At 36.8% G+C, this 66,109-nt stretch overlaps 1 protein-coding gene across 1 annotated transcript; it reads left to right on the top strand.

Moving 5' to 3' along the window:
- The first annotated feature begins 14,014 nt into the window (after positions 1-14,014).
- LOC121737768 (homeobox protein slou) lies at positions 14,015-44,350 on the top strand. Its single transcript, XM_042129463.1, has 4 exons — positions 14,015-14,546; positions 42,149-42,270; positions 43,607-43,774; positions 44,074-44,350. The coding sequence occupies exons 1-4, from the start codon at positions 14,324-14,326 to the stop codon at positions 44,287-44,289; spliced, it is 729 nt and encodes a 242-aa protein (XP_041985397.1). The 5' UTR covers positions 14,015-14,323; the 3' UTR covers positions 44,290-44,350.
- The last annotated feature ends 21,759 nt before the right edge of the window (positions 44,351-66,109 follow it).

The raw sequence follows: 66,109 nt of genomic DNA, 5'->3' as shown, positions 1-66,109 counted from the left end.
AGGTTTTCCCTTCGCACTTGATTACCTTGAAAAAGGGATAAGTATTATTTTTTTTATTTTTTTTATTTTACCATTTATTTCAGGCATCTAGGCCCATAACCATAATACAATTTATACTTTACAGACTAGCATACATATTCATATTAAGTATAACAAATACTTACCTTAAGGACTTACATTAATAGGTCCTTAATCCTCATATTATTATCAGAAATGTGAAATAGTGTGTCGTCTGTAATAATGTCTATTGTGTTTTCGAAGCTAAGCCAATTTTGATGAAATTGTGGAGGACTTGGCAGGACTCAAATAATAAACACTGTTTGGTCGTCCCACAAAATTTCGTCCCAATAGGATTATAGGACGAGTTTTTGTTTTTAATTCTTTAGGAAACTTTATTGCGCAAAAATGTACGGTTCCTGTACGACTTCTGCCGAAATAAAGTACCTACCTAGGTACTTAATTACATACGAGAAACGTCTTGTAGAGTGTAGACCAAATAAGACTTAAGATCTAAGAATTTCATTACAATTTCATTACAATTTTTTACACAATTTCTAAAAACAAAAACATTCGATTAATTGGTTTTTTGTTTGAATTTAGAACAGTGACAATATTAATTTACCCTTGATCTTGAAAACGTCATTGGCTTACCTTCACATTTTACAGCTGTCACGCTGAAATGTATCTTATTTTGTGCCCGAAAGGTTTGAAATTATATTGCCTTGGGAAAATTACAACAATATTTTTTCTCTTGTTTTAAAATTATACGGTATTTGTGATAAAAAACTGTGAATGTATTGTTTTACCTGATTTAAAGTAAAGTGTCTTTATTTCAATATTATTGTATTATTTCTGTTTTTAACAATACGAAATATTAGTTCAAGTATTTGAAAGCAGATGGCGTTACAATAAACAAACGAAGATGATGATGAACGAAGATGTGACTTAGTATTTCGGATTTCCCAAGAACAAGACTTAATAATTAGATCCTTTTTCCTCTAACCAAAACTTTATTCACATTAAATTTAATGGAAATACTTGCAGTCGTTTTGTAAAAATTAAAAACACTAAACAATTAACACCCCTACGACTCAGCTCTAGAGAGTAAAAATAACTGAGAATTATAAGAGCAATAACTCGTTTCTATATTGCTAATTTCAATTTATAGGAAATTAAAGAAGATAACTTTTTAGGGAGATCGCAGACGGCACACTTTTTTTGTGATCGAGTCTGAGGCCGCATATACAATTTGTATGACCGCGCCATACCGACTGTATGTGCGCCGCACTCGATCACACAAAAAGTGTGCCGTTTGCGATCTCTTTTAGGGTTCCGTACCCAAAGGGTAAAAACGGTTAAACGGGACCCTAGAAAGACTTCGATGTCTGTCTGTTCGTCTGTCTAGCCGTCTGTCTGTCCGTCCGTCTGTCTCCAGGCTGTATCTCAAGAACCCCTATTATAGGTAGACTTCTAAAATTTTCTCTGTTGCCGCTATAACAACAAATAGGTACTAAAAACAAAACAAATTAAATATTTCAAGGTGGTAGGTACTTGAAATGTTCACAAAATATACTCAGTTGTAGGTACTTTAATAATTAAAAATAAAAACTTACAAATAATTAAGGGGGCAAAAATTGTGTTTTTCGTATGGCAGCCCCATACAAAAAACACAATTTTTTGGCTATTTTTACTCTATAATGATACGGAACCCTTCGTGCGCGAGTCCAACTCGCACTTAGTCGATTATTTTATTGTAAAGTAGAAGCCAAGATTGAAAATAATAAGTTATGTGATACGTTCATAATATTATAAATGCAAAAAAATATCCACAGCCGAACATATAACCTCCTCCTTTTTGGAAGTCGGTTAAAAAGCGTGTCCATCTGCTAACTCTTCTTGCATAATATAATAATTATACAGTTCGACAAGGCTTTATTTGAGCGTGGCGAGAAAAGGAACTAAACGCTTCTATCATAGAAAAACGTCATTTTTGACATGTGTTTGACAGTTCTCCTACCAGCAGCGCTCCCGTCAATGTCACCCACGTTCAAATAAAGCCTTGTCGAACTGTACCACTGAACCCGCGATTTGACATGGAAACACTTTAAGCTTTGAGAAACGTAGGTACGGAGATTTTGAGAAATGGGCTGTGTTCACTGAAGAAAGTTGAAAAGTTGTGGGCAACATCGCGAAATCATTTCATTATTAAAAGTAAAGTAAGTAAGTACGTAAAAAAGTAATTCATACAAACTTCGTATATTTTTAACTTTTTTACAAACTTTATGAAACGGTGTACGGAGAACCGCACTTTGACGTTGTATATGAAAATTGTCTGGCATTTTTTGTGGAGGGAGAGCGGGGTCGTTTGTTGTAACAGGATTCCAATTAGTCGCCGCGATCAAAATATTATGGCGGGCTTTTCCGCGAGCGGTCGCCATGTTTTTTTATTTTTTTCACGCTTTAGATTTTCGGTGGCAAAGCTTTGTTCGCTACGAGGTTTTTCTTTATATTAATTGCTGGTTGCAGCGATTTATTTTGCTTGTTCGTGTTTATTTTTCTATTGCTTTAACGTTTTTAATATGAAGCAGATTAACTATTCGATTTATTAACAATTAGATAAGTACACGTTTAGGTACTACCTCACTTACCTGAGAGCTCTACTCGTAAAAAGTAATAATTATAAGGTCGGGTTGAACTTTGCACGGAACCCAAAAAAGGAAAAACAACTAAAATCGAATTTTCCTTGTTTTAGGATTTCGTAATTCATTTACTTAAGCGTAATCCTAAAAAATTTAGTCAAGTGGAATAACATTTAGAAAGCTAGGATCCTAGCTAGGATCCTAAATCGGAAAAAATGTGGCTTCTAACTGACTAAATCAGTGTTGTCAGATGGTTTCAACCTTTTATCTGTAGTGGGAACTGCTAAATCTGTATTAAAGTCAATTTATATTATGTTATAAGATCTGGAATCCATTCGTAGGTAATTTTTTAAGTCTGCTGGTTGCAAGTAGTTCAGAAAGTTCATAATTCATAATTTTACGTGGAACAAAAATTCTTTCAACCATCTTTTTCGCCTTTTATTTATTTTTATTTTCATTGAGCCAACAGCTAAGCCTATGAGAAGACCAATTTTTTGTTGCTTTGATAGAACTGGAGTCATTAAGAAGACGTCTGACCAAAATGACAACTGATTTAGTCACTAAATTAGGACAAGTGGAATAAGAAGCTTCTAATTAGTCTCCTAATGTAGGATCCTAGCTAGGACTTCCTAAATAGGACAAGTGGAATAAGCTCGATCACCTATTAGGTTAAGAGGATACACCAGGGGCTAGAGAAATGAATAAAAAGTACGTGTAATATCTATAGCTGTCTCCCTTACCTATAGCCTATACCGCAGAACGCGATAGAGACAACTGCAGAAAATCTAGAAAATCAACGATTCGTTGTCCCCTGATACCTTCTCCAAAACTTAACCGATTTAAGTACTTTTTTCATTAAAGGCTTGAGCTGTGATCCTATGTTTTATTTATTTTTTTGTATAATCTAGCCAAATCTGTTTTCTGGATGTTTAAACACAGCAGAAAATCTGGCCATTTTTTGGGTTTTTGGACGTTCTTAACCTTTTTAATAATAAAATTATGAAAAAAAAAAAGAAAACATAGGGACATTGTATTAGTGGCCGTAGATGTTCAGGAAAAAAATTATAACTCTACTAACATTATCCAGGGAGGAAACAGGCGACAACGTTTGTATGGAAAAAAGGGCGGTGTGGACTCCTCTTAATAGAACACTGAACACCTAACATACGATGATGCCTGTTGGCTATTGTCAAAAGCCGATTCTAATGTATAAATTACAAGATTGTCACATTAAAATTGAGTAGGTAGGTATAGAAATTAACTAGATACCGTACTATTTATTACACAACACTTCCCCGCAGTCACGTAGAATTATTAATTTACAAAAATAAATTACCAGAAGAAAATATAAATCCTGGCCATCAATTATTTAAAAATGTTAATTAAGAAAAAAAAGTGGAGAGGTTCGTTCAAAAACTGAAGGCGTCGGGAGATTAATTAAAAAGTTTGTGAACAACATGGCCGCTCACACCAATTAAAACATCCACGATCAACTGCTGTAATATTTTATTAATTCATTAGGGGTCCGTGAGATTATTTTTACATATAAAATTATACACTTATAGTTTATAGCCCATGGTCTAGTAATTTCGAATTTGTGTCTTAACTTGAAGGTTGTGACTTGTAGCTTTTGCGTACTAGGTAGCCGGTAGAATTATAATCTTACAAGTTACAACTGACAAATTCTATTTAATACCTACCTGATAACTGTGTAACAAGAAAAATTATCCATCTCTTTTCTGTCGTGTAGTTTTATCTAGCCCATTGTGCTAAGACAGTAAAGTAACAGAATACCTGTGTATTGAGCACACACTTGGGCACTACAACTCCTGTTTACAGTAAAATCATCATTGGCTCAATGGATATTTTAAATGTAGTGATTTAATCCACGCAGCAGTTTGTCAACGAGTCAACCAGATCACTCGGTAGTTAAACAGCAATAGGTAGGGCTGCTACACGAGATAAAATTACACCGATTACGTTTTTCAAATTTCCAAAGGGTAAAAGAGGGACCTCATTACTAAAACTTGGTTCTCCGTCCGTCTGTTTTCAGGCTCTCATCAGACAGGTATTTCATTTTGACAAATTAAAAACAACATTTAAAAACTAATGTTTACGGGGACTAAACAAAAAAAAATATCTCAAACAACAAACGCATTTTTTGCCCTTTGCTCATGACATTAGGCTTGTATTAACTACATAAGAAATAATATCATTAAGTATAGGTCTACCAGAATCTGATGGCAAATTTTGACAGCAGATTTAAATAAAATATCCTTGATCATTGGATAAACTTATATAGGTATTTGCATGTTTCACACACATAATCAGCAGATTTAAGGAAAAAAAAAAGTATCAAAATTCCAATTACCCCGGTATTGCTAGAGTAAATTTACTTTCTCACTTTTTGCCATCAAATTCTGGTAGACCTATAGTATATTAATAATTAGGTACTGTAACGACCTACATCTGATGATGATTTGTTTTAAAACCGGTCATATATTTTGTTAAAATTGATAATAATTACTAAATATTATAGTAAAAATGTAAAGAAATATTATTTATTACTTTTATTATTATTATATATTATTATATATTTTTTATATTATATTATATTATTATTATATTATAGTGTATAACTATGAATAAAATTGTCTTTTATTAGTGTTTTCATATCATTAGCCTCAACGACGTTCGCCGGTTCAGCTTGTAAATTAAAAAAAGCTTTTTTAAACCCATCATTTGACAGCCCTAACCGCGCCAACTAATTGGATATTAACATTCCCGGCGGGTGATGTAAATCATTGTGGAAGTATTTCAGTCATTTCAATTGGTTCATCAGTCGCGGGGTCGACTTAGCTTTATTATTTACAGAGATTATTATAACGCCTTGTTACTTTATCGGGTAAAAATATACATTACCACAAGATTACCACAAGTTAATTACTTTATTAATACATGTTTCCTTTGGCTATATAAATAAAAACGAATTTCCAATTTTGTTAGTCTCGCTAAAAGTCTAGAATTTTGGCGAGATTAACATTTGGCCGATTTGGCTAGTTTTAGTAAATTTTTCATAGTATGGAAAACAAGTAATAATTATTAGTAAACGCTTGATATCGTCTGATTGCTTATTTAGAGACAAAATCTGTCAGGCACAGAATAATAAATATACCGTTTTTGCTTTTCTTTTATCCTTTATTCAAATTATGAATTATTTATACAAAACATATTTTGTACCATCATAATGTAGTTATAAAATATATAATTTAACTAAATTGTTAAATTATATCCATCCAACATACAACATAGTTATAGGTATCGTAACAAAAACAAATTAAATGGGCTATAATGCTTCCCATCTTTCTACTTAGCGAACCATCATGATGCGCCGGGCGAACAGCCAAGACTAACGACTATAAGATATCGCGCGAAGGTAATTTGTCACAACGACAGCTCCACATGATTTATTCCACGACAAACACTCTCCAAATAGACCCCGCCGATACCCAATTATGGCGCGAAAACGACCTCTGCGCGCTCCGCCAAAAGTCGCTTTTGACGTTGACAGCTGTCACTGCTGACAGTTCCGTTGCGTTCGGAAATTCCTGCGCTAATTGTATCGTACATCGCATTTGTCAATTGTCGGCCGTAATTAGTTGGAACTATTCCTGGTTTTGACGGCTTATTAAGATTTCAAATGGCACACAAATTGGGTGTCACGGTGAGGAAGTTTAAGACGTGAGGACAGATTCGTTTTATGCTTATCAAAAACCAATTATTGGTTTGGATTCGTAGCTTTAGATTTGTCGACAGAAGCGATTTACCTGCTGTCACGGGTGGCGGGAACTGCTCGATATAAATGGCTCTTATTAGTTCTTGTCTTGGCGTGACCAAAACTTACCTAATTATTTTGGCAGTCTGTCAACTCTGCAACTCTACATCACAACATAATACTTATAATGCAACATCGTGGCTAACGTAGAGCGTTAGCCACGATGGCATAATATTCGTATAAGATTGCCCATAATCAACTTCGATTGTGTATAATGCTATAGACATCATCGCAATGGTCGTGAATCATGCCTATGGTTATATTATAGTATGGCTGAACCAGGCTGAACTTGGAGAGAAGCCTTTTCCGACTATGGCGAAGTCAAGATGAATACTAAACAGTGTTTTTACGTATTAATCGATTGAAAAGCTGACTCTACGCAACTCCACATCATCTACATTATAATCTAGGAGCAAAACAAAAAAGACCTCTAACACACACGTACAGTACAGTAATATAGTTACTGTACACAATACACATAGGTACCGATTGCAACATAAGTTACACAACCAATAAAAAAGTCAATTAAAAATTAAAGAACAGAAAAATTCCATTCGAAATTCAAATTAATTAGATTTGTGTCGAACATGGCGGCAATTAGAGTGACACATGTTTACACACAGGGCCATCTGTCCGCGGTATCGATTCGATACGTTTTTTCTACGAAACCGACGCTCGATAGGAACGCACCGCAGCAAATTCCTTTATCGGTACATCGATGTGGAATGTACGAGATGTATCTTCATTCTTCGATAACTAAAATCGTAGCAAGCGCTATCATCGTTGTAGAAGCCTGAGAAGTCATTAAAGGCATAGAAAATCCAAAACACGATGTGTCGATACTTGTCCTAAGCCTCTGAGAATTTTCTTTTTCGTTAGATAAATGCTTAAAATGCTCGAGCGTTTGCCCGTCTGCATAATTAATGATTTTGGGGGAAAGTAATAGTTATTAATTACGGTTAATATTTTCTAAGTACATAATTGGAAGTAAATATGACTTGTTAAACTTATTTTAAGTTTTCTATAATACATAAGAGAGTAGGACCTGCGCCGATAACTCTACACCCGTCACCCAATAGAATATATTGGGCAGAGTCTACGCTAAAACATCAATACGATCTGTCAATAAGTGATAGCTCTCACATCGTGTTCCGATTTCAAAAACAAATTCGAAAAAAGAACGAGACCGTTCCCGCCGAGAGGTGGCGAAAAAAAAACAAAACGGATATCATTACTACTGGAAATTTGTCCATTCACGAATGAATCGTTGCTTTTGAAGATGTTTTTAACTTGATTAATAGATGAGATTAAAGGAAATGAGAACTTGTGATGTTAACAGCGCTTGCGTGAGAGATGGGTCGTGAAAAAGTTAATATGTCACTATACCTCGCTTAAATTAGAAAATTAACGTTTCATCCTGACGGTTTTTGGAAGAATGTGAAAGAGTGATGTTGTGTTTTTATATTATTTTCCTAAAATTGTGTTATCTGGGTTTTTAATGTGTAATATTGGTAGGATATTAACCATTAAATATTCGTTATCGTGCACAAGTGTAGGAAAGTGATGTAATAACCAGAAACGTGCTCTTTTGTGTTCCCTCCAAAACTCCATCAAAAGTTTCAGTAAAGCGTCCTACCACTTTACTGAAACGACCGACTTGACTTCTTGACTGTATTGACTTTATACTTAGACTTTGACTAGACTTTGGACCTGACTGACCTGACGATGATATAGAAAAAATTGTATAAAGAATATTGTTTTCCCGCCATAATATTATACTCGACACTGGCCATGGTTATAGCCGAAGTGCCATTATATTTATGAAAAAAAAAAACGTTTGATCCTGTAAGCAATCACTTGCTATCGATGGATTTAAGGTGTTGCTAACCCTAATTATAATAATGTGAGATTAAAATATTAAGTAAAGCGTGAAGAGGTTACAGTCAACAGACATACAGACAGACATACACACTTTCACATTTCTAATATTAGTATGACATATAAATGATTTGCTGCTATAACCTTGAGTCCCAGGAAGGACAGGGGATAGCGTTTTCGAAATAATATATTATTATACTAACCTAAAAGTTTAAGTTCCATGTACAATACAAAGTTTCATACCTTTATAATCGACTTCATCTTTAAAGTTTAAACCAGCTACCGACATCTTTTAAATATCTATGGACGCTTCACAAATCACACCACGTCAGTCTGACCCCGTGCTAAGTACCTGAAGGACTTGTGTTACGGGTACCAGCCAACGGAAATATAATATTTAATACTTTTATACTATAAGTACATATGTTTAAGATTTTTATTACTTATATCTTTTGAAAAACTTTTTGTTCCGTCGACGGGACCCGCGACCCCCGGCTTGAGCTACCAACAGCCCACCAACTGAGCCGCAGAGGTCGTCAAATCAAACAAAATAAGATTTAGATTTTAAACTAATTTAACTTATATCGTGGCAAAAAAAAACCCAAAATGATATTTAAATGACAAAGCACAGCGTGATGTTGATCGTTTTGTGTCATTAATGGTGGTGTCAATGATGATGATGATGATTGTGACACAAAGATGGCCAGCTGCGAGCAAATCATCGCGGTACGAGGAGGCATTTCCACTTAAACGATGGATATAGGGTGATCGAGGAATGGACGACAACAATTATTTGAACTCCTGTCCTGGGCAAACGAGCAAGCGGGTCACCTGATGGAAAGCAACTTCCGTCGCCCATGGACACTCGCAGCATCAGAAGAGCTGCAGGTGCGTTGCCGGCCTAAATCATATGCTGTAAAGGGCCATATAGATGTACATTAAAATTTAAATCAACAATGTATTAATGTTATTTAATTGGATAAGGATTTATCCTGTATTTATTAAAATTACTTCGAAAATTTGTCATTATTTGTCGTAAGAAGAAAATGGCAAAAAAATGTTATTGTGGGATATCCATATGAGATAGACATAATATACCATCGCGGAGTTTTCTATAGACGTTTTCAATGTGTACAATACTTGGTACATTATTTTGATAAATCTCGTAGGGTTTCAGCTTGCGTTTGCAATGTACCTAAGCGGAAAAAATGTAATTATTTACGACATCACATTAGAAACCCCAACAATAACAGTATTTCTCCACTATTTAATGAATGTTATTATACCTATAACCTTCCTCTTCAATCACTCTATCTATTAAAGAGAACCGCATCAAAATCCGTTGCGTAGTTTTAAAGATTAAAGGGAACAAAGGGACATGAGGGAAAAAAAGCGACTTTGTTTTATAATATGTATAGATTATGAATTACTAGATGCTTCTTTGCACCAAATTTTTTTCAGTAATAATCATTAATTCATTAGTAGTAACTTTGCTGTTACTTGTATAAGTAGGTATTATGCCTGAAATCGCTGCTTTATGCTGTCTGGTATCTATATAGGCAGACCATTCTTGTTTTATTAGCCTTTAAAATAATTAAATATCAGTAGTTTTAATAATTCAGGGAAAAAAACCATTTTTAGCATTCCGATTCGAAACACGCTGTACAAATCGATTTTTAAAGAAACACAAACAAAAAACCACATCGTGCCGTTGTCATTTAATCGAAGATCTTTACGCGATTGGATCCGCTGAAAAAGTAAAGTGACAGGCGTCCGTCACGCTGACAGCTGCCATTGTGACAGTGACAGCTCAGCCGCGGGTGATCGCTTTTTTGCCGCCATTACATGCCAACGCATTAGCTGGGAAGCGTTTCAGAGCGAAAAGGTTAAAATTCGATTTCACCATGGCCTTCTAGATGGTAAAGTTAATGGTTGATTAAAACACGTTGTCTCCCTCATCTTCGTAATAGCGAAAGAAGGCATGAGATTTTGAGAAACGATTAACTCTAACAAGCGTTGGTGAAATTGGGCCCACGTTTAATCGATGTTTACACAATTTGAGGCTGTTAAATTGTGGTTTGTATGGGCCACGGTAAAATTTAATGGGACAATGCATGAAGGAATCGTCTACCTTCTGTACATAACATTATTTTAAAATGTGCTAGGAAAAGTATAATTATTAACTCTATATAAAGGACACACACACACCTTTATAACTCATTATAATTATACAGGGTGTAACAAAAATAAGTTATAATACTTTAGGGTGTGTACGTGTTTCTTGTAGAGAGTTCACTGTGAAAGTAGCAGCGCTGAAGGACCAAAATTTTTTTCACTTTTGTATGGGGAAACTAGTGACGCTTGGGCCCTTAACCATACAAAAGTGAAATTTTTTTTTCGTTTTTTAGAGCTGCTACTTTCACAGTGAACTAGACAAGGGATACGTACACACCCTAAAGTATTATCACTTATTTTTGTTACACACTGTATAAGTAATATAAAATATTTTGTATAATTATGATACATACATATAAAATGTGTCAAAACTAGGCCTTTACATCCGTTGTGGATGATTTATTATAATAGTATAGAGTTCACGATCAAAGTAGCAACGCTCAAAAACTACTATACATAATAATCTAAATAATCTATATCTATACTTATAAAATTACATGTCCTGACTGACTGATTCATCATCGCTGAGCAAAAACTGTAAAAGTTACAGCCACGAAATTTGGTGAGTAGGGTTGTTTTATTAAGTAGACACCCCTAAGGAAGGAATTTTGAAAATTTTACCCTGAAAAGGGGGGGAAAAAAGGGTTGAAAGTTTTAATGAAAGTCCGTCATTTCTTGAGTTAGAAACATGAAACTTTATTTTTGGGTTACTCATTAAAAATGAATGGATACGTATTTAAGCGTTTTTGGAAATTCTACCCCCAAGGGGGTGAAATTAGGGTTGAAAGTTTGAATGAAACTCCGTTATTTCTTGAGTTAAAAACATGAAATTTTATGTTTGGGTTACTGATTAAAAATGATTGGATACGTATTTAAGCGTTTCTGAAAATTCTACCCCCAAGGGGGTGAAATAGGGGTTGAAAGTTTAAATGAAAGTCCGTCATTTCTTAAGTTAGAAACATGAAAGTTTATTTTTGGACTGCTGATTAAAAATGAATGGATAGGTATTTAAGCGTTTTTAGAAATTCTACCCCCAAGGGGGTGAAATTGGAGTTGAAAGTTTGAATGAAAGTCCGTCATTTCTTGAGTTAGAAACATGAAACTTTATTTTTGTGCTACTTATTAAAAATGAATGGATACGTATTTAAGTGTTTCTGGTAATTCTACCCCCAAGGGGGTGAAATTGGGGTAGAAAGTTTCAATGAAAGTCCGTCATTTCTTGAGTTAGAAACATGAAAGTTTATTGACGTTTGCGTTTGACGTTTGTTTAAATAGGGTCCGTTTTTACCCTTTGTATAAGGAACCACAAAAACAAAAAGGAGAAAACTATCCATCTTTGTTATTAAACTATGTTAACGCGGATGAAGTCGCGGGCAACAGCTAGTATATATATAAAACTCAAAGGTGACTGACTGACATGGTGATCTATCAACGCACAGCCCAAACCACTGGACAGATCGGGCTGAAATTTTGCATGTAGGTACATGTTATGACGAAGGCATTCGCTAAGAAAGGATTTTGATAAATACCAACCCCAAGGGTTTAAAATAGGGGATGAAAGTTTGTATGAAACTTTGTCAATTTTAAACCGATCAGGCAGTGACTTTGAAATCTAATTATTAATTAACAATAATACTTCTTAACGCTTCTAACTTAGGAAGGAACAACAACATCCGCCTAGTATGGGTCCCGGGCCACAGCAACGTCCCCGGCAATGAAACCGCTGACGAGCTGGCTAGGCTTGGGGCCGAGAGTCTCATATATGGTCCAGAACCAGTCTGTGGTATAACTCCCAGTACCACAAAGCAAGTGCTCAAGGAATGGGGTCACAGACTATGCAGGAAGCAATGGGTTGAGACCCCTGGCCTTGAACACTCCAAGGCACTAATTCCTGACTTCAACAAGAAACAATCAGAATTAGTGCTCACCTTGGGTAGGAACCAATTAAAAATCCTTACCAGAAGCCTAACTGGGCACTGCAAGCTCAACAAACACCTAAACAGAATGGGTATTTGTAGCATAATGACTTGCAGATTCTGTGAGGAGGAGGATGAAACACTTATTCACCTTCTCCTCGACTGCCCTGCTCTACTACAGAGCAGGAACAGGCAGCTTGGTCGCCACGAATACTCGTCCACAGAGGAAATTCGTGGCACCAACCCCAACCATATCGTTCAATTTATGAGCAGTATTGGGTTGGAGACGGTACTCTAGTGCGAAGGAGTCACAATAGATCCTCATGGGTCGCAGTGACGTCAGCGCTACAGTGACCTGCCTTCTTTAAAAAAAAAGAAAAAAAAACTTCTTAACGCGAGTGAAGCGCGGGCAAAAGCTAGTAATATAAACTTTTAGTTTTTATATTTTATTTTGATTTTGATATTCAACATTACTAGTAGATTTTATTGTGGAGTGATAGACCATATTTTAATGATAGTTTTGTATAATATCATATTAACATTTAGTATATTATATTAATATGTAATAATAATATTATATTAATATGTATAATATTATATTAACACTTACATTTAGAATTTAGATGAATATACGTGGGAGAGCCATACTTCGGCACGAATGGGCCGGCTCGGCCGGAGAAATACCACGTTCTCACAGAAAACCGGCGTGAAACAGCGCTTGCGCTGTGTTTCGCCGAGTGAGTGAGTTTACCGGAGGCCCAATCCCCTACCCTATTCCCTTCCCTACCCTCCCCGATTCCCTTCCCTTCCCTTCCCATCCCTACCCTCCCCTATTCCCTCTTAAAAGGCCGGCAACGCACCTGCAGTTCTTCTGATGCTGCGAGTGTCCATGGGCGACGGAAGTTGCTTTCCATCAGGTGACCCGCTTGCTCGTTTGCCCCCTTATTTCATAAAAAAAATTAGAGTTGCTAACAGACAAGATACTGCCATCGAACCAACGACTGATTCAACAGTCAAAGACATTAACTACATAGAGATAAAGTTAAAGATTAAGAATCGTGACGAAGTTGGTATACAATAATTTATATATTTGAATTTTGAAGCAACCGGAGAATTACATAAGCGAGACATTCCGACGAAAAACAGAACTAGGCGTAACAACGTTAACCCGTCGCTGCGACGGTCGCGCTAAGCACCGCGGAGGTCGCGCGCGGCCTCACGGACCCATTAGCCGCGATACATTGTCCCCCCCCTCCCCCCTCTCGCCGCTTTGCCCTCTTACCTCTAATATTCATAAGTCAATTTCCTGCCCCATTAATACGTAACGAAGTAGCGCAAATGGCCTTATCGCCTGCGCGATTACTCGCTCGCCACTCTCCTACATAATTCAACGTATTAAACGAAATTGTTTAAACCTTATTGCTCGATTACGTTCGTGCGGCGCGCGCCACGCCCCGCCGCGGGTGGCCAATCAGGTGGATCCTCGCCCCGCCTCTCCCCGCCCTGGCCGCCCGCCCCCCGCCGCGGCCCGTCGTGGGACGCTGTGATGCGTCGACGCTGCGTGCAGACGGACGCGCCCGCGTATACTAAAATCCGCACCCCATTTTTTTAAACAACTGCTAATTTGGGACGCTCGAGCTCGCGTAAGTCTAATTTAGCAGCCCAATTTTTTAATCGAAAAACTGCACTTCGGGCGTTCGAATTTCAAAATCCGAACCACGGACACTAAAAAAAAGTGAGACTGCTAAGTTCGGACGTTCCAATTTTAAAATCCGAACCGCGAAAAAAAGTGACTTAAGTACTTAACCCTAGAATAGCCTCTGCGGAAAAAAGTAACGTAGACAGTGAAGTGTGTGAGCGTCGGAGTATGAGATAATAGGATGACGATGCTTCGCGACGAGGAGGGCAGCGGGGAGGTGGATGTGGTGGGGATGGAGGAGCCGGCCCCCGTCGACCTGACGCTGGGGCTGACGAGGCCCGCCAGGCCCGCCATCGCCTTCTCCGTGGAGAACATCCTGGACCCCACCAAGTTCACCGGCCGCTCGGATAGATTGGAGGAGCAGTATTGGCGGCCGCATTATGACAGAGATGACAGTGATTCGGGTGAGCCGATTGTTATACTATTAGTATTATTATATTCGAACACCTCCGTGGTCCAGTGGTTAAGAACGTGGCTAAGACTCGAAGGTCGTGGGTTCGATTTCCGCGCTGGAAACATGTTATTTCCAAGTTTAGTTAGGACAATACAGGCTGATCACCTGATAATGATGCCTGACAAGTAAGATGATCCATGCGTCGGATAGGCATGTAAAAAGTCGGTCCTGCGTCTGATCTCTCGCCGGTCGTGTCGGTCTTCCGTCGCACAGGGTTACGAGAGTAAAGGAATAGAAAGTGCTCTTGTGTACTGCGCACACACTTGGGCACTATAAAATTACTCCTGAGTACCTGGCTTGGTTTCAATGAAACCGGCCACCGTCACCGAAGCCGGTGTGGGGGGTATTATATTAGTATTATTTGCAAAAGTTATCTAGGCTGTAGGGACCTTGTTTTACGTTTATTGAAGTAGGTAGAGCACTATCAGTTTCAATTGATTCACCTTAGTAAGGTAATATACTCGTACCTACCTATGAATCAGGATGACGCCTGCAACTCAGTTGAAACTCAGTTGAATTTAAATATAAGAATACATACATAATATTGTTATTAATGCTATGTACACCGTAGCTATCGTGTACATCAGATATAATACCAATTGTTATTTTAGTTGTAAGTAAAAAATGTATACGATGTGGTTGTACTTTATAAATAAAATAAATAAATAAAAATAAATAAATAAAAAATTCGCGCAGGAACTGTACAAATTTCCGGGAAAAAAGTATCCTAAGTCCTTTCCCGGGACTGTAAGTATTTCCATACCAAATTTCAGCAAAATTAATTCTGCAGTTTGGGCGAAGAGGTAATAGACAGTCACACATTGACTTCCCATCTCATCCCTAAATAATAATATTAATATACTGATATGAACTTTCATTAAATTACATTAATGTAATTTAATGAATAAGAATTTGTAGAATATTGTGACATTTAAATTATTAATTATATTTGACATCTGATATTGTGATTTAAATTAATTTGCTACTAGATTTTTTGTTATAATAATTGACATGCAGAAAACTTTTAAAACAATACATTTTTTATACGATGTAAACTCAAAACTGTATGGAATTCAATAAATCTTTATTTATTTATTTTAATACGAATTTTCAATACCATCTTGTATATAAAATTCTCGTGTGGCCGCAAACAATGTTTGGCCGCGTACTCCTTCGAAACGGCTTTACTGATTTTAACCAAATTTTATATGCATATTCTGTGGGTCTGAGAATCGGCTACTGTGTACTTATTATATTGATAAGTGCATATTTTGTTGAATAAATAATAGTAAATTATTACAACTCGAGACTGACGGCGACCATTGTTTGTGCGACGGGATAGCAATGGACGTTGTAATGGTGACATACTTATTTAGTCACTTCAATAAAATAATACGGGCAAAATACTTTATATGGCAAAGAAACGTTTGCCGTGGCAGCTAGTAATGCTATAAAATAAACAGCGACTTACTAATAATTTGCACATTACGGAATATTGTGATAAAGATTCCGTATGTGTTATTAATATCCGTTGGTTCCTGGTGGAAATCCATGTTTAACATAATAACACTTTGTTCACTTTTTAATCGTTATGCTAAATTATAAGAATGAATAAAGTGATTTTTAATTAATGTTATCCAAAATGTAAACATTATTATTATATTAGCTGTCCCGGTGAACTTCGTGTCACTTTAAAACTTTCCCTGGACTTCTACGAATATATTTTTAAGACTAAAATTAGCCCAAACCGTTCATCCGTTTTCGAGTTTTAGCGTTACTAACACAATTGAAAATCCATTTTTATATATATAGATTATATCTTAATATATATTATATAACTCAAAGGTGACTGACTGACTGACATAGTGATCTATCATCTATCAACGCGCAGCTTAAACCACTGGACCGATCGGCCTGAAATTTGGCGTGCAGGTAGATTTTATAACGTAGGCATCCGCTATTTTGATTAATTATACCCTCAAGGGGATGAAAGTTTGTATAAAATTTTGTAAATTTTAAACCGGTCTGGATGAGACTTCGATATAAATTTTTTTTCTTAATGAAATAAGGGGACAAACGACCAAACGGGTCACCTGATGGAAAGCAACTTCCGTCGCCCATGGACACTCGCAGCATCAGAAGAGCTGCAAGTGCGTTGCTGGCCTTTTAAGAGGGAATAGGGTAATAGGGGAGGGTAGGGAAGGGAACAGGGTAGGGGATTGGGCCTCCGGTAAACTCACTCACTCGGCGAAACACAGCGCAAGCGCTGTTTCACGCCAGTTTTCTGTGAGAACGTGGTATTTCTGCGGTCGAGCCGGCCCATTCGTGCCGAAGCATGGCTCTCCCACGTAAATTAATAAAAACATTTTTTAACGCGAGCGAAGCCGCGGGCAAAAGCTAGTAATACATAATTAATAATTTAAGCAACGCGTTAACTAGTTTAATATTTGCTCAGTTATTGTCACCATTACCTATTATTTCTTTTATATGAAGGCATGGGCGTACCCAGGTTCTGGGCCAGGGGGGGGCAAATTACCCAGGTTCTGGTGCCAGGGGGGGGGCAAATCACCCAGGTTCTGGGCCAGGGGGGGCCAATCAGATTTTTCATAAGCTAGGTGTTTATAAAGAATAAAAAATTAATAATTTTTAGTTGTAAAAATATTGTATTGCAAACAAATGGCAAAAATTCGTTCTTAATTTTTAATTTTTATAGATAAAAGTACTAGATAATATACTTAGTAGGAACGTCAACATGATCCAGGGGGGGGCAACTGCCCCCCTGCCCCCCCCCCCCTCGGTACGCCCATGTATGAAGGTTCAAAAACACGACATAATAATTTAATAAGTTGCTTGTGCGAAGCAGTTCGTTAATCTCAATGTAATTAAACATTTTCTTTTCTTGTGATTATATTATCTTAAATGTAAAAGGCCTTAAAGTATCTCCATACCTTTATTTTAAATCAGTTTAGCGTTTTAAGTCTGAGTGAGTAAAACATAATTATTATAACAATAGAATAATAGTTTGCAAATCAGATAGAATAAAATAAAATAGATACACAGAAATACATTCGCATCTACAGGGTGTGTAAAAGTCTTAAATGGGCCAATGAAATAATTAAAATGCTGGCTAAAATTTACTGTGGATATTTATTTAGAACTAGAAAATAATTAATATAAAAATGCAATAAAATAAAAACAAGTTAAGCCATTGGACTCAGAAATAATAATGAAAAAATATGACAATATACCAATGTCAAAAATAATAGTTTTTTAAAAACAATTCTTACTGGCCAGTGCGGCAACCTCTTTTACAATTCTTAACATGCCCCCGGGCGTTGAAAGACACTTTCAACCAAAATACATCACAGAAAATAATAATGAACCTTAAATACAAATATCCTACAACAACATAAACAAAACTTAGAAGAATAAACCTAAATTAAATGTAAGAAAAAAACTAAACACATCTAACTCAGGGTCATAATGGGAGGGGACAAATTCTTGTAAAAGATCTTCTTATTAATTCCTGAAGAAGTTCGAAGATCGGCAACCCGCACTACACCATCACGGCCTGGATGGACAGCGACGACACGTCCTAGTTTCCATTCAGAGGAGGTACGCTAATCCTCTATAAATCGACGAACACCATCGTACATCATATAATATGTGAGAACATCGATTTCAGTACGCCATTTAATATGTATATTTGCACTCGGATACAAATTCTTTGCTTCTTCGTGTTCAAAAATGCTGTTTCAATTGTTCAATGAAGTGGATTCTCGACACAGAACGTATGTTCTGATCTGGTAACTTGTACTTGTCAGGTTATAAGTAAGTCATCACAAGACCAATAAAATGTCCGGATGTCTGTGGACTCAAATCCGCCGGATCGGACGACAAGGGTGTGAGGGGTCTCAAATTTTACATAATATTATATCGCGTCAATTTAATCTAATGTGGTACCTTAATTAACTCCTCAAACCTTAAATTACAATTGCCTAATACACGTATAAAATGATTTTCTGTTCATTTTACACCTGCTACCCAAATGCCGCCAAATTGTAGAAAGTACGCAGAAATAAAATGTAATTTTATAATATAATTAGAATAAATTATTATTGACAAAATATCAGAATTATCTTTTAAGAATTTTGATAATTCCTTGTACGCACCAACAAACGAAGTACTATAATCGGAATAATTACCCCTCCGTGCGATGAATCTGTTAAGAGCGTTCACAAAAGTATTGCTGGTTAGATCACCCACCAGTGGTCTAGCGTGCATTAATCCCTTATGCTCATAATCAAATAATAATAATACTTTCTTCAATAAAGAAATAATAATAATAGTTTAGTGAAAATAATGAGTGGACTGTATTAACATAGAATGCTTTAATGATAATGAAAATTTAAATCAAAGAAAATAATCTAAAAATTTCAACATAACATTTTTAGTTGGTAATTTTCCCATTCAATAATAGTTGGAACTTTGAAAATATTCCTCTTGTCATTTAATAATAAATGTAATGCACAATGAAATTCGTCATCATTATTAATAATAGTTAGAACAGGTAATAACCAATAGTTCATACCTATAATATTTTTCTATCTTTCGGTAACCTACGCTCTAAAGAAAATAAATAATGCAAAACTCTACTAAATGACTCTCCCTAAAAGAATTCATTTTCAATAATAAGCGAACACAAACCGACCGTCACTAAGACGAATAATATAATCCTTGGAAATTCCTCACATTCCAATTCCTCCTGGGAGTAAAATGACGATTCCTGTCATATTTATCTCGTAATGGATTCATATTCGTTACATTACATTGTAAATAATTATTAGAGTGCAATGTAGAATAATTATAATCATATTGGCCTGAAACGACCCATCCAAGTTTAGTTTCAATAATAAAAGGTTTACCTTTACCTAAACTGATCTTTTGTGATCCAACAATACACCAAAACAGATCTGCGCCAATCAAAATGTCAATGTCCTTTGGCGAGACGAACTCTGGATCAGCCAAAGTAATTCCCTTAGGAATATTATTAAGGTCTGGTAAATGAATGTGATGACGAGGCATCTTATTAAAAATTAATGGTAAAATAAAACAATTTAAATTAGAGCTGTAATCACCATTGACAGATGAAATATTTACATGACATGATTTACTGATTTGGGACTCTATATTATTAATACCCACAAGAGACCTTTCGACCATTTTAGTTTGCAATCCTAACGTCGAACAAAGTTTCTCTGTTATAAAGCTGCATGTACTGCCGCTATCTAAGACAGCACGGACAGTGTGAAGTTCATTATTTATATCACAAATATTCACTAAAGCGGTCGACAAAATAACGTCACTTTGTTCGGTGTTAATATTACAATCTAAATTCATATTTGATGTCAATGTCACAACCGGGACATCCGTGTCTGGGACATCGCGGGCAATAGGTTTTGGAATCGTAATATTACCTGTCTCTTGTTGACCATTAAAATTGTCAATATGCAATCTGTAATTGTGCCTTTTATTACATATACTACACCCTGACCTTTTGCATTGTTTAGAAAAATGTCCTTTTTCCAAACAGTTGAAACAAACTTTGAAAGCTGGCATCGCTTTAAATCGCTCATTGCTATTTAATTTTAAAAACTTAGGACAATTAAATAATTTATGGCTCTCGCTACACATTGGACACGGCGGGCACGGAGTCGGTGATAGTGGTTTCGGTTGCTGCACGCCAATCATAGACCTAAGCTGAGAATTTGGTTTACTCGAATAATTCAATGAATTTTTATTACGTGAAAGTTCTAGAGTTTCAACCAAATCTGCACGGCTGCGTAAGAAACTTAAAAATGAATCGAAATTAATCTTATTTATATCCGCTATCCTACCTCTGAACTCCTCCCACTCCCTATACGTTTTCTGATCTAACTTACTCGTTACAATATGAATTAAAAGTGTGTCCCACTGTGTAACGGGTTCGCCTAATGATTCTAGAGCTCTCAAATTTTTGTTTAAAATATCAATTAAATTCTTAATGCTGCACGACGACTCTTTATTTAAAGTTGGAATATTAAACAATGCATTGACGTGGTTCTGAATCAATAATCGTTTATTATTGTATCTATCACATAATAAATCCCACGCCAATATATAATTATTACATGAAAATTCAATCGACTCAATGACCACAGCAGCGGAGCCCTCGAGTGAGGCACGTAAGTAATGGAACTTGTCGATATTATCTATTTCAGGGTTGCAGTGAATCAAACTAGAGAAGGTGTCTCGAAACTCCAACCAATTATCGTAGGACCCACTGAATTTGGGAAGCTGTATAGTGGGCAATCTAACCGCACCACCGTTCGCTTTGTGAGCACTCTCTCTTACAGACTCATCCTTAACATGGTAAGCGAGGAGCCCTCGAGCACGAGCAACAACATCAAAATATAATGATTCAAAACATGTCCGTTCGGACAGTTGTTCCTCCATGCTCTCGGATAATAATTCCAGACTTACCTGGACTTCATCGTATTGGTTGTACAACTCTTCAATTTTGTGCAAACGCAACTCTAGCTCTGCCCTACCCTTACTGTCTAGCGATACCTCCGCGTGCTGCTCCACATAGTTGCGGAAAATAGTAAGTCGGCCCTTATACGCCGCGCGCTTCTTTACTAAAGCTTTCATCTCGTCGGCCATTTGGGAGTAATTATAAAATCAACAAAATACTGAAAATATACAATTGGCAATTAATACTACAACCAATAACAATTAATTCTGTGACAACTTACAATAATATTATTTACAATGTATTTATAACTCGAGCGAGTTAGTAATATTTTACCTAATAATATGGTTATAATCAATTCAATGAAAATATTATGTTGTCACAGTTACAATGAAATAACAATTATCGATACAATTAATATAATGTGTATCTTACCTATTCACAAAGAAAATAATAAAAATTAGGCCTTACCACATTAGCGGGTTAATAATAATAATACAATCAAAAATACCGCTGAGACCCCTGAATTACCCTGGTCCAATAGTCTTCAGTTCAACAATAATGATAATTCTTCAATAATTCTCCAATAATGTGGTGAAATCAATATTCTTCCAGCTCTGTAGTAATATTTCCACATTTCTCCAATTATAATCTGGTCCAATCAATATGCCGTTGAATATCGGCTCCTTTTGGATACAATCTTTATCCACAATAATCCGGCTCGAAGGACCATGTAAAAGTCTTAAATGGGCCAATGAAATAATTAAAATGCTGGCTAAAATTTACTGTGGATATTTATTTAGAACTAGAAAATAATTAATATAAAAATGCAATAAAATAAAAACAAGTTAAGCCATTGGACTCAGAAATAATAATGAAAAAATATGACAATATACCAATGTCAAAAATAATAGTTTTTTAAAAACAATTCTTACTGGCCAGTGCGGCAACCTCTTTTACAATTCTTAACAGGGTGTAACAAAAATAAGTGATAATACTTTAGGGTGTGTACGTGTTCCTTGTAGAGATTTCACTGTGAAAGTAGCAGCTTTGAAAGACGAATTTTTTTTCTTCACTTTTGTATGGGCAAGAGCCCGAGCGTCACGAGTTTCCCCATACAAAAGTGAAAAAAATTTTTGGTCTTTGAGCGCTGCTACTTTCACAGTGAACTCTCTACAAGGAACACGTACACACCCTAAAGTATTATCACTTATTTTTGTTACACCCTGTATAATATTGTATGTATTTGTTGAAGTATCTGAAATTGAGTTTTGAATTTCCTTATAAAATATGTTCGTAGTACCGCCGCTACGCCGTTCTACGAGGCGCTACGGCATAGTAACAGGCTTGTTTTTCGTACACTTTTTAGATTTTTTTTAGCTATTTAAATAGGTTATTGTTAAAAAATATATTTTTATCAGATAACTAGCTGTCCCGGCAAACATTGTTTTGCCATATAAAGTATTTCGCCCATATTATTTTATTGAAGCGACTAAATAAGTATGGCACCATGGCAACGTCCATCGCTATCCCGTCGCACAAACAATGGTCGCCGTCAGTCTCGAGTTGTAATAATTTACTATTATTTATTCAACAAAATATGCACTTATCAATATAATAAGTACACAGTAGCCGATTCTCAGACCCACAGAATATGCATATAAAATTTGGTTAAAATCAGTAAAGCCGTTTGAAAATTTAGGAATAATACAGTAATAATTACTGTATTATTCCTAAATTTTCAAACCATATAAAACCTTCCCTGGACTTCTGAGATTGTTTCTAGACTAAAATTTAGCAAATCGGTACAGCCGTTTTCGAGTATAAGCGTTTACTAACATAATATTTAGCGAAATATTTTTATATTATACAAAGAATAAAATATGTTATGTTACAAATTAGACATATTAATATTATTCAGTCTATTTATTTATTTATTTATTGATAAAATACAGTCTGAGTAGAAACGGTCTACGTAAACAAACATACATACTTAACTGCTTAATATATTATGTTTAATTCATTATTTGGTATTAATTTCGGTAAAATAGGGTTTTTTTTTGTAGTTAGTAAGTATTTAACGTGTAATAATTTTAAATTCGTTCGATTACTTTTGATAGAAGTATAATATTATATTATACTTTCGAACATAATACAGTCAGACTAACTGCACTCAGAGACGAATATTAATTACTTATATCTAATTAAATTAAGAGTTTGACATAAGCCCCATACATCATCTGTCAAACTCTTCATTAAACTGAAATTTAATCGTCATTAAATAAATCTGAGTGCGGTAATAAATATTATTACTGAAAAAAAGTGTATGTTTGCTACTTTATACGTGGGAGAGCTATGCTTCGGCACGAATGGGCCGGCTCGACCAGATAAATACCACGTTCTCACAGAAAACCGGCGTGAAACAGCGCTTGCGCTGTGTTTCGCCGAGTGAGTGAGTTTACCGGAGGCCCAATCCCTTAACCCCTACCCTATTCCCTTCCCTACCCTCAACTATTCCCTTCCCTTCCCTTCCCTACCCTCCCCTATTACCTTATTCCCTTCCCTACCTTCAACTATTCCCTTCCCTTCCCTACCCTCCCATATTACCCTATTCCCTCTTAAAAGGCCGGCAACGCACTTGCAGCTCTTCTGATGCTGCGAGTGTCCATGGGCGACGGAAGTTGCTTTCCATCAGGTGACCCGTTTGCTCGTTTGCCCCCTTATTTCATAAAAAAAAAACTTTAAAAACTGATGATTTTGATTATATTTAGGTCTAGTATGTATTTTATTGTGTGCGTATTTTAAAATTAGATTTTTTCAGATGCACAATTATTTCTGCTAATCATTTCTAAATGTAGTGTAATAACTAATAAGTAATAACTAATGGAATAGGTATATGTGATAGAATAGGTAATAATAATAATAAATTTATTCCTCCCAAAAATTACATATTATGCAATTTGTGGGAGACATGGAGCCCATATATTGGCCTATATATTGGTACCCCAGGCCCCCCCTTACAAACAATGGAGTAACAAAGTAACAACTAATAATAAAAGGTAGAATTGATATAAAGTGTTACACAATTTCTTTCAGATTCTTGGTAATTTAGGTTTTTTCACAACATCTGAAATTCGTTTATCAAGCGGTAGCAGTAGTTTTTACAATTATACAAATTCTGCCGTTCCCTGTTCGCAGATGAAGAGGTAACAGACAGACAGATACACTTTCGCATTTATAATATTACTATTGATTACACCACCTATGTTTAGACGTGGGAGAGCCATGCTTCGGCACGAATGGGCCGGCTCGACCGGAGAAATACCACGTTCTCACAGAAAACCGGCGTGAAACAGCGCTTGCGCTGTGTTTCGTCGAGTGAGTGAGTTTACCGGAGGCCCAATCCCCTACCCCATTCCCTTCCCTACCCTCCCCTATTCCCTTCCCATCCCATCCTTACCCTCCCCTATTACCCTGTTCCCTCTTAAAAGGCCGGCAACGCACCTGCAGCTCTTCTGATGCTGCGAGTGTCCATGGGCGACGGAAGTTGCTTTCCATCAGGTGACCCGTTTGCTCGTTTACCCCCTTATTTCATAAAAAAAATGTAGGAGATACCTACCTAGGTGGCGGCTCCCGTCGCTGAAAAGCGATGCGTCATGCGCTCGTAGGCCAATTTCTACAAAATTAATTTTCTTCAGATGTTATAATTGTTTTCATTCGAAACAATGTTTCTTGGTTTATGTACTTACTTGAAAGTTTTTGTTTACAAATATTTAAATTATCTTTACATAGCCACTTCTTACATTTAGTTTAAAACAAAATACTTAAATTCTATCTATAAAAATCTTATCTTCAATCTTATACATAAATCAGCATATTTTAAAGACAGAGTGATTCAAATAGAAGGCAACGTACTGTATGAGGCCTAGGTTAATTGTTAGATAGTATAGTTTCATTAGTTACATACTGTTTATCCCGGAACAATGTACGGTTCCCGCGCAAGAAACGAATTTTGGCGCAACGGAGTTGCACGCGTCATCTACTACCTACTTATATCTTTTTTATTATCTACCTACTTATAATCTTATATCTTTAAACGAGCAATTGGAATCTCGGAATCGGCTCCAACGATTTTCATGAAATTTAGTATAAATTTCATGAAAATCGTTGCAGCCGGGTAATAGGGGGTTTCGGGGGCGATAAATCGATCTAGCTAGGAATCATTTTCAGAAAATGTCTTTTTATTCGTGTTTTATCGATAATCGATAAACTGAAAAGTATGACTTTTTCTGACATCTATTGGCGAATAATAATACTATTTTGTCAGCAACTAATTGTTTTAACGACCAGCAGATGGCGTTATTATGTAGCACGAAGTCAATGATTGCTATACCAAGCAAAGCTCGGTCATCCAGGTACTAATATATTGTATAAGATAACGTCGTTTTAAGTAAAATGATAATAACTTTTTTACTACTTTGACAAAGCTATAATATGGCTATTAATTATATCCGCCACACACATGCATGTCATTTGATCAAGAAGCATTGATGCAAATAAAGTCAAAATTAGTCGCCATTAGTCGCGCATTCGCAGACAACCCATTTTAATTCCTAGCTACTGGATAATGTTTTTTTTACTAATGGCGAAGGCAAAAGAAGGGTTATGATTTTAGCACATTACTTATATTATGTATGTTCTTATGCCGCGCCGGTTCTTCTCGCCGGTGGTAGACACCAGTAGTAGGTACCTATCAACGTTCTGAAAGCATTTTAAAAAAATCTACTCAGTAATAAAACAATTTTTATTTTTATTTATTGTTTGTCCCACTATAACGACAGAAAATTACGAACGCTTTAATATCTACTTTGTTCTAGATCACAATTCACAAGCATGTGATCTCGCGATGTAGCGGCCAAACCGCTCGTTCGCGCGGACGCATATGAATCAATCATTACCTGCAATAAGCCGGATGGATAGGAAGAAATATTTTTCACACTAGGAACAAAAATATTTCTTAATCTGGGCAGGCTTGCACTGACTAATGCAACTCAAAGGCCTAACATTATACGTATTGATTACGACGATAAGTTTCTACCTAAAGTCTGAACTTATGCGAATCATAAATACATTTTTTTTTTAATGAAATAAGGGGGCAAACGAGCAAACGGGTCACCTGATGGAAAGCAACTTCCGTCGCCCATGGACACTCGCAGCATCAGAAGAGCTGCAGGTGCGTTGTCGGCCTTTTAAGATTGAATAGGGTAGAAGGGAATAGGGGAGGGTAAGGAAGGGAATAGGGTAGGGGATTGGGCCTCCGGTAAACTCACTCACTCGGCGAAACACAGCGCTAGCGCTGTTTCACGCCGGTTTTCTGTGAGAACGTGGTATTTCTCCGGTCGAGCCGGCCCATTCGTGCCGAAGCATGGCTCTCCCACGTATATACGTACATATTCATCTCTACCTAATTTTAAACCTTATATTACCAAACCATTCTCCGTTTGCGCCGTAGTCAAATATCCATGATATATCCCAGTGAGTTAATCACAGCCATCATCACACCGCCCGCAGAGCTGTCAACACGTCATCCCACGCCATCCCACGCTATCCCATGCCATCACAAGCTACGGGATTTGCTCCCCTGTGCTCGGATAGCCTATCTATCTATACTACCACTATATAGCTGTAATACAGCCCGCCCCTTGCTTGTATTGGCTTGTTTACCTAATCCAGCCAAAAAGTTGGAGTGGGGTACTCGAAATAAACATTGCTATTGTTTGTGTGATTATATTTACCCGACTTACTTAAAGGGGTAATGATTTTGACGGTATATATGATGATTATATATTTCTTAACTTGATTACGCAAGTCCATTGTACATAAATTCCTTGAAGAACCGTACATTTTTTCGGGATAAAAACTCAAAGTATCTTCATACTAAATTTCAGCAAAATCGGTTCAGCGTTTTGAGTGTGAAGAGGTAACAGACCACCACACTTTCGCATTATAATATTGAAATGAAATGAAAATGAAATTAAATATTCGTATGCATATCTAATATACAAAATTCTCGTGTCACAATGTTAGGCCGCCTACTCCTCCAAAACGGCTTTACTGATTTTAACCAAATTTTATATGCATATTCAGTGGGTCTGAGAATCGATTACTGGGTACTTTTTATATTGATAAGTGCATTTGTTGAATAAATAATAGTAAATTATTACAACTCGAGACTGACGGCGACCATTGTTTGTGCGACGGGATAGCGATGGACGTTGCCATGGTGACATACTTATTTAGTCACTTCAATAAAATAATACGGGTGAAATACTTTATATGGCAAAGAAACGTTTGCCGGGACAGCTAGTAAGACTATAGATTATGTAGGTACAATGAACTGTTTAAAGAAGGTACTCAATACAATGTTATAAAGGCGAAAGTGTGTCTGTTTTCTTGTCAGGTGTAAACCGCTTAACCATTTTAATGTAATTTTGTCTGGAGATACTGTATGTGACAGAAAAACTCATGGGAAAATTTTACCCTGAAAAAATAGACAGAAACGAATTTTGACATACGTGATACGGGCTACATTACGTGTTGGTTATTTCGTAGATAATTCGCGATACTCCTAGTAAAAGGGTAATTATATGCGTCCGCGCGAACGGGCGGTATGGCCGCTAAATCGCGAAATCACAAGCAATGAATGTAAATGACAGCACGACCGCGCCGCTATGTAGCACCTCCATCGTGGGTATCGCAGACACAATAGATTATCAATTGTTATGCACCAGCCGGCTGCCGCTTGGGGATTGATGGGTTAAATAAATCCATACTATTGCTTGTGATCTCACGGTGAAGGCGGACGCATATACCGCTAGATCAGCCTTTCCCAAAGTAGGCGATAACGCCCCCTTGTGGGCGCTGAAGGTCTAAAGGGGTGTGGGACCCAGAAAAAAATGTGGGCGTTGTGTAGAGGCCTGGAGGGTGATCTATTTCATCTGGATGCATTGAAACAAGGGGGGCACTAAAAATAATATTTTCTCAAAGTGGGCAGTAGACAAAATAAGTTTGGGAACCCCTGGTCTAGATCAAGCCTTGCAACGAAAAGGCTATATATAATCTTTAATAGCTATAATCTATATCTTATGTAAGTAACTAAGTAATCTGGACCGTTTAGGCAGGGTAATGGTGTATGAAGGGCAGTATAGGCTAGTGTTGATAACATCTCAGAGGCAGTATCTTCTGCCACATTACCTCTGCTGTGTAGGCCAACTCTCTTGGAGTAATACCAATGCGTATGTTTCTAACTGTTAAAAAATTCTAAATCTATGTCTAAATGTTAATAAATTCATCAAAACCCGTTCAGTACTCGCCTGAAATAGCACCATCTTAACCATTTATCTTCCCGATCTTCAACTTTAACATCTAAAAGCATTCGCAAAAATATCCTCAATCAAAACAACCCTTGCCCAAATCCGCAGTAAAAAAGCGAGTGCGAGCGAGAGGCACGTGCGAGCGAGACGGCGGATCCCTTTGGCCAGCAAACCGTGAAATTGGTCTCGTCTAAACGAATCTAACGATTATTTTATTACGTACCCTGCTAAGATTTGTTTCTTGCTCAGTGAAATAAAAGAGAAGGGGTCAGTTTTACCCCATTGGGCTATTCGGTAGTTTGTTAGTGCTGACTCAGTGGGGGTGTAACTAGTGTTATAAATTGCATGTTGAGAGTGATGTGATGATGCGGTTGGCTGAAAATAAGCAGTTCTTAAACCTTAAGAAACCCAAGTGTTCCAAATTATTTCTATTTTACAATATAAGCATTACATAAGACGTTTTTATTGAAGAATAGAATAACTTTAAGTAATTTAGTTACGCGTTAATAAATAATTCAATGTAATTGGGATCAAGTTAACATAAAGACTGAAATTCTTCAAAAAAGGTAGTCGGTACCCTTGCACGTCTACTTGCCCTACCACCTTACCTGCTATTTACTGGTTTTGATGGCACTCCCATTACCCATAGCTCATAATCCAGGATCTGCAGTCTATAGTTTTCTGATTGCGTTCTTTGACCTGTAATTTATAATTGTTTGTGTTATAAATGTAGGGTCAAACAAAGACCTTTTCGGCAGAATTATTAGGTACCTTAGCAATTAAACAGGCGTTTGACAGCAGATATTGAGCAGCCTGCAGTATTGCTGTCGCAACATCCAAACGCACCCGAACTTTTGATGGGATTGATCTACCTTGTTATTTATTTTATTTATTTAAATCAGGCATCTTGGCCCATATTATATATACCTTATAGACTAACATATATAACATATAAACTAAAGCTAACACTAAGCGCTAAACACGTATTGTCTGCGACGTGGGGCGCGACGTGTTCGGAAGTCGTCCTCGGAACCTCCTGTAGACGACTCCAATCGGCTAGAACTCCTCCTTCTCGAAGGTCGATGCGTCGGGACCCTCACCACAAAGGAGCTAAAATTGACTTTGTGGCGGGACTCCAAACGCTCGACCCTCAAGACGAAGTGGGTCTTGCTCCGGATGTAGTCCACGATCTGCTCGACCGTCGTGGACCAGTGCAGCCTGGACACGTACAGCGGCAAGATCTTTCGACCGAGCAAGGTATACTTGGTCGAAAGCCCATCATTTCAGACATTGTATATATCTTGCCGATCTCAGAAACTTCGATAGCGCGATGTAGCTAGGTTGTGAGATGTTTGTCTCGCTGCAGTATCTATCTTACAGTAATAATTTCAGTTTATAATGCTGAAGAGTTTGTTTGTTTGTTTGAACGCGCTAATTTCAGAAACTACTGGTCCGATTTGAAAAATTCTTTTAGTGTTAGATAGCCCATTTATCGAGGAAGGCTATAGGCTAAATATTATTATCACGCTACGGCGAATAGGAGCTAAGAACAGAGGAAAATGTGAAAAAAAGCTCTGAAAATTATTTGAAAGGGCTTTTTTTATGCAATTTTTATGTAATTTGGCACAGATAAAAAATAGACCACGTAATAAGGATCATATATGTTATTTTTTGTGGGCTGATTTGTCTGTGAAATTCCTAATTTACGCGCATTTATGAGCGTAAAGTTGAATCTGGAGAATATTGTCTATATTAAAAAATATATTTGAAGCACGTTATAGGTATTCATTAAAACTGCGTTAATATTGCCTTAAATTAGTGAAATTGGCTGTGCCATTTTTACGGCATTATATCCTGAGTTTTGAAGTCCCCGTGCACGGTAGTAAATGCGCTATTTCATTTAATTTACCGGCCGAAAATCCGGCACATAATCCGGTTAAAATTCCCGGTGCAGAGTCGTTGTCACGTCATTTTTACGGTAATTAAAAAGTCGATTTTCGTCGAAAGTCGGCGAATTCGCCGACGGCTGTAAACACGCTCTTCGCGGGTGTAACGGGGTAAAAGGGGTAAAGGAGGGGTGAAAAGGTTGTAAAAGGGGTAAGGGGTTACAAGGTATTATCGGTGTTATTGTTGTAATATTCCGGGAAGTTGAGAATTTTACGTAAATGTCACGTAATGTTGTTGATATAATGCAAAAGCCATACTAATATTATAATAAAACGAACCCCTTTTCGAAATATAATAATATATTTTTCTGTCGGTCTGTCTGTCTGTTACTTCTTCACGCTTATACGTCTGAATTGATTTAGATGAAACTAGTCTATACTATTTCCTGAAAATTTCATGGTTTCCGCGTGATAAACTATGACGAGTTGCACTTAAATCGCTAGACCGATTTTACGGAAATTTTAAATGTAGACTAGCTTTTGTCCACAGCTTCGCTCGCGTTAAGAAGTAGTAGAAGTATTATTGATTAGGTATCAAAGTCTCAGCCCGATCGGTTTAAAATTTACAAAGTTTCATACAAACATTCAACCCCTATTTTATCCCCTTGGGTGTAGAATTCATCAAAATCCTTTCTTCGCGGATGCCTACGTCAAAACCTGCATCCCCAGCCCGATCCGTCCACTGGTCTAGTCTGTGTGTTGATAGATCACTATGTCAGTCAGTCAGTCAGTCGGTCACCTTTGAGCTCCTTTGAGTTGTGTATTATTTAGATAAATTATAGGATGTTTATTATGTGCCGTACCACGGTGACGGTGACGGTGCCGCGCCGTGTCTGATGGGGACGCGGCCAAGTCTGTAAGTTATTTGCATTGTGGGCCTAGATGCCTGAAATAAATGGTCAAATAAAAATCAAATCAAATCAAAATCAAAATTGTTTTATTTCTGAATAAATTTAAAATAAATGTTTTCAGAAAGTCCTACATGATGCCTACCACCGGTTCGGGAACTAACCCGGCGAGAAGAACCGGCGTAAGAAACTCGCACGGGGCCCACTTTTTTACCAAAAAAAGTGAGAAAAAATTAATCTTTTAAAATAAAGTTTACAATTTTGTAACTAAATATTATATACAATATCCACATACATAATTGTAAGTCCTATAATAATGAAGAAGTAGCCTTGCAAGAAGCCATCCTACTCCCAAGGTGTGCCATCGTTTATGAAATCATTGACCTTATAATAGGCTTTGGCACACAAACGTTCTTTAACTACTTTTTTAAATTTATTAATGGAAAGATTTTGAACGTTTTCTGGGATTTTGTTGTAAAGGCGTATACATTGACCTTTAAAAGATTTACTGACTTTACTAAGTCTGATCACCGGCATATCTAGCTTGTGCTTATTTCTAGTATTCCTAGAGTGAATGTCACTTTTAACTTTAAATTTACTTATATTTTTTCTAACATATATTACATTATCCAAAATGTATTGAGAAGCAACAGTTAGAATACCAATTTCTTTAAATTTATCTCTCAGAGATTCTAAAGCAGACATTTTATAAATAGAACGTATGGCTCGCTTCTGCAGCACAAATATTGTATTAATGTCGGCAGCGTTTCCCCATAAAAGGATTCCATATGACATCCTACTATGAAAATAACTAAAATATACTAATCGTGCCGTATCTTCGTCAGAAATTTCCCTAATTTTTCTGACTGCATATGCTGCAGAACTGAGCCTACCTGCAAGATTAACAATGTGAGGACCCCACTGTAATTTACTATCAAGTGTAATACCTAAGAATACAGTGTTGTCTACCAAATTCATCTTCTCATCATTTAATACTACATTGGTTTGGACTTGCCTAACATTGGGCAAAGTAAACTTTATACATTTTGTTTTACTAGAATTTAAAAGTAAGTTATTAACATTAAACCAATGTACTATTTTTGAGAGAGCACTGTTTACCTCGTCGTAGTTCGACTGTTGTCGCTTCACTTTAAAAATAAGTGAAGTGTCATCAGCAAAAAGCACTATCTCATTATTATTATCCTTAACTAGATAAGGTAAGTCATTTATATAGATGAGAAAAAGAAATGGGCCTAATATAGATCCCTGTGGGACACCTAATTCTATTTTGGTTCCTTTGGACCTTTTACTATTAACCTCAACCCTTTGAGTCCTATTTTTAAGGTAAGAAGTCAAAAGGCTGAGAGCAGAGTCTTTAATTCCGTAGTGGCGCAATTTCCTGATCAATGTAGCATGCTCAACACAATCGAAGGCTTTGGAGAGATCGCAAAAAACACCTAAGGCATCCTGCGACTCCTCCCAAGCCTCAAAAATACTGCAAAGGAGTCCTATACCAGCATCCGTTGTGGATCGACCCTTAGTAAATCCGTATTGATTATCATGTAATAAATTATTAGAATTAAAATGTACTAGTAATTGTTTTAAAATATTTTTTTCAAATATTTTACTAAAGGTCGGTAGAATTGATATAGGCCTGAAATTCGTGGGATCCGATTCAGTTCCGGCTTTGAATAAAGGAACAATCTTGCTATGCTTCATTAAGTCAGGAAAAACACCATTTTTTATACAGTCATTGAAAATCATTGCTAAATGAGGAGCTACGATGTCAATTATTGATTTAATAATTTTTGTGGACATGCCCCAGAGATCAGCAGTATTTTTGATACTCAACAATTTAAAGGTATCAATAATATCTCTGGGGTTAATTTCTCTAAACTTAAAATTGACATCACATTCCTTTACATTGTCTCTGAGTAGCTTTTCGGCAGCTTCAGACGAAGAATTTAAATTTTTTGTCGTTGAGACCGGAATGTCAGCAAAAAACTTTTCAAAGACCGTCGCAACTTCTTGATCATTAGTAATCTTTTTATTTTCAAAGTATAGTTCAAAATCAGAGCTACGACAGGTGACATTTCCAGTCTCACCCGCTATTACCTGCCATGTTGTTTTGATTTTATTTTTAGAGTTTTTAATTTTATTTTTTATATATAGGGCTTTAGCAGCTTTACAAACTTTTCTGAAGGTTTTTGAGTAGTTTCTAACATATGCTTTAAATACTTCACTATTGTTAATACACCTTTCATCATATAAGTCATATAATCTTTTCCTACTTATTTTTATTCCTTTTGTTGCCCAATTAATAAATTTAGTTTTTTTATTACTGTTTCTAACCGTTTTAGAAGTAAATATTGAATTAAATTGAGTTCTTATCACCTTAAATAATTTATTAAAAGCTTCATCAGAGCTATGTGAGCTGTCCAATAAATGGATATTTGAATTTAATTTACTTCTAAATTGCTCAATACGTTTTGTGGTCACAGGAATAAACACAAGATTTTTCTTCGCATCACTGTCACATTTGATATTAAAAGAGGCTATTTGTCCACAGTGATCAGAACTTAGCTTATTAATTATTTCTTTTTTGTCTGGAATAAGATTAGTAAATATATTGTCAATACAAGTGGCTGTAGTCTCACAGACCCTTGTTGGTTCCTGAAACAAACTGTAAAGGTTATACGATTGAAATAAAGATGTGAATCTAACAGTAGTTGAGGTTAAATCTAATAAATTAATGTTAAAATCGCCACATATAATAACCTTTTTGTTAGATGCACATATTTTTGACAAAATTTGTTCCATAGTTACTTCAAAAGATTCGTATAACCCTGATGGAGGCCTGTATACGCCTACAATTATTAGATGGTTCAGCTCTATGCAGGCCACTTCTATTATTCGTTCAGTAAAGAGACTCACAATATCCTTACGTTCCTTAAATTTAAAATTGTTTCTGATTAATATTAAAGAGCCGCCTCTAATGGCATTTTCTCTACTGAACGAACTTGCTATCTGGTGATCATTGAAGTTGAAAATGAGTTCATGTGATCTAAACCAATGTTCAGATATACACATAATATCAATGTTAAATTCCTTCAAAAATAACTCAATTTCAAGTTCTTTACCTACCATACCTTGTAAATTCTGATGCACCAGATTAATTAAATTACAATTATTTTCACTTACTATATTTGAATCTATTAAATTGGTAGGATTTTGACTATTTAAAGGTAATTTATTTCTGCAAGAGATTTCCTCCATTGTCTTATTATCTAATTTAAAGAAATATTTGGAACATATTCCAATTCGTTCAAAATATGACTAATATTCTGCTCAATAAAAGCAGTAGTCGAGGAAGCCAAATACTTGGCTGATTTTATAAACAAAAAGTTAAATAGCAACTTGGCTATACGTCTTTTATAAAAATGAGATAAGAAGTACTTATCTCTTTTCATAGTAGATAATTTCAAATCTAAATTATTAATATCTACAACCTGACATTGTGTATGCGAGTCATTTAAAATAATACAATTATTATTTACAGCTGTATACATTAGGCTAGCATAAACAAATAAAAATAAAGGATTTTGGTATTACAGAAAAATATAGGCACATTTTGCACAAACTTTGACACAACGGGCGTCATCAATTTAAGTATAAGTAGAAACCGGGGGCACGGAAGCACCCCACCAAGTCTCAGTTCTCGCGCTTGTTCGACTAAGCCCGACACATCTCAGACCGCACCGCGCTTAAATTTCTTCATTAACTAATTGATGATCGCTGGGGGACTGTTTGTGTAAACCCTCCACTGCAATCCCGACTCTAACACCGACTTATAAAGTTCAAATTATCCTACGCCAGCGAAAACCGAAACCTTCCGCCCAAAATATAAGGCCCATTTTCAGGGTGCGCGCTGTTAGAGGACTTTCAACTCTACCCCGTTCTATCAAGGTCGCGTATACCTCGTGTGTAGTATATTGGGGTTGGTTGCGGTGTAAGTTTGTAATTAATAAACCCTCTCAGTTACAAGAGCTTTCGAGCACATACAGCCTTTGAAGATGTCTTGGCTATATATACAACTAGACAGTATCGATTTCTCAGAAAACAGATTACGCTGTCTTTGTGATACGTAATTTGATATCCTGTATCCAGGACGCTGGGGCTTATATTTAATAAAAGAATAATAACCATAATATTAATACGCGAACGAAAAACTTTGTAACCCTTTTTACGAAAAATGGGGAAACGTACGTGCTTGAAATGTAGGCGCCCAGGTTCTGGGCCAGGGGGGGGGGGGGGGGGGGGCAAATTACCCAGGCTCTGGGCCAAGGGGGGGCAAATCAGATTTTTTATAAGCTAGGTGTTTATAAAGACTAAAAAATATTGTATTGCAAACAAATGGCAAAAATTCGTTATCTTAATTTTTATAGATAAAAGTACTAGATAATACACTTAGTAGGCGCGTCAAGTCAACATGAGATGAGAGAGACATGAGATCCGGGGGGGGGGGGTCAGTGGGGCAAGTTCCCCCCCTGCCCCCCTGCCCTGCCCTGCCCCCCCCCCTCGGTACGCCCATGGTAGGCGCGATCAATTGCTGAACCGATTTTGCTGATTTGGTATGGAGATACTTTAAAATAATAGTGCGAGTCGGACTCGCGCACCAAGGGTTCCGTACCGTTATAGACTGAAAAAATAGTGTTTCTTGTGTGGGAGCCCCCCTTAATTATTCATTTCATTGTAATTTTATTATTAAATATTAAAATACGGTTATAATTATTAAGGATTTTATGAATATCTCAAGTGCTTACCATTATTATGGATTACGAGCGAAAAAAGCCAAAAATAAACACGTTTTTTGTATGGGTCCATAAACATAATATTAACTTTATTTTGTTTTAGGATTTCTTATGATAGCGGCAACTGATATACACAATCTGTAAAAATTTCAGAAGTCTAGCTAAAGCGGTTCTTGAGATACAGCCTGGAGACAGACAGACGGGCAGACAGACGAACAGACGTCTCAGTAATAGGGTCCCGTTACTCTTTGTGTACGGAACCCTAAAAATGGAAAGGTTCCTAATATTTTTTGCGCAACGGAGTAGGATATGTCATTTTGCTATACTGTGACCACAATAGACATAAGGACCAGTAGTTCGACTGCAAAGAGACGGACATGTTTCAATATCTGTCAAATTCGTCGGGTTTCACTAGGATTATAAGCGGAATGTGCCTCGCGCTGGCTCATATAATTTATTTTTAAATATTTAAAATAAAGATTTCAAAATTGGATTCTGACAATTTTAATCGCATGTGCCAAAACACGAACAACAATACGACCAAAGAGGAACACGTCCAGCGAATATGTCATAGTTTTAAATTCGTAGGTAACAATTTAACAACCCTAGCGACGATTTTAGTCATAATACGTCAAATTTAAAAATTTCAACATCAGTTCTAAGTCGGCATAGTCTATCATCAGAGTAGACAGAATGATAGAGTATGCCAGCGCGAGGCACATTCCGTTCATAATCCTAGTGAAACCTGACGAATTTGACAGATATTGAAACCTGTCCGTTTCTTTGCAGTCGAACTACTGGTAGTTATGTCTATTATGCTATCATTCTGTCTACTCTGCTGTGACGGAGTTACCCGGGGCGTTAGCACAGCGCGAGCGTTAGCCAGTGTTTAAACTTTTGACGTTTATATGAAATTTTGTAACCTCGTGATTTGGAGTGTATTCCATTATATTTTTATAAATACATACGAATTCTATGTATAATCATGTCGTCTGGAGGAAACCGCTTTTAACGGTAAGACCGCCTATTTGTACAGACTCCTTGGTTGAAACTCAAACTCAAACTTTTTAATTCAGAATAAATTTTTACAAATATTTTCTGAACGTCGTCGCTACTGGAGCCTACCACCGGTTATTATTAGTTTTTGTTTATGAAATAAGGGGGCAAAAAAAAAGAAAGCAACTTCCGTCGCCCATGGACACTCGCAGCATCAGAAGAGCTGCAGGTGCGTTGCTGGCCTTTTATGAGGGAGTAGGGTAATAGGGGAGGGTAGGGAAGGGAAAAGGGTAGGGGATTGGTTTTTTTAATTAAATAAGGGGGCAAACGAGCAAACGGGTCACCTGATGGAAAGCAAACCGGTCGTGTAATTTGTTAAAAAATTTAATAATATCTTAAAATAGTGGAAAAAGTGCACGAAAAATTGTGTTTTATTAGTGTTCAACATGAATTTCCACCAAGAACCGACAGTACAATCAATTACATATTCGTTTGTAAAGTATTATAAGGCTTGTAATATTTAAAAATAAATTTCATAAGAAGCAGAATTTCTTGTTTTGAAAAGAATATACAATACACAAACAGTAACGAAATTCTTGTATTTATTTCAAAGAAAGAACGACGAATGCAATGGGGCACGGAAGTGCACACGCCAAGACACAACTAAAACAACAAACATTCACTAAATTCATTAACATTATAATTTTGACCCCCGTCCATACGAAAGAGAGCAAAAAGTAGCGAAACACGCGCCCGGCTAAATATATATCTGTCAGCTAATTCTGTTAATCTACTGTCGTACTGACAGCTGTGGGGTGGTCCGGAATGTCGATTGACTTATTTATAACTGACGAGTGTTAAATTTACAGCCGAATGATTTGTAGGTAATCTATATTATTATTATATTAACTAGCTGTTTAACCGATATATATATACAGGGTTTAACAAAAGTAAGTGATAATACTTTAGGTTGTGTACGTGTTCCTTGTAGAGAGTTCACTGTGAAAGTAGCAGCGCTGAAAGACGAACAATTTTTTTTACTTTTGTATAGGGAAACTCGTGACGCTCGGACCCTTGCCCATTGCACACTGTATATATATATATATATACAGGGTGCAATTAAACCTACCTGCCAAATTTTTTATTTTACTAAGACTACTTGATGCTCTAAGCAATCCATGCCTGTGGGCCTCCCTATCCGTATCTCGACCGACTCGATCCGTATCCGAATCGGTCTTTGAACCTTTACTCTTCTGGTTTAGTTCCACGTGCGTAGTTGTATAGCTAACACGTAATTATTTTGTTTGTCACGGTCCCCCCGGCTAGGGACACTAGTTAAAGCGCGGCTTTAATTAGTGTCTGTTACAATGTACCCTAACCACGATCGAGTGTTATGAAATGTGGAGGCATAGGTGGAGGTGCTACATTTTGAGTGGCGAAAGTTTACGCGGAACCCAGAGACTGTACGAGCAAGAAAGCCTTCCTCGTCTTCGTAACAGCTGATTGATGATTCTCGAATGCAGCAGCTGTACCCTGAATCTGAATCGCGAAACAATGAAAGACTCTGATTATGGACAGTTCGCTCTTCACAACACCTGCACACGCCTAGCCAGCCTCGAAGACGCCTCTGACGAGGTTAAAAGTGACAAAGTTGTGCTTAACAAACTTTTAAAGTCTTAAAGACAATGTGCAAAACCCGCTAGACTCTGCTTAGAGCAAAACGGATTGCAGTTTGAACGATATTTAGTGTAGACAAGATGGAAGTAAATAAGATTTAGAGGTGGGTTATTTTGATTTTTAATTAGTTGTACTGTGTACATAAGTGATTTGAATTTTTTAAATACGCCTAAATGCAAAGGATGTGGTTTAGATTTATTATAAATTTCTAGAGTGCTTATTTTTCGTAATTAGAAAGTTGTTATTTTCCATTCTTTTAATGTGTATCGATTAATTTTATGTTAAACTACCTGTCTACGTCCTTTACATTTGACGGTCCTAAGTCCGTCAAAGTATGAAGAGAAAATTCGCAACTTATGATAATAACAAGAATGCAGTGACGGATTAATCAAATTAAGCAATTGCCTAGGGCATCACGTCTGAGGGGGCACCAGAAGAGTAAAGGTTCAAAGACTGATTCGGATACGGATCGAGTCGGTCGGGGGCCCACAGGCATGGATTGCTTAGGGCATCAAGTTGTCTTAATCTGTCACTGCAAGAATGTCAATGGAAGGGCGGGGCGGGGCCGGGCCGCGCATGTGTCCATATTTTGTGGTGTTTGGTAGGCTAACTTTCGGAGGCTATTTCTCAAAATTTTAGTACCGAGTGATTATAAAAGAAGAAATACGTGTATTTTTATTTTTAACAAGGAACAATATATCCAAATTTGGCAGGAAGGTTAAATTGCACCCTGTATATACAAGAATTGCTCGTTTAAAGATATAAGATACGCGAGAGAAAAACTTTGTATCCCTTTTGACGAAAAATGGGGAAACGTAGGTGCATGAAATTTTGCACAGTTATAGTTCATATGGTGATGGAGTGCATCGAGCTAATAATATTTTGAAATTATGCTTTTATCATACATTTTTTAACAAATAAAACATTACACAAACTAGAACACACACAAGGAACGATGACAGATTTTTGAGTGACAAGCCTATACGAATTATACTCTTTTATTTATGGTTGAAGTCTGTTGACAACAAGTTGACAAATTGAAAATGGATTATAGTTTTTTTTATTGAATCGATACTATTAGAGTACAATGCTTACACGGCCAGTCTGAGGACTACTGAGTCCCAGAGACAAGAGTTGAAAAAAATATGATAAAGTCAATATTTTTTTACAAAATATAGGTAATACTCGTAGTCCTAATGTTGTTGAAACTAAGGTCGAATTTCGACCATTGGGCGATTTATAGTAATAATATGGTAGCTAGACCAGAGATGGTGTTACAAAAATTGTAGAGATATTGTTGAAAGATACTGTAATTTTACATTGATAATAATAATTATAGACAATACCCAATACCTCTACAACATCTTCTAAATCTAAGATATTTAAAGAGATTTTGTAAAAGCTAGAGTACCAGAGATACTTTGTTAAAAGTTGGAATCTAAGCAGATAACAATAATAATTATTGTGCTTGCGTTTTTCAAAAGGTTTCCAATAATGATTGATGATGATGATTGATTAGATGACAGGCGTTAAGTTAATTGTTTATAGTTTAGGCTCTGTGGTTTATCGAAATTTATAATGATTATATCAAGTAAAAAAAGCAAAACCTTGATACAAAACAAGCATAACTCTTACGTTTTTTACAGACCCAAGCTGGGACCGAATTATTATAAAAAAAGTGTGATGCATTTAGATACTCATATGCTTCTCACTTCAAATACACAAATAAAACAACATTAAAACGACTGTAGACATCGCCCGTAGTAAATTAGAACCGTATGAGTTCTACCAACGTTTCCGAGTTATTCTACCCCTTATGTCACCTTTATGGAGACTGTATAAGGCTTATTATCGTATAAAATCATAGGTAAAATGATTCTAAACGGTAATTATTGTAATATGCTGACAGGCGTCACGACATGAAACTCTTTGATACTAATTTGACACTTATTAAAGGCGATTTTCGCGTTTCGAAAACCATTCGCTCGACGCGGGTAATGGGCGAACAATTTTCAATATTTATACGTCCGCTATACCACTCGCTAATTTAATAAGCAGTCTGTAAATAATTTTAATGTTTCCTGGACAGTGTTGCCAATGTTCGGATGGTTTTATCACTTTTTCGCGATGGCAACACTCTAGGAAGCGGACGTCTATTATATCATCTATTATATCACACGAATTATAAAAGGAAGTCGTAAACTGCTTAATTTATTCGATTGTGTTTTGTTATTGATTTTATAGTTTAGCGCGTCGTTATATTATGTTATTTCGATTTTCACGTTTGTAAACGAGGGACAGCGGAAAAATGCTATAAACAATAAAATACGGCTTAGTAATTTTATTATTTTTCTATTTTTATTAGTTAGTGTTGAAATATTCTTTTAAATACGCTACATGCGTGCCAGCCTTGCAATATTGGCACAGCACCAAGGTAGATAACCCAAGCACAGTCTCAACTCTCAGATAAAAAAAATCAGCATCTTGCTACCTAAAGAAGTTTTGTAAATCCTGTAGGCTGTATAAGAGCATGTTATACTTATAATATGTCTCCACATTCGACTCCTCCTGTCAATAGTCAATGAGGGTGTTTGAAATTCTACTTGCCACCAGTGCAGGTGCCGTTTTGTAGCCTAAGGCCGGGTGCGCACTAGCGGCCGAGCCGCGGCGGCCAACGAAAGTTTGGTGTGGCCGCAGGTCGCGTTGCGGCCAGGTGCGCGTTTCATACTAAAGTATCTATCTAGATCGCCGCCGCGGGTCTATCACTATCAAATAGGCATATTATCGTGACACATGCCAGCTATATCGTGGCTTATGACAGCAGTTTGACACGATAGACTCTGAGGCTACATAATAGCACGTGGCCAATAGAATTTCAAACACTCTCATTCCATACAAATTACAATCAATAAAATCGGCGCCTCCGTGGCCCAGTGGTTCAGAGCATGGCTCTTGACTTGGGGGTCGTGGGTTCGATTACCGCGTTGGAAACATGTTATTTCCAAGTTTGGTTAGGACAACGCAGGCTGATCACCTGATTGTTTGATAAGTAAGATGACGCGTCCATGCGTCGGACGGGCATGTAAAAAGTCGGTCCTGCGCCTGATCTCTCGCCAGTCGTATCGGTCTTCCTTCCCACTAGGTTATGAGAGTAAAGGAATAGAGAGTGCTCTTGTGTACTACGCATACACTTGGGCACTATAAAATGACTCCTGCATAACTGGCTTGGTTTCAATGAAACCGGCCACCGTCACCGAAACCGGTGTGGGAGTTATTATTATTATTAAAATCGGCGATTCTATAAAAAAACCATAGAGAAAACGTGTTTGCTAAGCCACCTTAAAATTGAAAAAACATATCCCATCAAATAACCTTTCCAATTTGTAACAGTAAAAGACCACCTGCACTCCGAAGATGGTGACGACGTGGAGACGGACGACCAGACCTCCAACATGGACGACGACCTACTCACATCAGACCTCGACGACCCCAAGAGCCCTAGCTCGAAGAAGGTAAGGTCATATTCCTATTGGGCATTCTACTAATTTGGACTTTGGGGCTTGGGGCTGCTTAAAAAAACAAATTTTTACTCGACTGCGCGGGGTGCGTTATGTTAGGAATTAGGATGGGATTGTTAATGCACAACTCGTAATTATAAATATTATACGTTGGAGAGCCATGCTTCGGCACGAATGGGCCGGCTCGAACGGAGAAATACCACTTTCTCACAGAAAACTGGCGTGAAACAGCGCTTGCGCTGTGTTTCGCCGAGTGACTGAGTTTATCGGCGGCCCAATCCCTTACCATATTCACTTCCCTTCCCATCCCTACCCTCCCCTATTACCCTATTCCCTCTTAAAAGGCCGGCAACGCACCTGCAGCTCTTCTGATGCTGCGAGTGTCCATGGGCGACGGAAGTTGCTTTCCATCAGGTGACCCGTTTGCTCGTTTGCCCCCTTATTTCATAAAAAAAATTATAATGTAGTTTACACACATCTAAATCAAAAACTTAACCAATATAAAATCATCAAAGCAGAGTGTTCTTATCCTTTAGTTTTTTCATGTTGATAATTTAAGAGTCCGTATACGAAATTTTGCCGATTTCACTGATTTAACAGACGTGATTTAACAGTTAAAATACAGTATTTCTATAAGTTTTAATGCACAACATGTAAGATCATTTCAATTATAATCTAATGTTGGAGCTACATTTTTTTAAGTATTTTTAAATAATCCAACTCAAACCCGCGACAGTTTTGTGATTTTTGCTGTAAAAGGTTTAGAATATCACCTGTTTATGGATTGTATTGGCGTCTTAACGGTATGAAAAAAATACAATGTACTGTTGAGAAAGTCGTCTATACAATGTTGGAATTACTTTTTACCACTTTAATATGAAATAGTTGAGTAAAAAAATGTGTAACTCGGCAAAATTTTAGAGAAAATGGGCAAATAATTGCTGTTAATTTCGGCAAATTGGAACTGTAATTCATAGAAAGAAAAGGACATAAATAATCTATAAAGATAAAATTCTATCCAATTCGAGAAAAAAAAAACAAATTGTGCCAAAAACACGATTCAAAACAACTTAAATCTCACATTTTACAAGGCAGCCTTGCGGCAAGTAATATAATGTGAGATTTAGGTCCAACATTAGATTGTAATTGAAATGATCTTACATGTTGTGCATTAAAACTTATAGAAATACTGTATTTTAACTGCTAAATCACGTCTATTAAATCAGCGAAACCGGCAAAATTTCGTATACGGACTCTTAATACAATACAACTAACAACTTAATTAAACTATATGTAATAAAATTTAATCAAACTTATTGTAATTTAACAGGGCAAGACGTCTCGCGACTCCAAAGGCGGGACGAAGCCGCGTCGCGCGCGCACCGCCTTCACGTACGAGCAACTCGTGTCGTTGGAGAACAAGTTCAAAACGACGCGGTACCTGTCCGTCTGCGAGCGACTCAACTTGGCACTCAGTTTGAGCCTCACCGAGACTCAGGTATGTGTGGCGTTTGATTTGAGGGTTAAGTTCTATTAAACGTAAGGTGCAGTACAAGTATTGCCTGTCCGTCTGCGAGCGACTGAACTTGGCTCTTAGGTAACATAATCATTACTTTTAAGATATTGAATGTACTGTTACTGTATGGTTTCTGCACGATCGACCAATCCACCAACCACCGACTAAAGGAAAAATTTTCGAGCGGTTTAGAGCTATGAATAATTTGATAAGAAAGCAATAAGTATCTAGTGTTTAAAACTACACGGTAGCCAAGTTCATCACACTCAATTTTGTTGCAGGTGAAAATCTGGTTCCAGAACCGGCGTACGAAATGGAAGAAGCAGAACCCGGGGATGGACGTGAACTCCCCCACCGTGCCCCCGCCGGCCGGGTTCGGGGGTTCGTACCCCGGGGTACTTTACCCCCACGGGGTGTATCCCTTCTCCGGTCCGGGGTACGCGCCGTACTTCCACATGGCATCACATAGCCACTCGCTCGGGCATTCGCACTCGTGATCCCGGGAGACGTAAGTTGTAGATAGGACTTGGCGGATCGGTACATACATGTGTTTTGTGAAAATCAACGGTTATGTTTTTATTATATTTTTTTATATAAAATTATATTGGTCTCTATCTATTAATTTTGTAAACCACTATTTTTTTAATAAATAACGTTATGAAGTAATTTTACATTTGACGACATTAGAACCAGCATGTTCATTTTTGGCATCAAAGTTTTAGTTTAGTGGAAAACACATCAGCGTGGCCTAAAATTATGTAATTTTTTGCAATTGTGTATTAAATTATATATGCCTTAAGTGTTACTCTGGTTCTAATGTCCTCAGTTGAGCCATTTTAATATTGTTGGTTACCAAAAAGACATACATTTATTTATGATTACGACGAACTTGGCTGTAGCCAAGTTCGTACAAAATCAGTCCGCCATGTCGACTGTAAATATTGTAATAAGTGCAATTTATATATTGAATAAATCGATTGTGATATTTAAGTAAGAGTCATGCTTGACTATACGGTAATCAAATTGAGGAGGCACAGAGTTTCATATAAAATAGAACATTTTATATAAAGTTTTGTGCGTCGATTCGCCGTTTGGATTTTAGCGGATAACTTTAATTTGCTGTAAGTGATGATAAGACTGAACATTATGTTATTACTTATTTGCTTCGAACGTCTAAATTTTGACAGTAACATTAAGCTTGGAACTCGTTCGCACGAGTTTTTACATTTTATACAACTATCAAAAAGCAAAATAATATTAATAAACGTGTTCTTCTCATTTTTATCACGCAAATATTTTATTGCGCATTTCGGGATCTTGTCATGTCATGGCAACAAAAAGTTGTTTATATTTGTTTACGCGTCAAGGCAATGACAGGACATGATTTTGACATGTGCAAGATTCGCGCGGTAAAAATAATGCGATGGAGACGCATACCATTCTTGAATACGTCAAAAAAATGCCAAACGGCTGATTTTACAATTTTGACCAGTCAAAATATGTTTGACATTTTACTAAGCCGAGACTCCTTCGAAAATGTATTATTATTTATTACTTGGGGTACTATTTGGGCATTTTAAAAATCTTTCGTGCGAACGAGCCCTTATACAATGTGTGTTTTAATGTGTTAAACTGCCGCATTTAGAGACATTTAATGATAAATAAACTTCAATTTAATGAAGAGTTTGACAGACAACTTGTATGTGCTTACGTCAAAATCTTTATTTAATTACCTATACAATCAAGTTATTAAGATTCGTCTCTGAGTGCGACAGAGTCTCCTAATTCTTACTTCAGTACAACAAAGCTTGCAAAATAATATAATTGACTTCTGTAGGAATTGCTTCTTTGTCATCATGTTGAGCATCTACGCCATTTTGTTAGTCATCAGATTTTTTTAAACTAAAATAGGTCGTGCCCGTTAATCTTGATGAACATGCACTTCATTGATTTTGGTTAAATTTTTGACGTTTGTACTTTTTAAAACACAGTTTAAAAATATTTAATATTAATATTTTACGTATTTATTGAGGTTTATAAAGTGCAAACGTTACCGTTGCCAATAGACCATGAAAAACATCTTCAACTGAAGTTAACTTGCATGATAATTTTAACCATCCAACTCCAATGTTTCACATACTCCGATATTTACTTGGTCATAAACACTCTCTTTCGTTAAAAAGTTACATAAACGAATGCCAAAGTATATTTAGTATGACACATTTACGTGCGTTTGTCCTCATTCTAAGATTATGATAAATTAAACTTTAAAACTATGCGCACATATTTTGACGAGGCGACGCGGGCCGCTTTTTTCATACAAAATTACCGAGTGCGCTAATCATCATAAAAGTTGTATGAAAAATGCGCCCCGTCTCGCTGCCCCCTGACACAATATGTGCGAAGCATAAGCTGGCGTTACACGAATAGCCTTCTTTTCAAAACTTCCAAGTGTTACAAGATATTTGTTATGCCAAGTTGGATGACATTGTCATGTGGGTATCTCATTGTGGTGGAATTAGTTCCAAATAGTCTTTAAGTTAAATTGACAAAATGGCGCTTGCAATGCCTTACATCAATCTCCATAAATCAGAGTAAACAAAACTAACGAGTAGGCCGACTCAAAATAGTTTTCGGACGTAGTATATCATATCGGCCGGCGCGCGCCGTACTAATGCGTTACACAGCATGGTGAAACAATATGTTCAGATTGACACTTGCGCCCAACTCGCGTATATTCGCCCGTTTGTTTGAAGTCAAGGTACTGTCGAGGTTAGTTCTGTCTAAGCTCTGCATAAACTTGATTATGAAATCAACTTCAATAAAGTCCTGACAGCTCGTGTATGACCCGCTTTACCAGAAGAAGCTCAATGTATTTTTTGTGACAAAATTATTAACGAATATTATTTCTTTTTCAATTGAAGTAAAAAATTCAGCTGTGTAAAATTTTAACTATGCTTCGAAATATGATAAAAAAATGATATTTGTGTAGATATCATTTTTTTACTATCTGGGAATGTTACATATTAAGCAGGTTCAAAGTTGTCATAATTTCTTCGTACAGATCTACAAGCATCTGTGGTACTTGGATGACAATGTCATTAGACATAGGGCGACAGATGTCATTACTTATACTGCTTTTACAATTTGGCTACATACAAAGTGATACTCGGATGACATGACATGAGTAGATTTGAAACAGATGCATTTTAAATAACACGTCATATTATACAATAGCTACATTAGTATATCGGCTTTGTTTTCAGCCATGTGACAAAACATGCTTGTAGGATCGTGTAACAAAAATACATATGACGTCATTTGACATGTAGTGAAATGTCATCATGTCAGTCATTATAATACGAATAAATTATGAGAACACTCGTATATGCTTATAAGATTTCCTGATACCTAAGTCTAAAATGTACCTATTATTCTCTCTGAACGATGCCAAATCTATTGTAATTTATTTAAGATATAAATAAGTATAATGTATATTGTTAAGTAATATTGTAATCACGCGGACACATTTTAGCCTTCATTGCTTTTTAGTCAATATATTGTCAGCTTTAGCCAAGTTGTCATAGCTACAAGGATCTCGCGGCACCTGGATGACATTATCATTTAGGCCTTGTCAAACACATGTCACTCAAACACTAGCGTAATTTTATTGTGGCCACATGCATAGCTGGGCACCGTTAATCAAATAGTTAACTTCGTTAATCGTTAATCCGTTAAAAAAAAATGTTAGCTGCGTTAAACGTTAAAGCGTTACATTTTGGACGAATTAACGCAAGTTAACGTTAATCCGTTTATGTGTATTATATGGCCTTGTTGTAACAGGTTTTGTATGTACACTAACACAATATCATTGTGTTAGTGTACATACAAAACCTGTTGGTTTTGGAAGTAAACAGGTTAGGGACAAAACAAAATACTTGTATAATTATTGTATTCTACCTAACTAAATTATACTGCACTCTTCTTTATCAACATGCAAATCCATACTAATATTATAAATGTGAAAGTGTGTCTGTCTGTCTGTCTGTCTCTCTGTCTGTCTGTCTCTCTGTCTCTCTGTCTGTCTGTTACCTCTTCACGCCCAAACCGCTGGACCGATTTTGCTGAACTTTGGCATGGAGATACTTTGAGTCCCGGGAAAGGACATAGAATACTTTTTATCCCGGAAAAATGTACGGTTCCCGTGCGATAAACGAATTTTGGTGCAACGGAGTTGCGGGCGTCATCTTGTGGTTTATAATAACAATAAACAAATCACTCTCTCTAGCACCGGCGCTGAGTAATGAACTGATAAAACGAAACAAATCTCTTCTCACTCGCATGTACCTGAAAATGTATCTAGTTTTGTTTTTGTTTCGACTGAATCTGTTTCCGCGCCGCGCCGCGGTGCCGTGTGGTAAATTTAGTAGGCATTGGATTAACGATTAACGGACCTGCATATTAACGGAAGTTAACGAGTCCGTTAATATTTTTAAAAGTTAACTTAAAAGTTAATCCGTTAATCAAAACGTTAACTTCGTTAATCAACGATTAACGGATTAACGAGTTAATGCCCAGCTATGGCCACATGTATAGTGATAAAATTGAAAAGATTGGCGAGAGATCCATACAGATCTGTATTTCACTTTTTGATTTTGGCATTGTAATTAGCGATAATAATTTGCCTAACGACTCACAACATAAAAAAAAAACTAAGCCATTATCACAAAAATGTGAGTGTAAATAAAATAATTAGAACATGTCTTTGCCACGTTAACCGATATGACAAGTATTGGCGAACATAATGCTGTATATATGTTGGTGAGGCGTGAGCACGTTAGTGGTATTTGGTGAACATGTTAGCGAATATATTAGGTAACTTGTTGGCGAACAAGTTGGCGAGCATGTTGGCTTCTGTGTGTCCGCTCGTAGTGCTACGCTCAGCTGTAAATACCCGCTCAGAACAGTATAATGTCGATGTTGAAAATATAATAGTTTCAAGTTACTACCCTCTTTTATTTGTTTAACCTACTTCGTTAGTATTGCACGTCTGTGTCTCAACCGGTATATATAAAAGATAATGATCAATTGAAAAATATAAAAGCAACCCCTCTTTTGAAACTGTCAGGAAGCAGAATACAAAAATTGCACCGATCAAATCACTAGGGGCCTGTTTCACCACTTTCTGATAAAGTGCCTAATAGGCTATTCACAACTTTTTTGACAGATTCTCCATACTTGATCTGCCAAGTTAATTCGTGAATAGCCTTATCAGGAAGTGGTGAAACAGGCCCTAAGAGTTCTTTTCATGAAATAGGTGAACCGCAAATTACCAGAACTGAGCACGCTGATGATGATGAATAATCGCTAAGGACACTCTCCATGATGTCAGCTTTCAAACAGAAAAATACTAGAGCGAAATCGGTCCACCCGTTTAGCTATGTCCACTCTATGCAATTTCATCTTCAATTTTCGTCATCATCTTTTTATTCAACATTCGTTTGGCATATTCAATAATTGAATGCGTCAAAATCCACCCGCGTTGGAAAGAAAAGTGTCATAGCGTCGCGGGCATGCCTCACCTGCGATGTTGACTGCGCTATAACGCATGCCCTCGATGAACAAAAAAAGGCACAGTGTGGACAAAGCTTTTGGATGCCACCACTCACCAGTCACGATACTACATACACACAGAGACATTAATTGAAATGATGTTTATTTGATTAAAATATCGTTAAACTAAATACTCTTATTATACATTAGATGTCCCGAGATGACATTAGATGGGACGATGCATGGTATAATATGGTAGTGATGATGATGATGATGAATGTAATTTGCACAGTAGCATATGCTTTCCGTTCTTAAAACAACGCTGAAACTCCCAAACTTGTATCTATAAAGAATCAGGAGTTCTCTCAGCACCTTCCGAACCACGGTGTACCAGGTATATCTCAGTGCAAAATCTTACTTGTTGGTAGCATATGCTTAGAATACTTCTCACGAAACCGAAGTCACCACATGTTTCCCTATAAATTTTGAGGAGTTCCCTCGATTGCTTACGGATCCTTCATCAGATCACCACTTTTGTGAATATAATACCAAATTGGGATGATACCCTATATACCAAAAGAAAAAAATTTGAAAATCGGTTAACAAACGGCGGAGTAAACGTTGAACATAAGAAAAACGAACATAACTCCTCCCTCATTTTGAAAGTCGGTTAAAATTGTAGCCTATGTATTATTCTGATGTATAAGCTATATTATTGTAAAGTTTCATTAAAATCCGTTCAGTAGTTTTTGCGTGAAAGAGTAACAAACATCCATACATCCACACATCCATACATCCATACATCCAAAACAAACTTTCGCCTTTATAATATTAGTAGGATGGGCGTACCGAGGCGGGGGAAGGGGGGGCTGCCCCCCCTGGATCATGTTGTCGTCCCTACTAAGTCTATTATCTAGTAATTTTATCTATAAAAATTAAGAATACTAATTTTTGCCATTTGTTTGCAATACAATATTTTTTACAACAAAAAATTATTAATTTTTTATTCTTTATAAGCACCTAGCTTATGAAAAATCTGATTTGCCCCCCCCCCCCCCCCCCTCCCCTGGCCCAGAACATGGGTAATTTGCCCCCCCCCGGCTCAGAATCTGGGTATACCTATGCTCTTATACCCCTCTTTTTTGTTGGGGGTTAAAAGTCAGCCTGACATGAAGTGGCATAAGATAGGTTAAAGAGAAATAATATTATGTAGGTGGGGTGTTTTTCGTAGAGGCTACGCCGTAGCCGGTAGCAGGCTGTAGCGCTACGCCACGCCTACACGCGTAGCCTGCCACTCTGCTGCTACGGCGTAGCCTTTATGGAGATGTTTTATTTCTAATTTAAGGGGATATAATCATTTATTATTGAAAAAAAATAAAGTTACGTGTGGTTCAATATAAGATTAATTATATTATCTATCATTACAACTAGCTGTCCCGGTAAACGTTGTTTTTGCCATATAAAGTATTTCGCCCATATTTTTTTATTGAAGTGACTAAATATAATTACCGTAGTCGACCAAATTTTGTTGATTACAGAACCCTAAAACGGAACCCTAACCATATTGGTAGGTTAATATAGTTGTATAATTTAAGAGTAACATTGTCCTACAAATAGAACAATCCATATTTTAGGACCATCAAATCAAAGTATGAAATCCTTTTTATCTCTGTTAGATACCACTTTCAAGATTTTACGCAAATAAAAATGTTATTTATCTTATCAAAATGAAGCATACTCACAAAACATTAGCTTGATAGTAATAAAAAAAATTGTTCTACGGAACCAGGACATTATGTTTAAAAGTATGAATTAATTTATACTTTTAAACATATTTTTATATTATTCACTAGATGTCCCGCGCGGCTTCGCCCGCGTAAATTAGGAATTGTACGGAAACCGTACATTTTCCCATAAAAAATAGCTTATGTCCCTAGTCCCTTCACTTGGTCTACTCTATGTCTGTGCTAAATATTGCCATAAAATTGCTCCAGTAGTTCGTAATTTCTAATATTTCCCGCGCTTTTCCCACATTTTCCTGAGTTTCTTCGGTCGCATTAGTCTTAGCGTGATAATATATTAATATAGTCTTACTCGATAAATGATCTAACACTGAAATAAGTTTTTAAATCGGACCTGTAGTTCCTGAGATTGACACGTTCAAGCAAACATACTCTTCAGGTTTATAATATTAGGTAGGTATAGTTTTTTTTAATTATCGCTTGACAAACCCGAGTCTCGATCTAAAAGAAATGGTATGAAATGGTATAATATGGTAGTGATGATGAAGATGATGAATGTATTTTGCATAGTAGCATATTATCCTTTCCGTTCTTAAAACAACGCCGAAACTCCCAAACTTGTATCTATAAAGAATCAGGAGTTCTCTCAGCACCTTCCGAACCACGGTATACCAGGTATACCTCGGTGCAAAATCTTACTTGTTGGTAGCATATGCTTAGAATACTTCTCACGAAACAGAAGTCACCACATGTTTCCCTATAAATTTTGAGGAGTTCCCTCGATTACGGATCCTTCATCAGATCACCACTGTTGTGAATATAAAACCAAATTGGGTTGATACCCTATATACCAAAAGAAAAATTTTGAAAATCGGTTAACAAACGGCGGAGTAATCGTTGAATATAAGAAAACGAACATAACACCTCCCCCATTTTGAAAGTCGGTTAAAAGCCTATGTGTTATTCTGATGTATAAGCTATATTATTGTAAAGTTTCATTAAAATCCGTTCAGTAGTTTTTGCGTGAAAGAGTAACAAACATCCATACATCCATACATCCACACATCCATACATCCAAACAAACCTTCGCCTTTATAATATTAGTAGGATGCTCACAACTGTGCTATTTCATAAATCATGCTTGTGTGACACAAACATGATTCATGAAATAGCTAATTTGGACAAAACTTGCAATGGCGATACTTATTGGATTACGAAAAATTTTACGATTCCTACGCCATGAAGGGATTTTATTCAAAAATCCAATTCGTTTTGTAATAGGGCACTTCATAATTACAGGACGTATACTTCCTCTATGAATTCATCGTCGACGATTTAAATCAAATGTCCCAAGGAGACAAAGACATTACAAAATAATTTTTCACGACCTCCGAAACCACAAAAAGACCGCCACCCGGATCTGAACTAATTAGTGTTTAAAATATCTCCGTATTCCCGGGCAAAAACCTAATTGGCGTCAGCGGGACCATCCATCATGGCGGCCCAAGATGGCGTCATCTGTCATTTTTAATTGTCTGTCAAACGCCGGAGTTTTTTTGCCAGCGGCGCGCCACAGAAGTTGTGATGATTATAATTAGTTGTAATGGATGTCTTTCATTTGAATTTGTAGTATTCATTAGGTTGGTATTAAATATTTAATTTTTATAGGTCACAGGTGTACAGAGTATTAAAATATTCTTATTAGAATCATTACAATAAACAGGGTGAAAAGCAACTCTTTTAGCGCTGCTGTTTTACGGTGAACTCTTTATAAGAGGGATACACACAAAACACCTGAAGACTGAAGTTTTTTTTTTTATGAAAGAAGGGGGCAAACGAGCAAACGGGCCACCTGATGGAAAGCAACTTCCGTCGCATATGGACACTCGCAGCATCAGAAGAGCTGCAGGTGAGTTGCCGGCCTTTTAAGAGGGAATAGGGTAATAGGGGAGGGTAGGGATGGGAAAGGAAGGGAATAGGGGAGGATAGGGAAGGGAATTGGGCCTCCGGTAAACTCACCCACTCGGCGAAACACAGCGCAAGCGCTGTTTCACGCCGGTTTTCATTAAGTATTATGAATTTGTTTAATTACATCCAACACTACAATAATGTACACATTAAACAATCTGGGATTAAACCTAATAATGTTTTTGAGAGTCGTTACTTGTCTTTCAATAGTTTAGATTTAATCAACGCTCTGAAAAACATATTTATTTTTTTATGACAGCTTCATAAGACATAGACCAAAGAGCGCCGTTGTTTTTTTTAGTTGTTACTTTTAATAATTAAAAACTATAAATAACACGGCGCTAGGGCGGAAGGCGGCCATACAGCCATCGTCAGCCCGTAGCGAGCCCTTTGTACAAATCACCGTCGAGTTAATGTCTTAATTTCGCTCCGAACACGCCGTGGCAAGGTTGCGTAAGGGAGAACACATGGTGCAGTCGCGCGACTTGTGTTGACGATATCTTACGGCCGTTCCCAATATTTGATCTATCTCTGGTTTTGCCCTACTAGAGATAGGAATAGCTCACATTAGACATTAGAGACATATATTTTATGTAAATTGTGAGCTATTCCTACTCTAGTGGGGCAAAACCAGAGACAGATCAAATATTGGGAACGGCCGTTAGCCTTTACATTTTGTGGTACTTTTTACGGAAAAACTATCACGCCTATTGATTTTTGCTTTAACATAGTTGTACGGGCAAGCGTGTACACCTAATTGTACTATCATCAGCATTTTACACGAGTTTAGTAATAATTGTTAGTAATAACTTCAGTTCGCATTCGGTCATCAATCATTCCGCGCGTACTCATATCATTCTATCAGTCGATCAATAAACGACATTATTATCAAAAACGGACTTTCTCTCGCTCTCTATCAAATTAATATCAAACTATCATAAAAAGATTGTGCGCACCGTACAATAGTAATTTTTATTTGCATGTAGATGTGTCATCATCAGTCAGTCAGGTGTGACGATGCGAGCCCTCACATAGCTCGGCTTTTAGCCAGTTATAGTTATCTAAACGTAGAAACTAGATTAAAGGGGTCAGCTACAGAAGGATCAGTTACATTGATAGACAGATTATACATTGACATTGTTGAAATAGTTTTTTTTATATTTTATAAACGCAGGCTTTTAATAGGCTTAAATTAATATTAACACGAGATTAAAAACTTTATAATAATCTTTATTATATTAAAATAACTAACAAAGCTTTAATTGCATCTCCTAAACCGAACACAACTCGCGAGAACGGTAGAGCTGTTAAGTATGTTACTTAACAGCTCTACCGTTCTCGCGAGTCGCGTGTCGCTAGTCGCGCGATATAATTAGCATAAGTCGCGTGACGCGTCGCGTCGTCCATGTCCACACCCTTACCGTTTATTTCACAATAAAATATAAAATATGGCTCCGGAGTCGAACGGACACGAGACAATTAAAAGTGACAAATGCGGAGAGTCACGCCGCGTCGACGCCACAACGCTCCTGTGATCTCCCGGTCGCGCGGATAAATGTGTTGTTAACTTATATTCGTAACGTACGTGTTGTATTTTATAGTTTTAAAACGTCCAGTTATTTAGCGTGTTAAACAAAGCGTTACTACTCGCGTAGACATAATATGACTTACTGCGGCATTAAGAGACGAATATTTATTAATCAACTCCTGTAAATATGTAATTTTGTTTTTTAACCGTACACGTCTTGTTACTTCACCAGACCTTCGCTACATAGAGCAAAGTCCTTTAAGCCACTCTGACATTGGCAACTCACCGAGGCGGCCATTTTTAAAAGAAGAAGGAGAACTGTAATTAAATGAAGATTTTACAAAAGCCCCATACATTATAATAATATGTCAAACTCTTCATTAAATTGAAGTTTTGTCATCATTGTCTCTGAATGCGGCGGTAAAACAGGCATGTCAAAAAAGTCAAAGAATGGGTAACTTTTTCTTCCGTTTTTTTTCAGCGAAAAATGTCGCAAGTCAATTACTTATAATATATTAGCTTAAATGAATTATATATTTGATTATATATTTAAAATTGTTTTTGAATACCTTTTTCTAGTCTATTTTTGGTGATTTAGCAAGCAATCGACTGCGTATATTGGTGACGTTACTACGAGTAAAATGAAAATAAAAACATAATTGCATCAACGATATCAAAATACTCTAATTCTATGAATTGCATCATCTTGTGGCCAATTCATTAAAAATATAACATTCTTCCTGTCATTTTCTAATTGAAAACCAAAATGCGAACCAATAAATTCAAATTACTTAAAAAACTTACATTAAGGACATCGTTATTATAAAATTATGTTGAAAAAACAGGAACACTTTATTAAACACGGTATTTATCGAATAAATAATAATAAAAGAAGCCATTTTGAAAAAATATGACGTTCGAAATTTAAACGCGGAATACTTTTTCATATTTTTATAGCTGCTGTCACTTGGCGTGAGACACAGATGATAAAATATGTTGTAAGCTCGTAACGACTTAATATAATATGTTTTAACATGACAAAGTTACAAATAAACATGAGAAGTGCGACTGAAATCCACGCATTGGGTTCCGTATTTAGCTTTTACTCTACCAGATGACGAAAAATCGATAATCGCGCGAGAACCGTACATTTTTCCGGGATAAAAAGTGTCGTATGTCCTTTCTTGGGACTTAAAGTATCTCCATACCCAGCAAAATCGGTTCAGTGGTTCAGGCGTGAAGAGGTAACAGAACTTATACTTGGGAGAGCGGATAAATACCACGTTCTCACAGAAAACCGGCGTGAAACAGCTCTTGCGCTGTGTTTCGCCGAGTGAGTGAGTTTACCGGAGGCCCAATCCCCTGACCCCTGCCCTATTCCCTTCCCTACTCTCAACTATTCCCTTCCCTTCCCTTCCCTACCCTCCCCTATTACCCTATTCCCTCTTAAAAGGCCGGCAACGCACTTGCAGCTCTTCTGATGCTGCGAGTGTCCATGGGCGACGGAAGTTGCTTTCCATCAGGTGACCCGTTTGCTCGTTTGCCCTTTTCATAAAAAATAAAGACAGACAGACACACTTGCGCATTTATATTAGTTAGGATTTAATAACCTGTGTGATATTAAGACGCACCTAAATTTCACGCAAAAAAATTCCTATTCAATGCTGCTACTCTCACAGCGAACTCAATATCCCTCAACAAAAAATTCTATCACGTCTTTTTGTATAAAGCTGAAATAGTTAATGCAGTGGAAATAGTGCACGAGTACAGTGTGCAGTGTTTCAAAAGTATCTCATGTAATGTACCGCGTCAAAACGCGACCAAGGTGCTCTATTGGTGACGTAAAACTAATTAAATATTAAATACGGAGCTAATTATCGCCAGTAGCGTCAATTGTTTTAGTTATTTAGCTTTAAGCCTGGTCGCAAACGCACGTTTCCGAATTCGTTTTTTCGTTCGACTAGAGCAAACGTTCGTTTTTTTCTCGTGCGAACCCACTACTTGCAGTTGAATCGTAGGTACGTGCGGAATTCGTTCCGTAAGGAGAAAAACTAATGTGTGCGGCAGTTATTGTATTTTCTACTGATTTCATGCATACGGATTTCCGATTACGGAAAACGAATTCGAAAAGCGGATACGGAAAACGTTGGTATGCAACTCTTTTGATTTTGCGAATGGCCATACGCGACGGTGGTTGCTTTCCATCTGGTGACCCGTTTACCCGTTTGCCCCCTACGTTTATGTAAATGAAATCCTTACTAATTTTATAATTCTATAGTAATTTTCTCTTCTTGTCTGTCTGTTTCCTTTTCACTATTTAAAATAATATGGACCCAATATTTTAAGACCCTGCTGTCGAAATATCAAAGCACGCTACCCCCGCCTACACACCCCGCTATCCTCCAATCGTAATATAATTTTTTTGATTCCATGGATCGTGCCCCCGAGAAATGTGCTTTGCGCTGCAGCTAATAGTGAATAATATCGCGTAACAATGGTTCCCGCATTATAGCACGAAAGTAAAGGTCGTAAGTCCCAAAACTGTTTTTGATGACTACTTAAAAATTAAATAGGTACAATATATTTCCTTTTGCCATTATTTTATAAAGTGTGTGATTATAGTGCAAGTAACTAGATAAGTGTAACAGATATTTGTTGAAAAGATCAGAAAGATATAATTTCGAAAAATATAACTATCGAGTCAAAATAAGTGAATCGTGTTTTCTGTTAGGCAAATATCAGATAAATATACAATGATTAAATAAATCTCAATTTCATTTAAGTTAATCGTCTTCCAGGATCGTAATACTTATTAGAAAACACAGCAAAATTTGTCAGCCCGCTCTTAACCGATTCAATGCGGCGCACGTTTTTAAAGACTTTCAGTCGTGGCGGCATACAATTTTCTCGTGACACGTGAGCCGTGTCATACGCCATAGAAGTAGATGACATGGCTACCGTGTCACCCGCCACGTTTAAAAAAAGGTTTATTGTTTTTCTTGGTTTTTACGTGTTTATTAACTTGATTTATTTAATTGAACCGAAACCATTGATGTTAACGGAAGGCTACATTGTTTTGAGTTGATTTCGAGTAGTTTTACTAAGTTTTAACCTGAAAATGGCAGGTAAGCGATTTTTTTATTCAGGTGTTGCAAACCTTTTGTAGGTTTCAAAGTTAGAAAAATGAGTATATTAAATAGATCTGGGTTTCCAATGTAAATTATACGTTCGTAGATTTTAAAGAAGTTCGTTGTCAAGTTTTTTTAAGCGACTTCCAAAAAGGAGGAGGTTATACGTTCAACTGTGGATATTTTTTTTTATGTGTGTTCAATAATTACTCCGCCGTTTGTGAACCGATTTTCAAATGTTTCATTTTGTTGTATGGGGTATTTGTTCCGATTAATCCGGTTCTGAGTTGGTACCATGTTCACAAAAGTGGTGGTCTGGTGGTGGAACCATGAGGAAATAAAAGAAATATACGAACTAGCCAATTCCATACATAAAAACTAAGTTTTCTCGATATAATAATATTATATCGATTTTCGGTAAATTTTATAAGCACGATAATTGGGTTCCAGCAATAAAGCTTATAGTTACAAGACCACTTTTAGCCGCAGGGAAACGTTTTATTCCTATGGATAAGAAAGTTTGCGGAAACAGCTAGTTAGAAATATTTTCGAAAGAAACAACTTAGATTAAAACAAAAATCGTTAGTAATACTTTGAAGTCAATGCAAGTATTTTTCTACATTATTGTTTAAAAAAAATTGCGAGATCTTGAAAGTATAAAATAATATAGGATAATATGGGCTCCCAATATTACTTCTTTATTTTCTTAAAAGCTTACTACTAAAAGTCCGGCCGCACATTATTCGAATTTCTGATCAGAAAAATACATTTTGACACGTCAGAATTCTGATAGCATGCGGGGTCCACATTAAAATGTACAGAGTACGTTCTCCGGCGTTTTTTTCAATTCACAGAATATTCAGAAATGAAGCCTATAGGCTTGTTTTACGTGGAAAATAAAGACGGTTTTGTTCGGAGTAGAACCTTCTAAAGTGTAATTTGAGGGAGATACAATCGCTTTCTAAATGACACGGCTCACGTGTCATACGCCACACGTTAAAAACGTGTAATCCGCACCTTGTGAAAAAGGTTGACGGCCCCTACTTTTTTTCAATTCACAGAATATTCAGAGGCGAAGCCTATAGGCTTGTTCTACTTGGAAAATTAAGATGATTTTGTTCAGAGTAGAACCTTCTAAAGTGTAATTTGGGGGAGATACAAGCGTTTTTTTTAAATGGCACGGCTCACGTGTCATACGCCACACGTTAAAAACATGTATGACACGGCTCCCATGTCATCCGCACTGAATTGGTTAAAGGAAGTTTGTAACTTTGAGTCTCAAGAAATGACATGGAATAGTAAGAGTTTCTATCACGGAAAAAATCAAGTTTTCCGTTCAACGAAGTTGCGAGAAACAAATCGTAATACATAACAAATAATTATCAATGTGGCACTCCAGGACTGCCGCGGTAAAGCTATTGCATAACATTTTTGTCAACTGCATAATTTAATTAGCATACGTCTAGTCGCACGCACACAAACAGCATGCACGGCAACTCCGCACCGACCGGCAACGCTGTTAGGTTTTTTCGTTACGGAATCTTTTTACGCAGCAACGACTAGGTTCTTTTTTATGTGTAAGATTATTGTTGTGTATTTTATACGTATTCGCCTGAGTTCGAGGCACATTTGGAAAGTTACAAAACATATTGTGGAATTGAGATTCCTGAATGTCTGATGTTATACACATTTCAGTACAGACAATCCAAACAAATCGTCTGCTCAGATCACTTCTGTGTTATCGCATCCAGCTACAAGCCGCCATCTTGAAATGTAACGACGAAGGAAAATAAACACTACCTACACATCTCAAGGTGGATTTTTCAATACCAGAGTGTGCGAAGAAGTAAAATGCTACTATCAATGGGAAAATAAACTTTACTCACCATTTTTAAAGTGGATTTTTCAATAGCAGAGCGTACGAAGAAGTAATGTGGCACTTTGATCGGTCGTTAGTACAAAACGACTGTATATTTTCACCTCCAGCATGAGCACTGAGCACTTAATGTGTGATTTTAATGGCGATCACACTGTGGCTAAGTGCGGGAAATATTTTCAGCTATTTGCCTTTATTACTTTATGGTCAAATAAATTGATAGAAATAACGTAACTATTTATTTAAGGCTTTCTTTTAAACTATTATGTATACGCCTATACAATAAAATCCCAGAAAACGTCCAAAATCTTTCAATTAATAAATTTAGAAAAGTTGTTAAAGATCGTTTGTGTGCTAAGGCTTATTATAAAGTAACTGATTTTCTCAATGACAGCACACCTTGGGAAAAATAAGCTGACAAACCATAGGCCGCTTCTATAATATAATTAATGGTACTACATTTTTACATACTTAGTGTAATTTAGCTTAAGCTATTTTGTTATTTTCCACTTTTTTGGTAAAAGGTGGCCCCGTGCGAGTTTCTTACGCCGGTTCTTCTCGGCGGAGTAGTTCCCGAACCGGTGGTAGGCCTCAAGTAGACACGACGTTCTATAAGTATTAACTTTGTTAACCTACTTAGAAATAAATATTTTTCATTTAATTTTTCATTTCATTAAAATATTATGATCTATAGATGTAATCACAAACTATAGAAGGGACTTTTCTTGTGGCTTTGTTTAGGGTTATTTGTTTGAGGCCATTTTGAGAATTGTCATTTGAGGGATGAGATTATTATAGGTAGCGTCATTTTTTCTTAAAGTTCGACAAGGCTTTAAGTGAACGTGGGCGGGAGCGCTGCTGGTAAAGGTAAACTGTCAAAAAAGACGTTTTTGTATGATGGCAGCGTTAGTTCCTTTTTTCGCCACATTCATTTAAAGCCTTGTCGAGCGAGTCGAGAGTTATGTGAAATAAGAATGTCAAAATATATGCTGGGTCATATCCTGAGTTTTCAGTTTTCTTCTGATTTTGCTTTTAACTCAACCTTTCATGTAATTCCCTGAGTATGCTGAAGCCATGTGTCTCCATTTGTCTGCATCCTATCTTTATTTTAGGTACTACATACATATACACAAACAGACACACATATACACATATACAACTAGGCATTATAAAAAATGTGCGGCATTACGCAAGCGTAAGCACTTACAAACAAAAAGAGAAAAAAACAAACAATTCGAAAATGGAACGCGTCTTGCTCATTTAGTTTTAAAAATGTAAATGGTCGCGTAGTCTCGAGACGGAGCGTCTTAACGAGTACAGCTCGGGGAGCAAGGTTCAGTGCATAATGCGCATGAAATAAACAAGTAGAAATAAGTATTTGAAGTTTGTAAGTCTGTATATAATGTAAGAGGTTATATAAAATAGGGAATGTATACTTGATCAAGAACTTAAACATTAAAATTCAGGATACGATAAAAAAACTAAAAAATATAATATTGTATACTTAGGTTAAGATCTCAAACTCTAAACAGAAAACTGGCGAATGCCTTCTGAGTTCTGACGTTTTGGTAGTGAACTCTGGTCCAATCGTATTATTTTGTCAATGTTCATTATTTTGCTTTCATTTGTTAACTGGCCATTAAAATGGAATAAAAAAGAAAACTCCCGTTACTAATTACTCCCAAGTAACGCACACAACATCACCAAAATTTCATCCGAATAGATTCAATGGTTTACGTGTGAGGGTAGATAGAAAGACAGACAGAGACATACGGACACATTTTAACAAGCTCCATTCACAAAATCCCAGTGCTTTATGAAATTATTAACAGGTTCTGGGCCCAGCGTACTTTCATACACTTTACATCAACAACGATTTCAACATCTTTACACATTTTGCAAATAAATAAATTGAGACGATCAGCAAGCAATGTCAAGCACTAAGGTTGGTTTTTTATGCGCCCGCCCAAACGCGCCGATGAGATTACAAGCAAATGTAATAATTAACTTAAATAGCGGCGCAGTGGTGTCGTCATTCACATACATTTTCTTGTGATCTCGCAGTCGCCAAGTCGCGCATTCCGGCCGTCTTATATAAAATATCCAGCCTAAATCTCCCCAGTATAAACACGACCTACGCGATGAAATATGCACCGTATCACGACGCCATCTTGTACGAGTGTAGACTTGACACAAAGTAGATGCCTTCAGATAATACCTCTGAGGCTCGAATTATATGCGGACGCCCGAACGCGCGGTTTGGCGGTAACACAAGTCAGAGGTATGTACTGATAGTTCATATACCTCTGACTTCTGAAGTAATCTCTCTGCAGTCTAAAAAGGTACCAGAAGCGATTAAAATTCTATTGAGTTTGACAGAAAAAAATGTATGTGGCTTACGTCAAAAATCTTGATTTAGTTACAGTTAAGTTATTAACTAGCTATTTGACCGAGCTTTGCTCGGTATTCGATAACACACGAATACAATGTCATTTTCTAAAAATGATTCCTAGCTAGATTGATTTATCGCCCCCGAAACCCCCTATATACTAAATTTCATGAAAATCGTTGGAGCCGATTCCGAGATTCCAATTATATATTATATATAATATAAGAATTGCTCGTTTCAAGATATAAGATAAGATATTCTTCTCTGAGTGCGGCAGTTAAGGACCTTAGGGTTAAGAATTCACAGCCGAACAAACTTGCAACTCCTCCTTTTTGATGTCGGTTAAAAAGAAGGAAAACCAAATCTCTACCTTTCGAAAATCCGGTTACAATGAAAAACGTAAAAACCTCACGAATGAGTTATTAAAATACAATTACCGGGGCGGGTCTGATCCGGGGCATATCCGGGTGTATCCGGGTGTATCGGGGGATATCCGGGCGTATCCGGCTATCCGGTTTATTGGCGGCGGTAATCGGCGCTCTTATATAAATTGCCTCTGCCATCTTCAGACGGGATGCGCGGTTCCATTGTTTGGCGGAGATTTCTTTCAGAATTTTGATTCGTTTCTTAAAAAGTGTTGGATTCCAGTAGTGGATTAGTATTCCAGAATTCAGTACTATCATCCATACTTCCATACTAATATTATAAATACAAAAGTATGTCTGTATGTCCGTCAGTTACAGCTCATCACGCCGTACGCCGATTTTGCTGAAATTTCGTATGGAGAAGCTTTGAGTTCCGGGAAAGGACATCGGATAATTTTAATGACCCGAAAAATATGTGTTGTTGGTCCCCGGGCGATAAATTACATTTTTGCGCAATGACAAAATCCACTACTACCAGATATAAAAAAAACAGTTATAATATGAAGAATGAACACACTTACACATACACTTCCACATTTATAATATAATGGATTTTAGAAACTCAAAGTCCTTTTTTTCTTCTTTAATCGATTCTAAGCGGGAGTACAATGTACCCACGCACTCTGCCTTCATTTAAAAGCAGCATATTTAGGCGGCTCCAAGTGAGGTTTGAGCTTTTAAAAAGAATCATAGCGGAAGAAGGGCACACCAGCAGGGGAAATTGTCTGTACATAATAATTATATCTTTATCCATAATACAAGTGATATGAAAAATAAAAGGTTTAATTTTTTACCTCTTAAGAGTTTTTTGAAAAAGTCCTATACAGCTTTCGAGTATGTGGTCAACTACGTAATATTGTCGTGACATAAAGTAGTATGTTTTGTAACATACTTTACATAGCTAGCTAGTAAGTATAGGTCTACCAGAATCTCATGGCTTTGGATGGGAGATTTTCAAAAAATATCCTATTAATCATTGGATATTTTTTTTACATTTACATCACACATAGAATCAGACGCTATCAGGAAAAAAAGCATCAACCGTTTTTCTACAATTTCCCTAGTATTGGTAGCGTCATCTTTTTTTTCCAGATTTTGGTAGACCTATAGTATCGTAAACACTTTTCGATCCTCGCGGCAAGCAATTGCTACCGATAAAGATCCAAACAAAATGCCACTTTATGACCTAGGCTATAGGTTTTACATTGCTCTACGCCAATGCAAAGCAGCGGCGGCACGGGTCGCTAGACCAATATAGGTAGAAAATGAAACCTATAGTCTAGGTCATAAAGTGGCATTTTATTTAAATTTTTGTCGGTCGAGGTCCCTTGCGGCAAAGATTGCAAAGTCGACTTTACCAAAAAGTGGCACACGATACATGAGCAACAGCTTCTTAGCTACAATATCATCCAAATAAAACTTATATGCCATATCTCACAATTTTGACCGTATGTAGTTTAATAAAATATTATGTTTAAATAAAGTAAATACATAAAAATTGTTTTATTTTTAACAGATTTCAGAATGTTGTCACTACTAGTTGGTACTACTAATATATATTCTGTGCTACTAGTGCCTACCACCGGTTTGGGAACTGAAGCACCAGCGTAAGAAACTCCTTTTTATTTCCCAATGAATCCAATTCCCCCTGCGCCTGTGCTGTCGTATAGTCGATGGCTTCACCGATTCCCTCTCGCGGATGACGTTGAAATCTTTTGCTGAATTAAAATGCTAATTTTATCGTCGTTTAGTGTTTATATACGTATGTATTATACTATTATTGCTATGCTAGATAGTTCTATAGGTACATTATATAATTATTATTGTTAGCATAGTTTACTATTCGACTCAGGATGTAGAGAAATAGAGTTTACTAGATGACGCAAATCTTCGTTTGGTTTCCGGAATAAAAAGTATCCTATGTCCTTATCCGGGACTCAAAGTATCTCCACATCCAATTACGTAAAAAAAATCGAAAAATAATTACTATAAGATTTTCATCTTGGCGCATGGCACTTTTTGGTACCACCTTTGGGCATTCTCCTTTCATCAAAATCGGATTAGCTGTTTAATCGTGAAGTAGTTAGAGACAGACACACTTTCACATACATACTAATATTATAAATGCGAAAGTGTGTCTGTCTGTCTATCTGTCTGTTACCTCTTCACACTCAAACCGCTGAACCGATTTTGCTGAAATTTGGTATGTAGATAGTTTCAGTCCCAGGAAAGGACATAGGATACTTTTTATCCCGGAAAAATGTACAGTTCCCGCGCAATAAACGAGTTTTGGCGCAACGGAGTTGCGGGCGTCATCTAGTTTATAATATTAGTGTAGATGTAAAATGCGACTCACTTGCCTCACAAATTAAGACCTTCATACTCCACACAAATCCTAATCTAAACAACAAAGCCAACACTCGAGTCTTGCCGCTGAAAATTATGCAGCCATTATGTATGTCTGTTTGTCTGTGTGTTCCTGACGCGATTGTCCCGGTTATTGAGCGCGCGTCGAGCCGTGATATTAAAAACTGAGTCACAATAGACGAGGGTCGCGGGTTCGATCCTAATGCATTATGTGACATTATTGATGTCACATCTAATGGGGAGGTGATGCATCGCCACGCCACTTTCAGACCATGTAGAGTTAGATCCATAAAGTTAATATACCTAGCGGAATAGAGCAACAATCTCGAGCTGTCAAACGAAACCGAAATTGGTTTTCATCTGTGTGAAAAATATGTGTACGTATACACTTACACAAGCATGATTGAACATGAATTCAATGAGATTAAATTGTCAACGTGCGGCACGTGCCGACTGGACGTCAAAAAAAGAGTGCTGCTGTCATGTATCACACGTCTCTTTTTACCACGCAGTGTTACTGATAGTGACATCTCTCTTGCTCAGGCTTTTGTTTCTCTATTCCGCTAGGTATATTAACTTTATGGTTAGGTCTGAGTTGTTTTGTGTCTGTCAACTCATAAGATATTTTATGATATGACAGTTATTATGCTACCTATACTAATCTACTTAGTAAATTTGAATTGCCTGGTTAGTAAGTTGATATCGTCTAATGTTTGAGAATAATTATGAAACAATAAAAAACAGAAAAAAAAGAAAACACAACTTTTTTAGAAAGGAAAGCTTTGTGACTGGAATTTATTTAATACACCTATAGATAAGTATAATTCAAGTATATTTAGACGCTATAACGGTAAAGGAATAAAATATTCAGATTTCGCTCCACTCTTCTGTATAATTTATGGTAATCACTAATAGATATCTAATTTGGAAGTACCCTCAATTCTCCTGCTTGTTCAGTCGTGTAATTAAGCGCGTGCGCCATTCGCGCCGCGGCCGCCGGCGCGTGCGGACGTGTGCCGCTATTGTTGGGGAGCGTTTACCGTAGCGGAAAGCTGGCTTTAATTGTTTATAATCGGGACTTGTTATTTTATAATTATTTCGAGAGTGTGCACTTTTAGATATCGGAATGAAGTTTCTATTGAGTCCTCAACATAAGATTTCGGCAATGACGCACAGTACTAAATCCATAAATAGTAGCGTCATAAATATTGGAAGTATATACTTTACTTTTTTCTAAATAATAAACATTGAACTCTACGTACATAAAGGACACATACACAGTACACACTCCTAAGTATTGTCACATAGTTTTGCTACACCGCGTGTAACAAGATATATTTT

Source organism: Aricia agestis, chromosome 21 (genome assembly GCF_905147365.1).
Source record: "Aricia agestis chromosome 21, ilAriAges1.1, whole genome shotgun sequence".
NCBI lineage: Eukaryota > Metazoa > Arthropoda > Insecta > Lepidoptera > Lycaenidae > Aricia > Aricia agestis.
This window is presented reverse-complemented; position numbering and strand designations above follow the sequence as displayed.

Bases quoted from the DNA above. Each gene is read 5' to 3' on its own strand.
- LOC121737768 (XM_042129463.1), top strand. From the start codon at position 14,324: ATGACGATGCTTCGCGACGAGGAGGGCAGCGGGGAGGTGGATGTGGTG. The intron at 14,547-42,148 runs GTGAGCCGATTG...AATTTGTAACAG, and splicing joins CAGAGATGACAGTGATTCGG to TAAAAGACCACCTGCACTCC. The intron at 42,271-43,606 runs GTAAGGTCATAT...GTAATTTAACAG, and splicing joins AGAGCCCTAGCTCGAAGAAG to GGCAAGACGTCTCGCGACTC.